This window comes from Micromys minutus, assembly GCF_963924665.1.
Source record: "Micromys minutus genome assembly, chromosome: 33".
NCBI lineage: Eukaryota > Metazoa > Chordata > Mammalia > Rodentia > Muridae > Micromys > Micromys minutus.
Genome location: NC_137968.1, coordinates 17088444 through 17160532, shown reverse-complemented (window position 1 = coordinate 17160532; position 72089 = coordinate 17088444). Strand labels below are relative to the sequence as shown.

The following is a 72089-nucleotide window of genomic DNA, read 5'->3' as shown; positions in this document are numbered from 1 at the left end:
CTATAAAGCACTCCAGGGGACCAGACACCTTATTGTGGCCTCTGTGACACCTGCACATGAAGCCCCTGATACACACCACCATCATTAATATTATAATCATCACCACCCCCACCTCTACCATCACCACCACCACCACCACCACCCCCACCACCACACCACCATCATCATACACACACACACACACACATACACACACACATACACACACACACACACACACATACACACACACACACACATACACACACACACACACACATACACACACACACACACACACACACACACACACACAACTCTTAAAATAAGAAGTCTCACTGTGCTACTGAGGGTCCATTCTGTTCTTAAAACCTATTTTAACTGTACTGTACCTGTGTGTTTGTGTCACAATACTTGTGGGCATACAAGTGTGCACATGTATATTTGAATGCACATTTGGAGGCTAAGGTTGGTAGCAAATAGGTTCCAAAATCACTTCCCAAATGGTAAGGACTCTTTCTGAGCTCAGCTTGCTGTTTCAGCTATGACAGCTGGTCAGCTTTAGCTGACAATTCTACATCTCCACTTCCTTGTGCTGGTGTTACTAGCAAGCAGCCAGACCCATCCAGCTTCTAAGTGAGTCCTAGAGAACACAGCTCTATTCCTTAGGCTTAGTCCTTTTCCTGCTGAGTTATCTTTCTATCTTTTCCTTCTTCTCAACTCTAAATATTTTATCTTCTTTCCCGTGTTTAAAAGACCAGTTTTACTCCCACAGGGAATACTGACCAGGGATGAGCTCTTTCTATTGTTTATGGCAGTTTTTGTTTCTGAAGAAAACATGGAAATAATATATTTATGAATGAATAAAATGCCACAGTAAATCATATTATTTTATATAATTAAAATTTGCTTAAAGAAACACAACCCTTATCTGTCTAGACAAAATAAACTAGATATCTTAGTCTGCTCAGATTGCCACAGCAATGTACTATATATTACAGGGTTCAGTAAACAGAAATTAGTTTTTTCATAGTTATAGAAGGCTCGAGGTTGAAAAACCTAACTGATCAGATTCTTTGTTGCTGGAGTCCCCATCACTGCTACATCTTGAATGGCTGTTCTCCACTGTTGGTGGGGTTGTAAACTGGTACAACCACTCTGGAAATCAGTCTGGTGGTTCCTCAGAAAATTGGACATAGTACTACCTGAGGACCCAGCCATACCACTTCTGGGTATATACCCCAAAACTGCTCCAACCTATATCAAGGGCACACTCTCCACTATGTTATTAGCAGTCTTACTTATAATAGTCAGAAGCTGGAAAGAACCCAGATGTCCTTCAACAGAGGGATGGATACAGAAAATAGGGTACATGTATACAATGGAGTACTTCTCAGCTATTAACAGTAACTTCATAAAATTCTTAGGCAAATGGATGGAACTGGAAACTATTATCCTGAGTGAGGTAACCCAGTCTAAAAAGAATACACATGGTATGTACTCACTGATAAATGGATACTAGTCCAAAAGCTCTGAATACCCAAGAAACAAGTCACAGACCTTATAAAGCTAGAGAGAAAGAGAGAGAGAGAGAGAGAGAGAAAGAGAGAGAGAGAGAGAGAGAGAGAGAGAGAGAGAGAGAGAGAGAGAGAGAGAGAAGACCAAAGTGCAAAGTGTGGATACTTTAGTCCCTCTTAGAAGAGAGAACAAAGAACAAAATACTTATGGGAGGAAATACAGGGACAAAGAATGGAGCATGGACTAAAGAAAAGATCATCCAGAGGCTGTCTCACCTGGGGATCCATTCTATATGTAGCCACCAAACCCAGTCACTTTTGCTGATGCCAAGAAGTGCTTACTGACTGGAGCCTGATATGGGTGTCACCTCAGAGGCCCTGCCAGAGCCATAATGAAACAGATGAGGGTGCTTGTAGCTAACAATCAGACTGAGCACAGGAACCCTAATTTTGGAGCTAGAGAAAGAACTGAAAGAGCTGAAAGAGTTTGCATCCTCATGGGAAGAACAACAATATCAACCAACCAAACCCCACCCAGAGTTCCCAGGAACTAAAACACCAACCAACATGGACGGACCCATGACTCCAGCTGCATATGTAGCAGAGGATTGGCATTGCTTGGCATCCATGGGAAGAGAGTGAATGCTCATTTTCTCAGTGTAGGGGAATGTCAAGTCAATAAGGTGGGTTTTGGTGGTTTCGACTGGGAGCATCTTCTTGCATGCAAGGGGAGTGGGAAGAAGGGATGGGATAGTAGGAGAAAGGCAATAACATTTAAACTGTAAATACATAGAATATCAAGTAAAGATGATTAAAAAGTAAACTAAAAAAAAGCAAAACAAACACATCAAAACAAAACAAATTATCTTCACCTTATGAGACTAAGCCCTTAGACTCCCATTAGTCAGAAGATTCCACTTTATTCTTTTCTGCACAAAGGCCTTTCTACACAGTGTCCCTCTATTTTGTTTCTCCTTTGCTAATAGAAACCTCTGTGTTCTCCCTGAAATTTCACTGATTTCTGTCATTCTTTTTCCTTTTGACATTTACTATTTTCCCCAGGTTAAACATCTTGAATGGATAAATCCTATGAATTCTTTCTAACCTTAGTGTTTGCTACTTCTCAGTTCTCCAATGAACATTCTGAGCTTCACACCTCTACACAAGGCATAGACTTCTCAATGGAGAGGACTTGGCAACTTCCTTCATTTCTCAGCCCCTGAGCTCACAGAGCGTTTCCCCCATTTTCCTACCTCTACTGCCACAGATGCTGCCTTGTCCTTAAGGAAAACCATGACTTTTGTCAGTTCAATGAACACTGGTTGACCTGACATAATAAATCCCTTCCCACAGTCAGAATGAGATCACAGCAGAACCTGGTGACCCAAGCGACACTCATCTATAACTCCTGGCACTGAACTCTTTCTCCACAGAAAGTTATGAGGCTCCATAAACCTAATTTATTAGTTACCAAAAAGCTATTATTGCATCCAGTCAGGCACCAGGTAGTTTCATTTTCACTTGGGATAAAACAAAAGAAAATAAATATGCACTCATGTGACCTGTAAGCCCACTGGAAGGAACAGATATTGTGGACAATTAATTATACCTTGTGGACTGAGGAGAAAACTGGTGGTCTTATTTAGGTGAATGCTGATGGCACAAACTAGTTCTTCACTGTGGCTTCTTCAACTGCTTATCAAATGGATGGTGGACAATGCTCTATGCCAGGCATTTGATCAACCTGTAGCACATATCAACATACGTATATGAAGGATCTCAATTTTAGAGGTCTGGGATCTATTAGGAAGCTTGCATAAATCTTTGTAACATGTCACAAGTAGCATATGAACCTTTAAATGACAAAAAATGTTTGAATCTAGCAGTAGCAAGATAGCTTAGCATGGGAAAATGCTTGCTCCTAAGCTTGATAACCTGAGTTCTATCCCTGGTCCCTACTTGGGATAGAACTACTTTGGTTCTCCAAGAGGAGAAACAAATCTTACAAGCTGTCTTTCTGGTCTTCACATGCATATATATTCTTGACACATCCAAACATTTGTGTGTGTGTACATGCTCTATTCATAATATATGTACATATACATACATACATACATATATGTACATGCTCCCACATATCTACACACACACACAAACACACACACACACACACACACACACACTCAATTGGTCAGTCAGTCAATTTATGTATTACATTTTGAAGGTTGGAATCTACAAGTTTAACTATAACTTTGACTTAATTTTAGATACATTTCAAATTCTACACAAGGATGCAATGGTGTTTACCTAACATACAATCAAACATCATGGCTAAGATCATAGGTTCTACCAAACAGGCTATTTGGCTTCTAGGCTTGGCTCTGCCCTTCATTGCTGTGATGTCAGGTATGTAGCCTCGTTATGTTGATCTGTACAAATAATAAAAATCTGAGCCAGAGAGATGGCTCCAGTCATTAAAGTCGCAGGCTCACACTCACATTCTAAAGGACATGGGTTTGATTCCCAGATAATAAAAATCTACTTCATAGAATTGTGAGGGTTAACAGAGTTCATGTATTTTAAGTGCTTGAAACAATGTCTGGAGATTCTGAATAAATGATAGCCATTATTATTAGTATCATATTATCATCATCTAAAGTGGCTTATTACTGGAAGTCACTCCCCTGGAGCAGGAAGATGTTCCTGCCAAAGGCATTTTTAGAATCATATTCAGTCTGGGCATTTACTGGGGTCCTTTACCTTTCTCAGTCCCAAAGCCTATAAAATTGGCTAGGATTTGGTGCTTATTTGAATATTGAATCATTACAAAAACATCAAGAGTTCTTGATTCTAGATTTGTCAGCATCTCCTGCATCTTCAGTTTCTTCACCTAACCTCTACCAGTCCTTACTTTCTCCTCCTAGTGAAGATTAACTAGCTGATCTTCTTGTGAGATCCAAAGGACACTAGATAGAGAGTACATTTTCCTTTATGTTTGTTTTACGGTCGCTACTGGTCCCTCTATATGTCTCCTTACTAGACAGGCATAGATGCAGGGAAACTCCCATAGAGGTGTTACAAGACCCTCATGTGGCTGGAATACATGCTTCTTTGACTTGTTTTCAATTCTTGAACTGAAAAATCTCTAAAAGAGACTGAAAATCTTACCCTCAAATAAAACATTTAGGTCTTTGTAAATAATCTATTACCTCTCAGGAGTAAATGCTTCTAAGATAATTATACATTTCAGGTGAGCAAGATAACTGGTTCCAAGTAAGATACCAATCCCTCCTTCCTAAGCTTTTAGTTCTGGTCTTGGGATCTCTTGACTGTGACTCCCTCCTGTCTGCTCTCTGTATGGATAGGGCATGTGTTACCTCTTTCTGGATTAACCCAACATATGGACAATTCTCTGTGCCCTTCTTTTTTCTTTCTTGTTTTTTTTTTTTTTTTTTTTTTTTTTTTTTTTTTTTTTTTTTTGTCTTTTACCTCATCTGCAATTAATGTCCCCTGAGCATTGTATCTCCCTGGTCACAGTGTTCCCCATGCATTTTCTTATGGGGCTCAAGTTTGCCTGTGGTGTAGAGGAGCTTGGTCCCTGTGGCACACCAACTGCTTTCCAACTTGACTGGTGTAAAGATTATCTCTTTAGTGTCCATTAGTCCTTTATAACCAAGAAACAACACATCACAGTTAGTCCTGGTTTATAGATCAAGCCTCTGCTCATGGACAGATTCTGTTTATTATAACCATTTATTTCCATTGAATGGAAGTATTCCTTAGAATGGAATAAATTAGCTCTCCGAAAATGGATCCCCAGGTCAACTTTTACTAAATTAAAATGCACACCTTCACTGTGATACTCAGTAAACCCATCACAAGACTCCCTGAAAAACAGAATGACATGATCCAGGCCAACCAGATGCAAAATTGTGTGGTACTTTACTTACAACATCCTACCCATTCTGTGGGGTTTGCAATGTATTTCAGATGCAGAAGGGTATAAAAATTCAGTTTTTGAGAAGCATTCATTTTGTTGAAGAGTGGACTTGAGAGAAGAGGAATAGAGAATTAGAGAAATCATCTAAAAGGAAAAGGAAAAAAAAAAAAAAAAAAAAAAAACCCTTCCATCTAATTCTTGGCTCAGAGGCTCAGAAATAGAATCGCCCGGCTTTGGAAAAAGCACTGTATTCTGATTTTATTCATGTTCAAAATGCACACTGTCTATATTGGCATGTTGCATGAATGAGTACAAATTGAATATAAAATAATAGCACCTGAAATACAGACAGGTTAAATGAACACACCCAAACAGGAGAGAACTCATTCATAATGCAATAAATGGTCACATCTACCTCCAGCACTTTCTTATCTACCTCTCTCAAAACTTACCTTGATGTGCTGTAGTTCCTTGCATGAATTAGCCTGAAAGACTACTACCAACTTAGTTGTAAACTTAAACTCTCTCTGTTCATCATGGGTACTTAATTATATAAACACTTGATGGTGCATCAGCCAGTAGGAACTCTCTGAGTAGCTTTCTTTGCATAAGGTGGGCAATGGGGCTTCCAGAGCCAGGGAGTGCTCCTTTAGTTCCTGTCTTGTGATAATGTATCTTACACCTTGACACAGCACCTCAAAAACAGTCCCCAGAAGCTCAAGGTCTCCATGTAGTAAATGCTAGTCATAACACTGTCAGGGTGACAAATGAAAAGAAAGTGACTATTGGCTCCTCTTTTGGGTCCTGAGTTTGCTATCTAGCCAAAGGCAGCTGTGGGTGGCTATTTTTGATTGAATGCAAATGTGAATCAGAAGCTGTCAGGCATTTTCTGAGTGTGATTGACATGTTTACTGTTGACAACACAAGGTGAATTCTGCAGTCCTCTTAAACACGTGGGCCTGTGCTTCAAGGTAGCCTTTAGGGTGAGAATGGAATGTAGTGTTGTGTTCCAGATACACATCTTCCTAGGTATTGTTTTAAAATACTCCTGTGAATTCTCCAGGCTTCTCTTAAATGACATTTTGCATGGTTTTGCTGTCTAACCATGTAAATCTCTGGCAACTGACATATGTGAGTTTTTTTGTTTGTTTGTTTTAAAGTAAGGACATAGGTCTTCAGTATAATGCTTTTTATAGATGGTTCTTTCTCCGACTATAAATTAATCTAAATAGGGTTCTCCAATAAACAGTATATCAACTTCAAGCCACCCTCTGAAGTAATTCTCACAAAAGGCAGAATTTTGAAAAAGGGATTTCCTGTCTTAACCAGACCCCAAATCTAGAAATTTCTGATGTCAATCTAATAATTTCCAAAGTTGCCACACCAAAGACACTTAGATAAATTCCACCACATCATCCATCCCAAGTGATCAATTGTGCAACATTGTCCAATAACACCTGTTCATATCCATTAACAAAGTACAAAACATATTTTGGAAAACTTGCATAGGAAAAATGGTTCCAATTACTTGAAATGTGTTTTCCAAGTGTGACACAGGAATGGCAATTGTAAAAGAGAAGAGAGAGATGTGGGGCTTGACTGGAAAAATACAACTAAAAGCCACACATTTATTCACAAATTTCAGCTTAAACTATTCCTACCACAGTATCATTTTGGGTAACACTCACACATGAGTGACTTTCTCTTCCTGCTATCACTTACCCTCTATTTGATTATACTCAGTGGATGTTGTGTCCATGATGAGTACATTTTTCAGACAACTTTGAAAACAAAGACCCACATTTTGAGTTATGGGAGAGCAGAGTAGGTGCTTCAAGTTACTTTTTAAAAAAATATGTAATTGCATACTGTTAACTTATGGGCATATGGAATTACCAAGTAAAAGGATATGAATTTGGGAGAGATATTTTTTATAGCTATTACATAAGTTATCTTCAGGCAGATTTTAATAATGCATATTTGCACAGACTGTGTGAAATATGTGAGTGTGATGTGCCTTCTCCTCTATTATAGTTAATGTTGTTCTTAAATTGTTATATGTTTGTTATTTCTGAGAACAGAGGAGCATAAGATGGGCTCCTAGAAGCTACCACCTACCACCTTCTAAAAGGAATTTTGAATGGGGGAGGGTCTTAGTGATAGACTTTCATCAACTACCTTGATAAAGATACAATGTAGCATCCAAAAGCCTCTATAACTTCCAAAAGGTGTTTTCATGCCAACTTTCCCCCATGCATTTATACTAGGTTTCTAAATCACAGCTTGACAATAGCTTGATATCTGCAGGTATAATTAGATTGTTCAGTAAATTCACTGAGAAAGGCACAGCTGATTGCTGACCTGTCTGGCACTGTCTTCTAAAATGAGAGAGCCCATTTTCACAATCACACATATACCCCAAAACTATTTTGGAAAAAGACTTTATTCTTTATTTTTTTGTGTTGTAACCAGTCTTAAATACTTAATTGGTTCTTCTTTCTTCCACCCTTCTCCATCCTTATTTTTCACTTTCAACTGCCTAAACACTAGACAAGAGAGAGAGAAAAAGATAGAGAGTAAATGAAAAAATCACCAAATAAAGTCAGGGGTCAAAAAAGATGTGACATTATCATTAGATTACTTCCTGCTGATTGGGACATCAAGTTTCTTAGGGCAAGTTTGATCTTGTTGTCAGGATGTTCAATTTCTTCTATCTCTTCTTTGTGCACAATACATAACAATCCAAACCAACAGCCAACCAACAATAAACAAACAACCAATGACAACCCACCTATTGGGTCTTTAGTACTTATACTCTGACAAATCCATGTAATTTCTAACATCACACAATCAAAGAAACTATCAGAAGCTGGCAAAATCATGTCCCTGCTAGAGCATGAGGCAAATCATAGTCACCTACTGTGAACAATCTGAAACAGTTCCATATCCCACACCTGCAATTAAAATGATAACAGATTCTTTTATTTCTGTGGTTCTTAAAGAAACCAATATTTCAAAACTGTCACTACACTGTGAATCTTGATTAGTCCTAGAAATTTTGCTTTTTCCCAGACCTTGTAATACTAACAATAAAGAAAATACAGTGAATACATTTGGAGGCCATATCATATCTCTAGTGTTGATCTACACCCCCTCTTTTCTTTCTCCCCCCGTTTTTTTTTTTTTTTACTTTTTCTGTCTTTCTCACACATACACACACACACACACTCTCTCTCCATATATATATATATGTATATATATATACACATACATATACATATATAATATTTGTCTGTAATATATATAATATTATATCTGTATCTACATACATATCTGATTGATCTAATTTTGTAGAATAGAGTATACCACTAAAAAGAAAAGATTCTGTAATTTATGTAAGGTGATACATGATTGGACAGTGGAGAGGTAGGCAGAGAAAATAGAGAAAATCAGGAGAGAAGCAGAAATTGAGAGGGGACACAAGATGGAGCTGGAGAAAGCAGACCTAGATCCAGGTGGATATAGTTGGCATTAGGTAGAATTGAATATTTTTATAGGTCTTTTATCTCTTATGGAAGGGCAGTGTGTATCTTTGTCTATTGGATGTAATATAATGTGTAGTGGGTTTTTGAATTGAGATTTTAATATACTAACCTGTATGAAAAGCTATTGGGTCTTGGAGTAATGTTTGTGATGGGCGGTGGAGGAAAAAAGACGCAGGGGTGGTAACTTACACCAACCAGACCAGGGGCAGAAGCTCCAGGATGGACACATGAGCTGCCTGGAAAGGTAATCTCTTGGAGCATGTAGCTTACAGACTGAGTGACAGAGTCCCTGCGCACGGCTCTGTATTAAGCGGCGCCCTTGGAGTGAGATTTCGGAGTAAAAGAGAATTCTTTGTTATGAACTTCAGTGTCCTACATGGGTTTCACCCATGATCTCCCCACCCCAAACCACCTGTCACCTATATGAATCTACATCTCATGTCACCAAGCCATACTGGATTTTTTCACTCTACACACCTTAGTCACTCTTTGCCTCAGGACCTTTTTGCATGTTTCTTGTCTGAATAGATAGTTTGCAAAGCTGATATTATAGTTTTATATACTGAGATGCATTTGAAGTCTTTACTTAAAAACTCACTTTCAGTGCATTGTTTTTTAGCTAACTTATGGCCTGTTGTTTTAAATATCCCCTTCATATTTACCATTTCTCTTTTTCAAACTACCCTTCCATATTTATGTTTTCTTTGTATCACCTGTCATAATTTGCAAGCCTAATTTATCTGACGTCCTGTCTGTCTCCCCCGTTAGAATGTAGCCCTCCTCACTTCATCCTTTTCTGTCACTCAGAAGAAAGCCTACAAGATAGTATGTGCATGATAAAATTTGTATTTGAATGAATAACTCTCCTAATTCTCACATTGGCCCTCTCAGAAACAAGCTCTCGTATTGTGCATCAATCAAACCAGGTGTTTGGTTACTTGACATTTGTAGACAAAACAATAAATAAATTGAATTTTCTCTGCATCACATGGGAGATTCTGCTGGTAAATGAAAAGCCCTTAGACATTTAAGGGACTGCCCAGACATTAATATGTCAACAAAGTAGCCAAAGCTTAGAAATATCAAATAATCTGCAAGAGAACAGCAGTGTAGGGGGTCAAGTTTAAGTTCTAAATTACTGTGTTCTGCCTTCCAAGGATATCTGTGGAACATTCAAATCCTCAGCACATATTTAGTGATGTTCAACAATATCTAAACATACAAGACTGTTACAAATTTGGCTTTCACCTTAGCTGGCTGATTTTCTGTAGCTGCCATACCTTGACCAAAGCCAGTGAGACCACAATGCAGACACTTTGTGGTCTTCTTAGGTGCCTTTTCCCCCCCAGATATCTCTACTTCTTGTTTCTAGATCTAAACTCAGGTCAAATATTTCATCTCCATAAAACCCTCTTTCTCCACCCTTATTTCTGAGTTCATAATAGCAACAAACAAAAAACTTGCTATATTTCAAAATTGTAAAGGCAGAGTCCAACGTCTAACTTTTTTCTTTTCTACAGTATAAGCTCCTTGCTAAAAAAAAGTTTAATGAGCACAATTGCCTCTTAATACAGGCAAGTAACCTATTTCAGTGTATGAAATATTCATAATGTGTATATTTTTATAATTAGTGACAATACTGTTTGATGCTGGACCCAAGATTCCATTTAGAAAGGAGAAAGATTAAGTAGTATGTTTGTTACCTGAGAACTGCCAATCTACTCATTCAGCACAATTTAGAAAATCAATCAAACTCATAGGCACAGGAGAAAATTTCCTGAAAAGAACACCAATGGCTCAAGCTCTAAGGTCAAAGATTAACAAATGGGACTTAATGAGATTGCAAAGTTTCTGTAAGGCTAAGGACACTGTCAAGAAAACAAAACGGCAGCCAACAGAGTGGGAAAAGATCTTTACCAACCCCACATCAGATAGAGGCCTAATATCCAAGGTGTACAAGGAACTCAAAAAGCTAGACACCACTGAATCAAACAACCCTATTAAAAATGGGGTACAGAGCTAAACAAAACGTTCTCAATCAAGGAATATCGAATGACTGAGAAACATCTAAAGAAGTACTCAACATCCTTAGCCATCAGGGAAATGCAAATAAAAATAACACTGAGATTCCACCTCACACCAGTCAGATTGGCCAAGATCCAAAACTCAGATGACAACAGATGCTGGTGAGGATGTGGAGAAAGAGGAACACTTCTCCACTGTTGGTGGGGTTGTAAACTGATACAACCACTCTGGAAATCAGTCTGGGGTTCCTCAGAAAAACGGATATAGTACTACCAGAAGACCCAGTTATTTAACTTCTGGGCATTTACCCCAGAGACGCTCCAACATACAACAAAGACACATGCACCACAATGTTCATAGCAGCTCTATTTATAAAAGCCAGAAGCTGGAAAGAACCCAGATGTCCTTCAGTAGATGAATGGATACAAAAATTGTGGTACATTTATACAATGGAGTACTACTCAGCTATCAGAAACAATGACTTAACAAAATTCTTAAGAAAATGGATGCATGTATCATCTTTTTTTTTTTTTTTTTTTTTTTTTTTTTTTTTTTTTTTTTTTTGCTGAGGGGCTTATCATAAATTTTCTGTTTAATATTAGAATCTTGATGAATCATTGTTAAATTTTGATCAAATTCTTTTTTTTTAAACGACTTTATTTTGCAAAACAAAGATACATGTAAAGATGTTAAACATTTTTTTGCTTAAAATTATACATATTTGTCAGTACTGTTTTTTCAGACATTAAAATAAATTTTACATAAAACCATGTGAATATGTTTTTTAGTCAGTACTTGATTTTTTTCAAGGGCTTGACAGTATGCATTGAAAACATACTAGTTGCAATAAGCGTAAAGTACATGCAAAACAAAACGCAACATGGAAATAGTCAAATTCTTCTTGTTTTGTGAATATATGTATATTTTTTTGTTTTCTTTATTTCTTGGACTTCATACAGTCTGTGAGTTGTTTCTGGGGGAGTGCAAGCCTCTGGGGTTTGCATCCCACTATCAGTGACTGCATATTATGTCTGTTCTTTTGTGACTGGGTTATCTCACTCAGGATGATATTCTCTAGATGCAGCCATTTTCTTAAGAATTTGGTTAAGTCATTGTTTCTGGTGGCTGAGTAGTATTCCATTGTGTATATGTACCACAATTTTTGTATCCATTTGTCTTCTGAAGGACATCTGGGTTCCTTCCAGCTTCTGGCTATTATAAATAGAGCCGCTATGAACATTGTGGTGCATATATCTTTGTTGTGTATTAAAGTGTCTCTGGGGTATATGCCCAGAAGTGGAATAGCTGGGTCTTCAGGTAGTACTATATACAATTTTCTGAGGTATCGCCAGACAGATTTCCAGAGTGGTTGTATTAGCTTGCAACCCCACCAACAGTGGAGAAGTGTTCCTATTTCTCCGCAGCCTCGCCAGCATCTGCTGTCATCTGAGTTTTGGATCTTGGCCAATCTGACTGGTGTGAGGTGGAATCTTAGGGTTGTTTTGATTTGCATTTCCCTGATGGCTAAGGATGTCGAGCACTTCCTCAGATGTTTTTCGGCCATTCGCTGTTCCTCAACTGAAAATGATTTGTTTAGCTCTGTACCCCATTTTTTAATAGGGTTATTTGATTCTCTGGTGTCTAGCTTTTTGAGTTCTTTGTACACCTTGGATATTAGGCTGCATGTATCATCTTGAGTGAGATAACCCAGTCACAAAAGAACAGACATAATATGCATTCACAGATAATGATACTAATCCCAGAAAGCTCTGAACACCCTAAAAAACAACTCGCAGACTGTGTGAAGTTCAACAAAAAAAAGAATATATTTTAATTAAAATAGAACTATATCACATCTCCCTTTCCTCCCTACAGCCCCTCCCAGTTTCTCTCCCATCCCCTCAATTAATAGCTTCTTTTCCTATATTATTGTTACATATATACATATGTGTATGTATATGTACTCACAAATACTTAATTACAGCCTTAAAAATGTATTCATATACTTTATGCAAAAATGCTGAAAATTTGTCATTTATCTTTGTTTTTTAAAATAAAGTTTTTCAAATAAAATAAAATAAAATAAATAAAATAAATAAAAAATCAATCAAAACAAGTACTTGGCTGTTTATTTCATTTATAGCAACAAACAAGCAACAGAAACACTGAATTTTCTCTCCTTCATATGCTGGTTTGTGCTGTCATGTAAAAGGCCCCTAGACATCTAAGTAGTTTCAGGTTGTTAGCTAGTTATTTTAGAAAAAAAAAATGTAATGCTTTCGTAGTTTGTTAAAGGGAAAGAGAAAAAGAAGAAGAGGATAAGGACATAGTTAAAGGTGATCTGTATCTAATGGTATTTCACACACTAGTGGGTAACTGGGTTTAAGTCAGGTATACAGTGCAACTGTGGTTCTAAAGTCGCACCATAATTTAGTACAGTCTTGCATGGTTTAATGAGGGTGACATCCTCTGAGAGGCAATGCCACAAGCACCATAGGGTATGCTTACTCAAACCTCGATGGCTGTGACCCCACCAGGACATCTAGAAGAACAGCTTTGCTCCAAAGCTCAGGGAATGTCTTGGAAGAAAGAGCAGAAAGAATATGAGAGCCAGAGGAATGAAGGGAAAGACTGGCCTTTGGATACAACATGGCATTTAAACCGCATGAACTCACAGCAGCACCAGTCTGATTAGAATTCAGTCATGGAGAGTGGAGGGGCTCATGATGTCCCAGCTGAGGAGCTCATGAGAGTTGGTGGTTTCTGGGGGAAAGAAAATCTCTTTTCTTGGCAGAGAGTGTCTCTTGGTAGAAGGCCCATGACTCAGTGGATGAACCATACACATATGGGTAACACTAGTTGGACTCGGTGGCTTCTTTTTTGTTTTTTGTTTTTTTCAAGGACATGAGGTTGGGAGGGAGATGTGTTGGGGTGGGGCCAAAGTGAATTTCAGGAATGAGTGCAGGTATATATGACCAGAATATTACATATACATGCATACAACTTTCAATAAATAAAAACTAATGACAATGACAGAGGAGAAGAAAGAACTGGGAAAGTGATTCTTCTTGGTAGCTCTCTTGTAACTGCTACCTATTTCCAAAAAGATTAGACTTATTTATTCTTATTTTATGTGAATGGAAGATTAACATGCATAACATGTATGTACATTTCCAGTGTAAGCCAGAAGAAGGAATTGGCTATCCTGAAACTGAGCTTATAAGCAATTGTGATTGACAACATTGGTGCTAAGAATTGAGCCTGAGTCTTCCAGAAGAGTAGCCAGTGCTCTAACCACTGAGAAATTTCTCCAGCCCCCTACTACTGATGTCATTTGAAAACACCAACACCACCGTCCATAGGTTTGGTTTCCTCTAGGACTTTGAAGATCCTTATATTAATTAATTTTCTGTGGGTGTTAACAAAATTAACTTAAAGACTTGTTTTGACTCATGGTTTCATAGGCATAAGCTGATGAACAACTGTTTTTACCACTCTTAGATTTATAATGAGGCAGGGCAGCATATCATCACAGGACCTGAGTCACAGAGCAGAGCTGTTTATCTCAAGATAGCTGGAAAGGGAGTCAAAAGGGGGGGATTGAAAATAACAAATACACTTGAACCCATGCCTTCCACAACCTACTTCCTCCAAACAGGCCTTATCTCAGAAAGTTTCCACCCAGAAGTGCCACCAGCTAATCCATTGAAGTCACATGATTGTTCGGGTGACATTTCAGACCCAAACTTGAGTAAATCTTTAAACTGTGATGTCACACATCTGAAATCTTGGATGGGAGGCTACAGGGGTCAACGCTCTCAATCTGACTGACCCGTGAGCCATCTCTCTGGCTTCTCAGACCCTCTTTGTAAGAGCGGCTCTCAGTGACATTCCTCACGGCAACGCTGAAGAGAAGCAGAGACACCTGTGGATGATTTCTGTTGCAAAGCATGAAAATATGATGCAGCCTTTGTGTTGCAAGTGTATGAATAATAAAACTCTAGAGTCATCCTTGCTCCTTGGGAGACAGATTTGAAGTATGAACCAAGAGAAAGCTGGCAAAGAAATCTCGCCTTTGCTTAGAAGCCCTGAGAGAAAAGGCAGCGATTAGGATCCATTTTTTTTTTTAACTGAATCAAAGCTACTGTGGAATTCATTACAATAAAACACAGAGAATAGACTTAAACCCTTTAATTTCTAACTTTCTGGCAGACCATATTTAACACTCTCTCTCAGTTGCAATCTGACTATAGGGCAAATCCATTGTTGCTGTTGGCTCAAACTTGCAGTGGAGGTCGTGGATATGCCTTTGTATCTTTGCGTATCTAGATGCCACAGTCAGAGAAGAAGGTGGATGGGGTAACTGTTCACACTCACTGACAGCTTCCTTGTGACCACTTGGTAGGAAAAGGTAAAATTTGGGTCTCATCCCTTCCATGCCTCAACGGGAAGCTTCCTACTTTTCAATCCCCTCTAAGCAACTTAGCTAACTGCCTAAATGGGTCTTTTGAAACTAGGTTCATTTATTGACTTAATGGCTTAGGACTCATTCTTTGCAAATTCAGCTCTGAGGGTTCAATCAGAAGATGAAATATGTCCTCTTTGGCTTTGGCAGGAATTGATTAGAGGAGGTACTTGCTTGCTTACTTGGCCTTCTGCCTAACAGAATAGAAATTGAAATGCCAGAAAGATGGTGTTCTTAATATCAAGTGTGTTGGGGTGAGTTGTTTTCTTCCTGTTAATAAGGAAGTGACTAACATAATTCACACACAGAATCCCAGTCTAACGTGCTAAATCAACAAACACAAGCTTTTCAAAAGAGTATGGCTTTAAAACACATTTAGTTGTTTCTAATGTCCCAACTTCCCAGGGCATAAAAATGAAAATTGTGTGGCTCGGAGATGGGTTTTCTTGGACAAACTTGCATAGATAGATCTGTACCATTTTTTCTGGATGCTGTATCATATTGTGTCAGGACCGTCCACAAGGATCACAGTTGGACCTGCAGGAACAGGTTTCCCCTCTCCTTTGGGTTTCCATTTAGAGAGAGAGGGAGTGGGGCAAGTCCTTTTTCTAAAACAAGATTCTAAACAAGCCATCTCTCCTTCTGCTTCCAACTCCTTAACCCCCAAATCGTGTTCTTCTTCTGCTTTGCAATGGGACGCGATCCACAGCGTTTGAGTCCCAAGTACAGGGACACTAAGTCAGAAGAAGACTTGGCAAGCTTCAGAAGCCTCACTTAAGCTGATGTTGGAAGAACCATGACAGGAGCATGGCAGGAGGGAGAACTTGCTGACACCCGAAGCCTAAATGTACCAGTTCCCTGAAGGTGCCTCTGTACCCAGGCACTCAGGTGTCTTAGGTGGTCATGTCCTTTGCTGGACCCCTTTGTCTCTGGATATGGCTTAGATATGAAGTATGTCTTCACCTACTCTTTCAACGAATGACAGTTTTTGAAGAAGTCCTCGAAACATTGGGGCATGGGTTCTTCTGGTCTGGCTTTCGAGGGTTATTATTTGCATCCCAGGCTTCTTCAGTATATGATTCTGGGATGTCATGAAATGAGCAGCTTTTGCCACCTGTCACTAACACCATGGTGTTAAGTATCACAATGGCACTAGCTATCCTGGGCTGACCCATTAGAACCTGAAAGTCAAAACAGTTCCTTCTTTGAAGCTGATTTTTTCACTTGTTTTTGGTCACTTCAGTGTAACAAAGCTCTTTCTATGGGGGTAAGACCAATGGGAATCTGGAACTCAAGTTCTATATCCATTAGCTTAGCAACCCCATTGGGGGGGGGATGTATTTTCTTTCCAGTAAAATTCTTAATTTAACTTAGTGTATTTCAAATGAATGGGAGGAAATCACAGCACTAAGGCAAGGGAGGCCTCAGACTTCTTCAGGCAGGACTTCGCTGGAATAAATGGCCGTACTGGTTACTGAGTTTGGGTAATTACAGGACATGCAAGCCTGGAGTGCCACTTTCTATCATCTAGTACGGTAGGTATTTTAGAAGGAAGGGCTCCCTTCCCTCCTCACTTAGAAATAGCACTTTATCTTTCGACCTGCATGATGAGACTAGAACTACATGGCCCCTTTGTAGCATCGTCTCCAGCTAGGATGGTAATGATAGTAAGGCACTGCATGCCTTCTCTCCTATAATTTTTTTTCTACAGCTCAGAGCATATATGTTCTTCCCCAAACCCCCTTTGAAAGAGAATAAACCAGGAAAAAGAAAGTTGGAAAGTATGATTATGGTCTCTGGTTGGAGCTGTGGGAAAGATGCTTATTAAGAAAATTTGAAGACTGGAGAGGTTGCTCAGTGGTTAGAGCACTGACTGATCTTCTAGCGGTTCTTGAGTTCAAATCCCAGCAACCACATGGTGGCTCACAACCTTCTCTAAGAAGATCCTATACCCTCTTGTGATGTATCTGAAGATAGCAACAGTGCACACACACACACACACACACACACACACACACACACACACACACACACACAAAATAAATCTAAAATAAAATAAAAGAAAACCTGGGGTTATTGCCTCTTTCTCATAGCTGGTAAGACAGATCATTCAAGAGACAGAAATCACCTTGTCTAAACAGCAACCTCACAAATATGTATTTTATACATGCAATAGCTATGGTTTAGAAATGTGCTTGAAAACCTCCATTGTGCAAACCAGTTTTTCTCTTTCATTTTACAGTCTTTGATAACACACTCAGTGAATGATATGGACTCTCTTAGTGTGTTAGATTTTTTTCCTCTTTTCTGAGTGGATGATGACTTAATATAATTGGACAAGGTTTGAGATGGAATCCTTTCTCAGGAGATGGCAGGTTTGTCCTGATAGTTGTTTGGTAAAAGTGGTCATTACCTGTTAGCTCTCTTGTGAGTTCAAACAGGGAAGCTGACCTCATATGTGCTTGTGTTTATAGAGAAATGGCCACCTCTAATTTACCAAAAGGGAAAAAAAGTATTGCTTTGCAGTGTTTGTGTGTGTGTGTGTGTGTGCGCATGTGTGTGTGAAGAATCATTTTTATTCTTAGCTGGAAAACATACCAGTTGGTTCCTAGACTGTTTCTGTGTATTTTACTATGATGAACTTGAACTGAAGACGACAAATATAATGCTGCTCCCAACTACGTTTTGTAAACATAGGTGACATTATCTTTAAAATAGCCAATTACTGAGCCTCTCTCCTCTTTGGCAATGTGAACTTCAGGGGAAAAAAAGTTGTTAGATAGCCATTGGCAGTGACCTTCTCCTCGAAATAATGCTCCCCGAAGCTGCTTTTCATATGGTTGTTGACACAGCAGGATGTTCAGATGTGCAATGTCAGTGTTAACCCAAATGGCCCTCATAAAGGGCACTTAAAGTAAGTTCAAACCTCTGGAGCCTTCCAGAGGAAACAGCCAAAGGGGTTTGGGAAGAACTTGGATCTATCAATTTGGTAGGAAAGTGGAAGGTGTGTTTCCTTTTCCCTTAATACAGTGGATGTTTCTCAGAGTTCTGGAAACAGAAGACAAAATGCCCTGGACCACCAGGTCATCGATTTCAGAGGCTGTTGTTTTCTGGGTAGTTAGAGTCCAAGATTTGTTATTGCTGACGGTCATTTGTAGCTTCCTTCTGAGCAGAATAGATTTTGAGATTGCAAACCACAAGGCAAGCATCAAAGTGAATGTGAAAATCAATGACCTATCATTGCTACAAGTATGCAGATGACTACACCATGCTGCACACAGCACTGCAGGGAAGGCTCTGCTTCACAGAGAACAGACAAGGGCAGCCTTATTTACTTCCATTCTCTGCCTTCTGCTTGCCACCTGATCTGCCATTGAAATGTGTCAGTGAACTTAAGTCAAGTAATAATCTATAGTAGGCTTCTACGCCATCGATCTCCTTCAGCTTAGCAGAGACTTTTGTGTTCACAAGCTCTACCCGCTTGTCTGGCTATCCTTTGCAGAAAACAGGCTTTATGCACGTTCCCAAAACCCTGCATCTACTGGATGTTCCTCTAGATGCCAGAAGCTATAGAATGGGGGAATCCAAACTTCCATTCTCATTCGTCATCCCAAAAATATCGCAGGTCAGCTGGGGTCCTTTTGCTCTACATGACGTAACTCACAGTCTCTCCTACCGTTGGCCTTGGGAACCTTTTGTTCTCTTCATTGTTTAACACCAGAGAGCAGTGTCAACAGCCAGCCAAGGGTAGCAGCAGGTAGAGCCCTCTGGTGCCACACTCTTATACAAGTTCTTAGCTCTACACTCCATCAGTGACAGACATGTTTGTTCAGCCTAAAATGTTAAGATACCCTGGGCCTTAAAATGGCTAGTGTTAAAACTTCTGGGCCTAGAGTGCCTAAGACCTTTGGCAGTAGACATTTGGCAACTGTTGGCAAATTTTCCACTGACAAGGGCCAGAGGCTCCTTCTCTGCATCTTTAGTCTTGCCTTCTTGGCTCTCTGTCCTTTCTTGCTTTCTTTTATTTCCACTGTTCCTCTTGTTTCTGTCCTGCTTGATAACTCGCTCGAGCTATTCGGCTGGACTCTGAAGCAATAGTCACTAGCAAGGCAGCTACTGCTGTGGCTGATGGGAGGTGGGGGTGGGGAGGCTCTACCACAGATTCTCTTACAGCTAGGCTAGCTTCTGCTCCTGTGCTGCTAGGCTTGTGGCTCTGAGACCTGGGTGACTTTCAAAGTACCCTACTGCTCTCCAGCCTTGCTGCTTTTGTAGTCTCCAGCCACTTGACAAGGGCTCCTGTTCCCTTCCCACCATCTCTGTTACCAAGTCACCCCATACTGCATATGGCAGAGAGCAAAAGCAAGCAGACTATACAAGAGAAGCCTTTTATTGGGCCTAATGTTGTAAATGAGAGGGCAGCACTAGAGGGTTATCTCCAGGCTGGCTCACCATGTGAGTCCAACAGCCTCCTTAGACAGTCTCTACCTTGCAGTTCTCTACCTTGCAGCAGACCTTAAAAAATTTGTATCATGGGATTCATGGCATAGTGATCGTAATCCCTCTACTGGGTCACTAAGGGGAGTGCTCCAACCTCTGGTCTGGGTGAAAACATTTGCAAGAAAGCTCTTGTGCAAGTTGCTTGAAATGGTCCTGAAAGGCTTTCCTCTCAATGGTAGAACAACCAGCTGTGACTGTTGTGGAGTTTCCCCAACATCTCTGTGTCTATTCAGAAAAGCAGTCACTGGTGCAGAGTGGTTCAGTTTAAATAACAGCCACAAGCAGGCTGACTAGCAAGGAAGAGATGAGCAGATGTCACTTAGGGGCGGGATTTGTCGCTGTCCTGATGACTTTATTTACAGAGAAATTCAGATTAGAAGGAATGGTTGCAGTGAGAACTCATCACTAACAGTGATAATGAATTTAAGAGTGAATAATAATGCCTTTATTTTGTAACCTGAAGACTGAATTAACAATGCATCAAAACCCGCCCAAGCTCCAAGGAGAGGTCTTTCTTATTCCTTTGAGCCAGTATTTATACAAACACACCCTATTAGTATACACTGTGGAGCATTTTCTAACCTTACCCAAAGCACCTTTGGAGGTAACTGTAAAAAGTAGATACCTTTACTTCCATTTCATAGGTAAGAATGTAGAGAGTCACACGAAATAGCTTACCCAAATAATTCAAGACTGGCTACAATTTTTTTGAAGTTTTAATTTAAAAAAGTAGTATGTTTGTGTACCATATGCCTGGCTGGTGCCTGCAGAGGGAAGATAGGGTCAGATGTCTGGATCTAGAGCTATGTGGCAGTTGTAAGGTGACATGTGGCTCTGGGAACCAAACCTGAGTCCTATTCAAGAGCAGGAAGGGCTCTTAGCCATTGCTGAGCCATCTCTCCAGTCCTCACCCAAGTATGTATTCTTAACCACAGCATGAAAGTTAAACCAGGGACTGAGAATTTCCACCCAGAATTCAATGCCTCTCGCAGAACAAGATGTAAAATAACTCTAACTCAATCTCCTCTTTGGTCTGCTTTTTAAACTCTTTTCAAGTTACTCAAATATTTTTCACTTGAAGGAAGTTGCAAGTACATACCTGAATCCATTTTTGACATCTTACATATGGTAACTTTTCACTGCTCCCATGAGAGCTGATGCTACCAGCCCGTGCACACATGTGCATGATGTTCATGTGCATGCATGCACACACACACACACACACACACACACACTTTAAAACATAAACAAATATATGACAAGTTTAATGAAGAAAATTTGTTGCATAAGCTTTCCATTGTCCTGGTTTCTGTGTACAGAAGGGGAAAAGACTCTTTGCTACACCAAGGTCAGTGTTATGGGAGCTGCTTAGAGAAAGTAAACGTGTATGAAGAATTGTTTTGGATGACTGAATAGGACACATCTGTTAAGAAGTTGTTAATCTTAAAAATACCACTCTCCTGCAAAATAAAACCTTAGTTATTTCTAAGAAAGTTAGAGAAAATAATATGGTAGGTAGAGCCATAATTTCAGTTAATGACAAAATTGTCATTGCACATAGAGCGTTTGTGGCCAACAAAAATAGATGTCCGTGTAAAAATTTGGAATCATCCAATGCATAAAGCAATTTGTAGACAATCTCTTAACCAAATATAGTATTAAAATCTATTTATTGTCAATTAGACATACATCTAGGGTAGATGTCTAATTGAGCAGCTAATTCTGGAACTGCCTAGGGAGCTACTATACATGGTTTAAAATGGAGCCCTTGCTATTCTACCTGAGAGACCCAAGGCTGATAAACAGAAGACCACATTTCCCCGTTCGTGTAAGGAACAAAGGGTTTGTGGTGGTGTGTTTTTTCTGCAGAGTCAGGTGCCTCATCAAGCCTTTGTTGACTCAGGCAAAATTGTTACTCTGAGGGTAGATAATGTATGGTCTCCATTTAGGTTGTTTGCAAAGGAAACTGTGGCAAAGAAACAACACAACTTTCACCAAGATGTCAGATTCAATACAGGCACACAAGACTAATTATCCAGCTACAGCAGAAAAAGACACCATCAATTTATAAGCTGTTTATGAAGGATGCTGTATAAAATACAAGTGAGTACTGGTTACTTTAGCAGGTTAAAATATCATTGCTTAGTTTCCTCCCCAAAATATATACCAAAAAATTAAAAAAAAAATAAAAAATTGCCTCTCAATGTCACCAAGGAACCATACTCATCATCTCTTACTTTGATAACTAGAGGTAAGAACTACCTCAATATCATTTTTACAGGAGGTAAATTTGCTCACTAGAAGAGACAGACCTGATGCACTCTAGAAGGGATGTGGTGCAACAAAGCTGAGCTCAAGGTGAGTTTTCTAAGGATATTGCTAGTCATGGGCATCTCTGTGCATTTCTCTACCTCTGCTGTACAATTGCCCTTCTCTTCCATTATATTTACAACCTAGGAACTTAGCCAGAGAGAGGGCTTTAGAAAAAGTGGGGGAGTTTCTGATGTATGGGTAACATAAGAGCTTTATCTTGACTAAGGGCTCTAAATTTTCTTTATGGGACTTGGAGTTTGAAGGCCCTTATCATCTAGAAGGCTGAGCTGCATCAGGAGTTGGGGGCACTGTGTTATGGATTGCAGCTGCGTCCTTGTTTGACAGACAAAGACAGGTGTAGAGTGTAAACACAGCTCCATTTGGCAAGCACACATTCCAGGTGAACAGCAGTTGGGAAAGATGCCTGGAGGCAAAGTTATAAGCCTTGGAGATTCAACCTGCAGTCCTGGGAGAGATGTGGGCCTTTTATTTTAAAAGACGCTTCTGTCAGAGACGGTGGGACCTAAATGCATCATCTCCCTTGTTTATCTGAGAACACTGATTTTCAGAGTGTGTAAACTCAATGAGTTAAGATACATACATACACACACACACACACACACACACACACACACACACACACACACACACACACACACACACACACATTGTGGACCATTACTAAGCTCCCACCAAGCTTCTGTTTAGCTGAACTGGGACTACAGAGTAGTGTTTGGAAAACAACTTGAATGTGGTAGCCACTCATAGATTCTACAAAATACTTCTACTGTGATAACCTGATTTTTGGTTAAGATCAAGTTTGGTGTGTGTGTGTGTGTGTGTGTGTGTGTGTGTGTAGAGTAGAGTGTGTGTGTAGGCAGTGGAGATGTTTATCCATCCCATAAATATGAACGGCTAACTCATTAAGCACAACACAGTAGACTTTTCTTGCAAGAAAACAGTGACTCTTGGGGCAAAAGGTGGTTTTATTTCATTCAAGTGTCCTGATAGGAGGTCTGTTTGCTGGATCATGAAGGAACAGGAAGAGGATCAAGAGGACTTAGCATTTAATGAGGGCAATTGGAGCAGTGTGTGTCTTGAACCTCCTGAGATGCCACTAGAACACAGGAAGAGAAGTTGTCCTCACAAGAGCATCACAGAAGAGACAACTCAAGCCAAAGGATGGCAACAGCACACAAACAACAGTATCAATGGATTTCTAGAAGATGATTGAACAAACAGGAAGCTAAATAAAGTGCTGGAGATTCAGGAACCACAGATGAGACACTGGGGCTTTAGATGGAGGTCAGAGGCAAGGGATTGGTAGAAAATGTTTTTCATGTATTTGGTTTCTAAAGCTCTTCTCCTTCTCCTTCTCCTCCTCCTTCTCCTCCTCTTCTTTTTGTTCTTGTTTTTCTTGTTCTTTTTCTTCTTCTTCCTCCTCCTCCTCTTCTTTTTGTTCTTGTTCTTGTTCTTCTTTTTTCTTTTTCCTCCTCCTCCTCTTCCTCCTCTTCATCTTGTTCTTTTTGTTCTTGTTCTTCCTCTCTTAACTGATCCATTCAAATGAAAGAACTGTTTTGTCATGTTTTACTGCATGTATTTACTTCATGTATACAGTACATACCTCAAGTCAGGTTAAATGAACATCTCCTCAAGCACAGACACATATTTCTTGGCATGAAATATTGAGAATACTTTCTGTGCTCATATGGGATGCACAATATGTAGAAGCTTTGTATGATGACCTTACTGCATAGTAGCACAGCACAGTAACTGTGAGTGACTAATAGCTACCTTTTAGTCTGATCCTTGTTACTGCTTCTGCTCACCCACTCTGTAAACACCACACTGCTCTTAACTTCATACATGAGGTCATGTGCTATATGTTTTCCTGTGCCTGGCTTTTACCTTACCAAACTTCTATAGCCAAATAGTATTCTACCGCATGTATGTGACACATTTTCTTTACTCATTCATAAGAATTTTTGTGTTGTCCCTACTCTGTCTCTGTCTGTCTCTGTCTCTGTCTCTCTCTCTCTCTCTCTCTCTCTCTCTCTCTCTCTCTCTCTCACACACACACACACACACACACACACACACACACACACACACACACACGGAGAGACAGACAGACACAGAGAGAGAGAGAGAGAGATAAGAATACCATGTGAATACCATATACACATCACATATGAACATATATGAAAGATTATTCTACATAAAAATGTGATCAAAAAGGTACCAACTATAACAAAACTAAATGGCAGAAGTTGGCCAAAACTGACAAAGATAAGGCTGAAAATGAGGTTGCTGAGGCCTAGCCTTCACTCCCCTTTGTCTCTAGAGGCAAGAGTATATACATAAGAGATGGATGCTCATTAATGAAGAGGTTACACTGCTCTATCCAAAAGATGAAGAGAGGTGGGTATGCAAAAATCCTGCACCAAAAGCTAACACAAAACTCAATTGCCTGTGGTGGTAATTGCCAGTCCACAAGTCCCATCAACACGCACAAATTAGATATTTAATTTTTCATCCAAGTATCTCCTGACATTTGGGGAAAATATTCTCCACAAATGGCTGATCCAAAAATAACAAGCAGAAAAGGGAAACTAGGATGATCTTGTGGGGAGAAAAAGCAAAAGCAAAAACCTATGAATAGTTTTTTTTTCCTCTTCTCTTCCCTTCCCTCCCTACACCTCCTCTCCCTCTGTTCCCCATCTCTTCTCTACCTTTCCCACCCCTCCCCTCCTCTTTGCTCTTCTTCCCACTCAGCCCTCCCATTACCCTCTCAACTCCTCTTCTGATCTCCTCACTTCTCACAAAAACTATATATATATATATATATATATATATATATATATATATATATATATATATATATATATATATTGAATGCATTCTTACATCAGAAACAGGAAAAAATATAAGTAGGAATATATATATATATATATATATATATATATATATATATATATGCATATTTATGCACACTCGAATTCTTGGAATTAATATAACATGTAGTCAAACCTAAAATTCCATTCAGAGTTTTGAAAGTAAATTAGAGGGAACATTCTGGAAGAAAAAAAGACAATAAACATTATAGCCAAATTCAAGGGAAAAAACGTAAGATAACTGCCTTTTCACAACCAAGTGCTCTGAAATTCCAGAATGGGGAAACAGTAATATGGAGGGGTCAAATTATCAAAGAAACTGTCCAAGAGAATTGTCAACAAGTGAATTGCACAGGCTCCTACATGGAAATGGCTCCTGGAACAGTTGACAGGACAGATGAAGGAAATCTCACAGTCAGACTTATGATGATGAAATTTCTCATGCTGCCAGGGAAAATCCTAAAATAAGAACAAAATTCAGCTCCTCTAGAAAAACACTGGATTCAGCCAAGAGGATAAAAGGAGATCATGTCCATGATGAGAAAACAGATTTTTTTAAAACTCTGAATTCCAAACCTTGCCTGACTTGATTTTCAGATACTCAAGGAGGTCAAAGCTTATTATGTTCTTCGTCCTATTACTCAGAAAAGTAATAAAAGACAATAGCTTCCTAAGAAGGTAGCAAAACCAAAGGACCCAAGACACAACTTCAAGAAATAGGCTGTGAAGCACAAAGATAAATTGAAGGCCAGCCTCAGGACTAGAAGAGAGCTCAGCTAGAGAGCAGCTGGCCAAACTTTAGTAGGAAGGTGAGGTTCTAGGATAGTGGTTCTCATCCTTCCTAACACTCTGACTCTTTAACACAGTTCCTCATGTTATGGTGACCCCCCCAACTGTAAAATTGGTTCATTGCTACTTTTTAACTGTCATTTGCTACTGCTATGAATTGTAAATGTAAGTATCTGATATGCAGGATATCTTATGTGTGGCCCTTTGTTTGACCTTCAAAAGGTTGGGATCCACAGGTTGGACACCACTGCCCCAAGAAAATGCCGGAGCTGATTGTTAGTCGCATTTATTTATGTGGGTGGCAGGAAGGGACAAACTGAATTGTGTAGACCTAGCAGTGTTAAAGGGAGACTTGGTGTCCAGACATAAGAAAGTTAACCAAAATAGAACATAAGATAATGAAAACACCAGAAGAAAAGAAAGGCTTTAGATGAAATATTACATATAGTCATAAAATACAATCATGCAACATGAATTAATCTAAATATGGAGAAAAAATATATTCAATGGACAGGCATGTATATCAGTGCTGAGGGGAAATGAGTTGAGTTCATTCAACACAATATAAACTTTCAAACTGTAACATGAAGAAATAAAAGAGTATATTATTTACAAAATTATGTAGATACCATAGGAGAAACAATTGAAGACCAAAAGAGGTTGGTCCCGCAGCATGAATGCTACTTTATAGAACGTACATTTTTACTACTGTTTGATTCTTGATGCTGTTTATAAATTGCCTTGATAAGAGTCAAATTTAATTTTAAAACAACACGCTCACCTCCACCTTGCCTTTTGAGATTATCGCTGTAAGCAATCTTTATGAGAAATGCTTCTTACTGCTGCAGACTGTAGCTAACAGGGAAATGCATAGCTGGCAAAGTGCCAAGAGTAAATCCTGGGGTAGCGGCTGGCCCCAGTTGGGATGGCTATATCAGTCCATCCAAGGTTCGGGGACACTGAGGAAGAGGAGCAATAAGTATGTAGGAGGCAGATGATGAAGCAAAAAGATGTCTTCTGGATGTGACATTGCCATTGTACTTATAAACTCAACTCACGGGCAGTTGAAATCTTCTGCATAAGCTTGGGTGTGTCACTATCTCATCACAGACAGACAGGGGCTCTACCATCCTTTGAAGGTTGATTAGCAATGAACAGCTTTGTTGGAGGGTAAGTCATTTTCTTCACTGGTGTAGCCCTGTTAAGTTGCCTTTGCTCCAGAGAGGAAAGAAGATATGGACACACAACATACCCATGACTAAACACGCCAGCTATGAAAGTAGGAGGGAGACTCCAGGAGAATCGATCAAGCAAAATAGGGAAGGGGAGAAAGGAATGGGATACAAGTGAAATGAAAATCATCGTGTGAACAAATGAGACTATCAATTAAAAAGAAGAAGAAATAATACATATTGATAATATCTTTGAAAGTGCTCAGAGGATCAATACTATACACACAATACAATACAGGCTGGTTTTTATCCTGAAAATAAAAGTCTTAGAACAAATTGAAGTAGAACGTGTAGTATTAAAAGGATAATAGTTTTGTTGGAGAGGCAGGGGGAGATGGCTCAGCAGGTAATGTACAATAATACATAGCCATGAGGAACTGAGTTTGAGTTCCAAGTACCCACACAAGATCTAGGCATGGAAGCATGTACCTGTATTGCTTCTGCTGGGGTGAAGAAGAGGGTCTCAGAGGGGCATTCTGGGAATTGCTGGCCAGATGACGTAGCTGAATTGGTGATCTTCAAGTTCAGTGAGAAATGCTGCCTCCAAGATATAGTTGAGAATAATTAGAGGGAGATATACCCAAAGTTGACCTCTGTGCACTCGTGTGTGTGTGTGTGTGTGTGTGTGTGTGCGTGCATGTGCGCGCGCACACACACACACACACACACACACAGACACACACACATATATACACACATACACACACACATACAGACATAAGCATGCATGCATAAACATAATGCTTATGTTTTTCTTTGACTGCTCAATTATTCAATTATATTATCTATTTATTTAGCTTCAGGAGAAAAGAGTTATAATGTCACACTGGAAATTCTTGTAGTTCTTTGACTACATCCCCGTCAAATTCTAAGATTTATTGAGTTAATTTCAAATGAAGGACACGAGTGCATTTTAAGATTTCTGGTATCAGGAAGAATGTCTCACCATGCAGAGACTGTCTGCAGGATTTCTTCAGAGATGCTTCCTTGGACAGTTTAAGTCTTTCCTGATATCAACCTCATTGAAGAACATGGGGATGAGACACTGAAATCTCAAGAACTGGGAGCTGCTCCGTTTTCTTGGTCTCTAAGAAGACCAGCTAGGGCAGTCTGGGTGCAGGGTGTGAGCTAAGGGAAGAGACCGCCTTCACCCATGCCTGACACTGATACTGCCTCCAAGAAGCAAAGGGGCTGCTGGGTAAAGCAGGGCATATACTAAGAGTAAATGAAATAGTAAGAAGGAAGAACTCTCAGCATGACTTGCCAACTGCTGAACTCAGAAACCTGAAAAAGATCCCGAACACACTTTTAAAGGAGACGCAGTGAAAAATAATCACGCCCCACTCAATACAGTTAAGGTGAATTTATTCGACTCTTGAGATTGCTCTGACCCTTGTTGCAGAAGTACTGTTGGCCACTGAGCTGCCTTCATTGATGGGAAAGCAGCAACATGCACAGAATTTTGAGAAAGTAAAGATAAATGGCAAGTCACCCTTCAGCTTAGGAACACAAAAATCTCCCCAGGTTTCTTTTTTTTTTTAAATAGATGGTGACATATTGCCTTTTTTACAGCAAGCTACCACGACTGGGGCTGGTCTGATAACAATCCTGACTGTAGGTCAGCCTTTGGTCCATCTTTGCTTGTTTCCAGAAAGTCACCTCCTCCCTGTCTTAGCGAGTATCCAGAGCCCCAGCCCTTCCCCCACCCGACGTGAGGCTAGACTCACCTAGCATCCCGGGAAAAGGACAAGGAAATCAAGCGGCAGCCTTCTGCTGACATTCTACATCACACAGGCTCTTCCATCTCCAAGGCATGTCACCAGGGAGAAGAAATGCCAGCACGACAGGATGGAGGTCAGTAGTAGTCTCTTGTTTGCAGATTTATGCAGGGTTGTGAAGAACACCTGTTGGCCCTGTCAGAGCTGAGCCTCTAGAAGCAGCTGGGCCTTGTCTTCTTGAAGGAGCCCGAGCAGGCTTCTCTGCCTCTCTCTTCTTTCCTTGTGAACCCAGTCAGTTCCACACCTCCACTGGCTCATTCCTGAGATCCTGACAGATACCTAGCCCGGCAGCTGAGGTGATTTCAGATGTCGCTTCCCTCTCCTGTGACTATTGACTCTCCATCATATTGACATATTGACTCTCCTTATAAAGGTTAAAATTATGTTAGTCAAATATAAGGTAATTAGAAGTGTCTATGGTGCAATGAGTATTCATTATCTACCCTCTGGTGCAGGCATGCTAATATTAAAAATGCACCAAAAGTGTGAGAGATGAATTTACATGTTACCCAAGGAGGCAACTGGGTGAAAGAACTGCTTTTTAGTACATGCTTGGTGTGTAGCTGAGGCTCTACTGGCATGTCAGCTGGTTCGGGAGGAGGAGGAGGATGGATGTGCCTGAGCCCTGCAGATGAAGTATGTCTAGAGAGGCCCCAGACATTCAACCTATATGGGGTTCAAGGCCAACTGATGAACTATAGGGAAAATGCTGTGCATTGATTTGTTCATGAGAACCTTTGAGGCTTTGGGCCAAGGCCTCCTTTGCAGTTGAGAAATTGGAGGGGTTGAGGGGTCATACAAACATGTCAGCAGAGGAGTTATTAGTGGGAGGTCCTTAAGAATGCCTCACTCTATTTGGAGTCATACTATAGGGGAAAGAGACCAAAAAGAAAAAGACAAAACAAAAGAACAAGCAAAAGAGCTAGACTCAGCTGTGAACACTAAAAATCCCACCATCTTCGGGGTGGAGACAGAGAATCAGAAGTTTAAAGTCAGCCTCTGTAACAGACCAAGTTCAAGGCCAGTCTGAGGTTTATGAGACCCTGGGGTGAAACAAACGGAAAAGCAGTAACAAAAACCCATCACAACAAAACAAAACAGAACAAAGCAGAAAGTGACTCTTGTTGAGTTACAGTTAGTTTTAACTGTATTTATTTGGGATCTATCCAAATAAGAAAAGAATGGGAAGACTAGAGATTTGTATGTAGCATGTTAATGCACAGCCCAGAATCTGTGGGGCTTCACAGCATCCCCCTAACTAACATGAAGGCGGTCACACAATGGCCTGTTGGCCAACTAGGGCTCAGGTTCCAATTTTTGCTTTGGCAAATATTTTCAAGCCAGTTTCCCAAGCCCTCTCTTTCAGTGTCAGTATATTATGGAAATGAATTCCATGCGGGCAAACACACTTCCTGTTAATCTCATAGGAAGCAGATAGATCCAGGAAGAGGAAGGAGAGTGCTATGAGGAAGAAAGGAAGGAAGGAAGGAAGGAAGGAAGGAAAGAAGGAAGTAAGGAAGGAAAGAAGGAAGGAATGAAGGAAGGAAGGAAGGAAAGAAGGAAGGAAGGAAGGAAGGAAGGAGGTGTATTAGTTATATTTTCCTTCCATTGGCATGACCAAATTACTGACTAAACAATTTAAGCAAACTTAGTTTGACTTATAGCTTCAAAGGGCTCAGTCCCTGGTTGTTTGGTCCTAGAGATTTGGACAGAGCATCAGTTGCATGATGGGTTCTTATCTCATGGAAGATCGGATGGGGAGGGCCACAGAGTAAAGATAACTTCAGGACACACCTCATTGATATACTCTCTCCCATAAGGTTGTGCCCTCTGAAATTTCCAGAACTTGATCACATTTCAGCTCCAGTTGCATACCATCCTCTTAACACACGAGCCTTTGGCAGACATCTCATATTCAACGAATAGTGGAAAGGAAAACTATGAGAGAAGATGGCAAACAAGAACCATTGAGAGCCTAGGGGGGAGCGGAGGGAGGCATAACCACAGTGTAAAGGGTGTGAACAGGTATATCACTTCCCAGACTACTTTGCCATACTGTTACAGGAAGAGTCCCACTTTGACTATTGACTATTGCTGTTCTTCTACTTAGTCACACTGAAGGGAAAAAAGTGTGTCAAGGAAACCTTCTTATGTCTGAATTGGCTTTGCCCAAGTTACAGAAATTCTATGTTTCAGAGGGGAGTGAGAAGTGAAGACCAAAAAGGAGCAATTTGAAATAAGATGAGTGAACACCCCTCCACTGCTGGTGGGAATATAAACTGGTACAACCACTCTGGAAATCAGTCTGTCGGTTCCTCAGAAAACTGGACATAGTACTACCTAAAGGACCCAGCTATACCACTCTTCGGCATATATCTAAAAGAAACTCCAACATCTAACAAGGATACATGCTCAACCTTGTTCTTAGCAGCCTTATCTATAATAGCCACAAAAAAAAAAAAAAAAAAAACCCAGATGTCCTTAAACAGAGGAATGGATACAGAAATTGTGGCATATTTACACAATGGAGTACTACTCAGCTATCAAAAACAATGACTTCATGAAATTCCCAGGCAAATGGATGGAACTTGAAGCTATCATCCTGAGTGATGTAATCCAGTCACAAAAGAACACTCATGGTATGTACTCACTGATAAGTGGATACTAGCCCCAAAAGCTTGGAATACTCAAGGAACCATCCACAGAACTTATGAAGCTCAAAGAGAAGAAAGGCCAGAAAGTGGATGCCCAGTCTTTCTCAGAAGAAAAAACCAAATGTTCATGGGAGGAAATAAAGGGACAAATAAAGAAGCAGGGATTGGAGGAAAGATCATCCAGAGACTGCCTCACCTGGGGATACACCCCATATGTGCCCAATAAACCCAACCACTATTGCTGATGCCAAGTAGTGCTTACTGGCAAGAATCTGATATGGATGCTTCCTTAGAGGATTTGCCAGAGCCATACTGATACAGAGGAGAATGCTTGCAGCTAACCATCAGACTGAACATGAGGACTCCAATGAAGGAGCTAGAGAAAGGACTGAAGGAGCTGAAAGGGTCTGCAATCCCATGGGAAGAACAAAATAATCAACTCTCCAAACCCACCACTGCTCTCAGGGACTAAAACACCAACCAATTAGTTCTCATGGAGAGACCCATGGCCCGAGGTGCATATGCAGCAGAGGACGGCAATTTTCTGACATCAATGGGAGGAGAGGCCTTTGGTCCAGCAAAGGTTCATTTACCCAGTGTAGGGGAACACCAAGGTGCCGAGGTGGGAGAGGGTAGTTGGGAGAGGGGGCACCTTCATGGAGGCATTGTGGGAGGGGGCATGGGATTGTGGGAAAGGGATAACATCTGAAATGTAAATGCAGAGAATTTCCAATAAAAAAGTTTTGAAGAAAAAAAAAAAAAGAAATGGGATGAGTAATTGGACACACACCAGTAGATGAGTTAGTTGTATGTATGAAGTAGGTGTGGCCTCATTGGAGTGGGTGTGGCCTTTTGGAGTGGGTGTGGGTTTGTTGGAGTGGGTGTGGGTTTGTTGGAGTGGGTGTGACCTCAATGGATTAGGGGTGGCCTTGTTGGGGTAGGGGTGGCCTTGTTGGAGTAGGGGTGGCCTTGTTGGAGTAGGGGTGGCCTTGTTGGAGTAGGGGTGGTCTTGTTGGGGTAGGTGTGGCCTTGTTGGAGTAGGGGTGGCCTTGTTGGAGTAGGGGTGGCCTTGTTGGAGTAGGGGTGGCCTCAATGGATTAGGGGTGGCCTTGTTGGAGTGGGTGTGGCCTTGTTGGGGTAGGTGTGGCCTTGTTGGAGTAGGGGTGGCCTTGTTGGGGTAGGTGTGGCCTTGTTGGGGTAGGGGTGGCCTTGTTGGAGTAGGGGTGGCCTTGTTGGAGTAGGTGTGGCCTTGTTGGAGTAGGGGTGGCCTTGTTGGAGTAGGGGTGGCCTAGTTGGAGTAGAGGTGGCCTGTTGGGATAGGTTAGCTACTGTAGGGTTGGACTTTGAGGTTTCCTCCTGTGCTCAAGCTCCACTCCGTGTGGAAGAGAGTCTCTTCCTGACCACCTTTAGATGAAGATGTAGAACTCTCAGCTCCTTCTCCAGCACCATGTCTGCTTGGATGCGGCAATGCTTCCCACCATGATGATAATGGACTAAACCTCTGAACCTGTAAGCCAGGCCCAAGTAAATCTTGTCCTTTAGGAGAGTTTCCTTGCTCATGGTGTCTGTTCACAGTAATGGAAACTCTAGCTAAGTCAGTGGCTGACTTAGACTATGGGGCAGAAAAATCTTTCTGGGAAATCTGCTATTACAGAGGATTACATACATCATAAATTAATTGTCCAGCACGGACATCATCAATCTATGATACATAAAAGCTATACCAGCTGGGGGCACAGTCACTGAAACCAGGGCTTCTGTATGCTGCATGCTTTTGCTGTTACCTAGGGATAAAATGCAGCTCATCATGTTTGGTGAGAGGGGTCTGAAACTACTGAGACATCCTGCGCACCAGGCATACACCTTTAAAAGAATTTTGACATATGATTAAGGATTGTGAGAAATGTCTCAACTTTTTTTCTTTTGTTAAAAATTTCTCTAATATATGTGAGTACACTGTCATTCTCTTCAGACGCACCAGAGAGGGACTCAGATCCCATTACAGATGGCTGTAAGCCACCATGTGGTTACTGGGAATGAGCTCAGGACCTCTGGAAGAGCAGTCAGTACTCTTAACTGCTGAGCCATTTCTTTGAGTTGAGTCCCTCAACTTTTTTTTTCTAAACCCTGTACACATTGGGTTTTATTAATTTGATTATCGATCAAAAATCAGTGAGTTGATATAATGAGATAATGTACCCAAGGTCAAGGTGCAGATAAACTGAAGAATAAAAATGCTTGTTCTTTGTTCTTCTCCTGTCTATAAACTGAGAGTGACCTTTCTTCTCCATTCTATCACTGAATACCTAGATCAACAGGTGCATGTGTATTTGTGTGTGTTTTTTATCTGTGTGTTTAGGCAATAGAAACAGATAGCTGGGTATATGAACATAAATGTTTTAAATCAGCATCGCTTGTATATTTATATGTAAATAAAAATCAACATGTTTCAAGTAATTCTTATACTATCAAGTAATGTTGAGATATAATTTTCTATAAGCAACTCATAGAACCCATTAAGAATACACAGGGAAGTATGGATGTGGTCTGGAATGAGAATGCATCTGTGTCCCCCAAAGAGATACCAAGAAACGGAAGAGAAAAATGGAGTCAGAGAGGTTTTGTGTCACAGTGGACATAGGCCTGAAGTACTGAAAGGCTACACAGGGGACTGCAGCCAAGAGAAAGACTGTATCTTAGATACTTTTCCTCTGTGTACCAAAGAGTATGGGGTCAGGCCAGAAAGGCCAGGATGCCTCTCTACTCTCACAGGACAAACTACCCCAGTGCTTAGTGACCTCACACTCCACCAGTCCTTGGGAAAAGTCAGTCACCAGATCCCTAGCTATTCTTCCAGACAACCCTTGTCCCATTGGGTGACTCTGCAACCCCTTTAAGAACAAAGCACTGAAGTTAAAAACTGTTAGTTACAGCTACCACTAGAAGGCCTGCCCCACCTCTTCTACGTTGGTCTTGAACTAAAATCCCTTGCAGATGATATGACTCAGCCTCGTCTAACTCTGAAGCATGTGTTACACCACAATGTCATTGATCTGACTAGTGTTCTGTTGTGTTTCTCCATAACTTGTCCCATTCCATCTTTCCTTCTTGGTAGGACAATCTCCAACAATGGCTGAAACATCCATGGCTTTTGGTGTGGTTCATGTCTGTCAGATTAGACATAGCAGACTCTATACTCTATTGGTCTAATAGCAAAGTTTGCCTCTCCGGTGGACCTGGATAAAAGTTCCTTTCTTAATAAAAAGAGAAACTGCAGCAAGAGAAAATTTCTCTCTTGCCTTCCCTTTAGTTCTAATGTATAAACAAATGATATTGAGTTGCATATAGTTTTATACTACTGCCTTGCTCTGGGACACACACAGACACACACACAGACACTCTCTCTCTCTCTCTCTCTCTCTCTCTCTCTCTCTCTCTCTCTCTCTCACACACACACACACACACACACACACACACACACACACACAGTTTATTCCTTTGCACTTGCCTTCTTGGCACAATTACTGGCTAAGGATATCTTCCGCCTGGAAAAGCATGCCCTTACCAATCTATTGTCTCTGCCTCTCCACCTGCCTTAAACTTCAGTGGCTATTCCCATCTATCCCCTGGCCACCTGCCTGTAGTAGTGGCAACAGGCCCTAGCTTCCCCTGAAGGCCTCACAACGTTACTGTATTTTTCTTTCTCCAAAGCATGGCAGAAACTCCTCTCTCCTTCCTTGTGTCTGCCTTTTCCTCCGGGAACCCGGGAGTCCTGCCTGTATGCCCCGCCCAGCAATTAGGCCCGGCCTTCTTTACTGACAAATTGAGAACCAATTGGGGAACAGGAACTTAGCATCACAACTGCCCCCTTCATGTATGGGGCTGCTGCAGCCCTCACGGTGCTAGATTAGAAGCCTGTAGACAAAGAGCCAGCATGCCACGGAGACACAAGTAGGAGAAGGAGTAGAGCTAAGGCCCTTAATATAAATATTATTCTTAAGCTCCTGACCTACCCCTGGGATGTAGAATTCTAGAATCCTCACTAGAAGAGTAATGGAAGTGGATTTTTTCCTCTACTGTTAGGTACCCTTACATCTCATAGGTACCTGTATAGCTACTGAGTCTCTTTGAAACTAAACCTCATCTAATAATTGAGGATAGTATCACCCAGGAATTTGAGGAGTAGTTAGTGATTTGTTTGATCTATATGATCTGTACAGTTCACCTGGTCTGGTGCTGTCCACCCATTTGACTTAATAGTTACAGTTAAGAGACAGTTTTCTGAATTTAGCCATCACGGGAACAAGTTCTACCTTGTGGACAGGGTCAAACCTGAGTTCGTGTTCCCAGGTCCTGGAACCCAAGTCCTGTCCTGCTTCTTTAGATGCTTCATGTGTGTTTGTTAACCAGGAAAGGATGTAAAGAGGAAAGTTGCTGCCATCTTGTTACCCAAACTAAAGCACACAAGTCATAAATGTGCTGCCTATCTTGACTTAATTGACTATATTCCTCTTACCCTTTGTTCCTGATCGTTCCAAATCCCAGGACAGAGTCCAGGTCGAGACCTGACTGCAAATGCTGACTCAAGGAAGCTGAAACCAGGTGACCTGGATAAGTCCCAGCCACCAATTTAAATTCCCTTGCTTAGCCCCTTGTGTCGAAATATGACTGATCAAAATGCAACAGCCCGCCCTGCTCCCCCTTGCTTTGTGTTCCCATCCTGTAAAAATGTGCAGTCCCCAAAGTGGCATTCTCCTGCATGGGCAGAAAATAAAGCTCTCGTCTTTAAGCTTTAGTCTCAGAAGTGAGTTTTCTCAGCTTCTACTCCAAACCCAACAGTTATGTGTGTAGAAATTTGCTTTGGGGGTAACGTGAGGATTGCTAGATGTTTGATGACTCGACGAACCTTCTATTAGAGGAAATGAACATGTAGCACTGTGAGCAGTTTCCTGGAGACTGCTGTGGACGATCGTGGATGTGTCAGTAAGCGTTCTTTCATTTCTATCTTTTTCTTTCTACTGTACTTTCCTGATTAGAGCAGCATTCAGTGGCTTAGAGAGCATCCTTCCTATATACACTAACTATATACACTTAGTGCTACCCAAGCATGGCTTTGGGCTTAACCTTCACTAACCCCCTTTCCTAGCCACATTCTACAAGTTCTTGTAAGCTTCTGCAGGCACAAAGGTTGCCAGGACTTCGGAAGGGTGTACATTGATCTAATATGAAAGTTTATGAATCTCATTGTCCACCACCCTCAGATGAGGGACAGCTGACTCGTAAAACTGCCGCCACTTTATTTCCCTTAACTTTGTCCTTTCAGAAGTGGCTGATCTCCCTGTCACAGGGAGTTGTTGAAATCGTCTTTATTTTCCTGCAGCTTTGAAAGCAATCAATGTGTCTATGAAATCATCCTTCATTGTCAAGAAACTCCTGGCAAACTCCTCTCTGCCTTCAAGTAGGATTCAAAAGGCACCACAGTTCCACAGAGGAAGGAACTGTGCATGTGAAGTGCTACCACTCTGCATGTGAAGTGCTAGGTAAAATACCCTCCTGCCTCTCTCCCTTTTCCACAAGGTATACACACAACTGATCGCTCCTTGTCTGAAGGGGACAGAGCTGACAACTTAACTCAAATTACTCTGACTGCCTTTCTCTTTACAGTACAGTACACTGCAGGTTTTGAAAACTCTTTCTTTAGTAAAAATTGGCCACAGAGAATGACACCCTGAGATTGTGACATGGCACTAAATTGAGGACCAAAATGTTGCCTGAAAAATAGTTTTCATGAGTATAATGCTAACTAATTTAGGCAGGGTCTCCATATTTTCTTTCTAGATAATCCTGTTTTGTACCTAGTCAAGTTGGGGCACTCCTTTAAGAGTAGACAACAAAAAGTCTTTGTGCATACAACTTTTACAGTAACAGTGTCCTGAATGTGAATCTCTCTTCTATAATGTTCAATGGGCAAGGTATTTAACTCAGCTTCCTCATTTGTAAAATGAGGGTTTTGAAGAAATTTAACTTCATCATAATATCTTGTTAAAGATGAGTTGTAAGGTAAGAACTATAAATATATATGATACAAGATATATTGCAAATCACATATACCCTTCTCTTACGGACTCGGTCAGTATGTCCTTATTCAGTACTGGTGATGCACAGAAAATATTCCCTTCTTGCTGACATTCAGACTGTTCACACACTGTGGAAGATGTATGAATGGCTTATACACAAACACTGCTACCCATAAATTGTGATGAAGACTGTGCCCCCGAAAGACCCGCCTTTCCTTCCTAAGGCAACTTCCTTTTTTTTGTCAACCACAACCTCTTCTAACATGTTCATCAACCTTGGTTCGCGAGGACCCTGCAAACTGTGTTGCTTCTCCTAAATTTCCTCCTTTTGAGCCCTGCACAGTGAAGTGTTTAACTCTCCAAATCTGGCTTCGATTTAGTTGATATGTTTGGATGCCCTCTTGGTGGAAAGTCTGGTGGTTTTTCAGCAAAGCTATTGTTATGAAAGATGAGAATAGACAGAAAGGGAGAAAGCTCAAAGGCTCTCTGTGGGAAATATGAAGGGAGATGATGTTAGGTCTTTGCGATGGTTATGCTCTATTCTGTGATGTGGTCAAAAAGTTCTTTTCACAAAGGAATTCAACTCTTGTACCAAATGATGTCAAGGTAGCATTTGTTACCTTTCATTCAGCTTATGAGAGAATTCATTTCTCAGATGAAAACACATCTTCTCTCTGATAAATCGATGTATGAAATGTCTCTTCTCTTCCCTCTCAACGTTTCAGAAAAAGAAGGCTTGACAAAATGTAATACAAGAATTCAGGAAAGCACATAAAGCTTAGGTATGTTCTTGGAGGCAAGTTAAGGGAAGTCATTTAACTGGCTATACTGTCAGAGATGGAGCGCTTGTAGTGTGATGTGGGTACACTTACCAAGCATGTATTGTGAATCATGCCTGTGCTAAGTCTATCCAATACTGCAGTGATTTGACGCATCCACTGGTTTAGGGAACTTGACCAGTGGATACTTGGGAAGGCTCAATCAAAGTCTGAAGAGTCTTATCTTTTTGCTGTTGAGATTTATTAAAATCATTTTTATTGGATATATTCTATAAATTTACATTTTATATATTATCTCCTTTCTGCTCCTCCCCCATCCACCCTCTCCTTACTTTCATGAACATGCTCCCTCTCCCAACCACCCACTCCCACCTCATTGCCTTGGCATTCCCCTACACTGTTGAAACGAGCCTTCACTGGACCAAAGGCCTCTCTCCCATTGATGCCAGAGAATGCCATCCTCTGCTGCATATGCACCTGGAGCCATGGCTCTCTCCAAACCCTTTCAGCTCCTTCAGTCCTTTCTCTAGCTCCTCTTTTGGGGTCCTGTGCTCAGTCCAATGGTTAGCTGCAAACATCCTCCTCTGTATCAGTAAGGCTCTGGCAGGGCCTCTGAGGAGGCATCCATATTAGGCTCCTGCCAGTAAGCACTTTCTGGCATCAGAAATAGTGTTTGGGTTTAGTGGCTGCATATGGGACTCCCAGGTAAGGAAGTCTCTGGATGATATTTTCTTCAGTCCCTGCTTCACTCTTTGTTCCTGTATTTCCTCCCATGAGTATTTTGTTCTCCCCTCTAAGAAGGACTGAAGCATCTACATTTATGTTCTTCTTCTTCTTGAGCTTCAAAAGTCTCTGAATTATATCTTAGGTATTCCAAGCTTTTGAGCTAGTATCCACTTATCAGTGAGTGCATACCATATGCATTCTTTTGTGACTGGGCTACCTCACTCTGGATGATAGCTTCTAGTCCCATCCATTTGCCTAAGAATTTCATGAAATTATTGTTTCTAATAGCTCAGTAGTACTCTGTTGTGTAAATATACTATACTTTCTGTATCCATTCCTCTGTTGAAGGACATCTGGGTTCTTTCCAGCTTCTGGCTATTATAAATAAGGCTGCTATAAACATGGTGGAGCATATGTCCTTGTTATGTTGGAAGATATTTTGGGTATATTCCCAGAATGGTATAGCTGGGTTCTCAGGTAGTACTATGTCCAGTTTACTGAGGAACCCTCAGATTGATTTCTAGAGTGGTTGTACCAGCTTGCAATCCTACCAACAATGGAGAAGTGTTCTTTTTTCACATTCTCGCCAGCAACTGCTGTCACCTGAGTTTTTGATCTTAGCCATCCTGACTGGTGTGAGTTTTTTTTTTTTTTTTTTTTTTTTGTTTGTTTGTTTGTTTGTTTTTGCCACACACATTCAACCATTTTGTAATGCTTTTATTCATGTTTTTAATCTTCTGGTTGGTGTGATGGCTAAAATGGGCTTTTGAAGCTAGACCCACAAAGATGTAAACCTGTTTGACTACCTTTTTAACTGTGTAGCCTAAGGCAAGTGGTTTAACTTCCATGGGCTTGCTTTTCTGTGTAGTGAGAGCAATGACATACTTTTCTGTTTCAGGGATTTGTACAGACTCAATGTTTGCCCTCTCTTATAGTGTCTCATCTGCATTAGGATTTCTCGTATCATAGCACAGCAACTTATTATGAAACTGTACTTTAGTGTCTGGAGAAAGTACCTGGCCTGCTAGGCCAGAACGTGAATTGGAGTCAAAAGCCCCAGTGAACATCTACAAATGTTTACAGTTCCTCCTCCACGCAGCACCATTAGGCACCACCTCTGGGGGCATCTCAGGGGGCAGTTGTTCTGAGAGTCCCGAGAAGGGGTACTGTGGAGAACAGCATCTCTTGTGGCCAAGAAAGTAGCAGGGTAGAAAGGAGAGACTGGTCACTAGAGGGAACCCAACAAGTAGTGGAGGAAAGGAGAGACTCCATCCTGAAGTGAGAACTGGAATGTTCCCATTCTCTGCTATAGGTAGAAACAAAGGGCCCAGGCAAGCCTTGAGTCAAGGCGGGGATGAGTAACACAGATAAATTATCTCAAAGCAGGTATGTATGTAAATGAATCCTTCATTATTTTTGTCTAACTAGTATCTAGTCTTAGACTTGCTATCAGTTCCTGCTGTATCTAGGTAGATAAGTACCTGGACACATAAACGGGCCCTTTGTGCAGGACTAGGTAGTACACATTCAGTAAACACATACTTCAATAATTAAACGTGACAGAAGAATAGAAAAGAAAACGTGCATTGAGCTAGGGTCTGTATGTCTGACTTGTGAAAGTCATGAACGTCAAAGCTGGAGACCAGCCTGGGTAACTTAGAATGATGTGTCCAAAATAAAGATAGATGTATGGCTCAGCTTGAACAAGGCACTGAGTTTAACTCCCAGCAATGGAAAGGAAGAAAGAAAGGGAGGAGGGAGGCAGGAAAGAAGTAATGTACAAATAAGCTTTTTTTGTAAGCAGGAATATATATATATATATATAGTATATAGAGATTACACATATGCTATATATATGTGTGTGTAACATATATTATATAGTATATAGAGATTATACATATACACATATGGTATATATATGTATGTGTATATATATATATACACACACATATACACATATGCTATATATATGTATATGTGTATATATATATGTGTATATATATATATATATGTCTCTATCTATATATGGAAGTTATGCCACTGGGGCTGAAAGTGGGCTCCCCATAAGAATTATAGACTAAGTATAGACTAAAAAAAATCCTTAGTATCAAGCACTAGAAATCTCCTTTAGAATATTTGCTCAAGGTGGTCCTAGTGATGCCACAAACAATACAGACTACAGCTGCTGTCTTTGGATGTCCCTGAGATTTTAGGTGGGCCCCTATTAAGACCCCACACATTTAGGACATAGGGCTCAGATGATTCAAGCTAGATCTATCTTTAAACCAGCTTTCCTGCAGTCTAGGTTCCATGGTACCAGAAAATACATAGCTAGCTGCTTGAAGGGGTTACACAGTTAATAGTCCTACCCTGGCTTGACATCTATGAACCACAACAGTGACCAGCGTGGCAAGATATCCATATGCTGGTGGTTACAAGCTGCTGTTTGCTTGACCTGCTCAGAAGGGAAATCATGCCTAGTACTAGAAACCTAGGCAACTTCTTGGTGCTAGAGAGAGCATGCATGGGTCTTAGAAGAGAATAAGGAGTGGAAAGACTGAGAGCCAGGATGTCAGGAAGTCTACAGTGAAGCAGTCTCCCCCAGAAATGGCCACACACAAAATCTAAACAATGGCAGTACCAGACGTGCTAATGTGGAAGTCTTATGGGGTCACGCCCCTTGCTTGACATGGAACTTCAGGCAGCTAATAACTGGTGAAAGAGGGAAAGATGGCCTCTCCCGGGGTGAGCCCCCTAGTTGGTTATCCAATACAAAATAGCCAGCCCTGAAATGGTATATACCCAAACTGGATTCAGCAGACTGCGCCATATATTGAATATGTACACGTAATAACAGTCATTGGGGAAGAAGCAGCTATCAGTTTGAGAGTGAGGGAAGGATATGAAAGGAGTTGGGGGAGGGTACTTGAGAGAGGCTAGAAGGGGGAAAGAAAAGGGGGATGTAATAGAGATGTATTTTAATTAAAACGCAAAACAGCAAGCTCATAAATTTCTTAATATAAAATTATTGTTACTTCAACATGTTTTTTTTTTTTTACAACACCATTTCTTTCACGTGCTTAAGTATATTGGATGCACAGAAACATGTACCACATGTATGTCTGTGGAGACCAGAAGAGGGTCTCCAGTTCCCCAGAATTGCAGTTACAGATAGTTGGGAGCCATTATGTGGGTGACAGTCATTGGATTTTGGAAAAACAGTCGGAGCTCTTAAACACTGGGTCCTCTCTCTGGCCCCCAAAATATTATTTCCTGAACCAAGTGTGACTTTAAAAAGCAAAACCAAACCAACCAACCAACCAAACAAACAAACAAAAAACCCAAAAAAAAAAAAAAACCCAAAAAGCCAAACAAACTGCTTGAGGCTCCACAATCTCCCTACCCCCCTTACCCCTCTCCCTTTTGCTCCTCCACCCACTCACCCACTCCCATCTTACTACTCTAACATCCCGCTACTCTATGGCACCCAAGCCTCCACAGGACCAAAGGCCTCTCCTCCCATCGATGCCAGATAAGGCCATCCTCTGCTGCATATGCAGTTGGAGCCACGGGTCCCTCCATGTGCTCTTTGGTTGGTGGTTTAGTCCCTGGAGGCTCTGGGGGGTGGGTCTGTTTGATTGATAATGTTGTTCTTCCCATGTGGTTGCAGACCCCTTCAGCTCCTTCAGTCCTTCCCCAACTCTCCCTTGGGGGGGGATGCTTCAGTGCTATCTAGAAGGGGGAATCTCATTAGAGATAGAGGGAGGGAGGGATCTTGGAGGGAAAGAGAAGGGGGGAAAGGGTCAGGTGTGGGAGGAGACAGAGAAGTACAGAGGTTCAGGAAATTGAATGGAAGTGTGTAGCAGTGGGGGATGGGGAACTGGGGGTCGCCACTAGAACATCCCAGGAGCAAGTTTCCCAGGTCCCAACGGGGATGACATTAGCCGAAATACCCAACAAAGGGGAGACAGAAACTGTAGAGACCATATCCAATGGATAGGCATGCCTCCCCTGTTGAGGGATGGGACCACCCACCCATCTCATCTCAAAAGCTTTAATCCAGAATGGTTCCTGTCTAAAGGAAATACAGGGACAATGACTGAAGCAGAGACTGAAGGAACAGACATCCAGAGACTCTCCCACCTAGGGATCCATCCCATCTGTACACACCGAACCCAGACACTATCGCTGACAAGAAGCTTGCTGAAAGGAGCCTGGTATAGCTAGCCCCTGAGAGGCTCTGCCAATGCCTGACCAATAGAGATGTGGATGCTCGCAGCCAACCAAAAGATGATCTCCTAAGTGAGGACTTGGGACCGCATTGCTAATTGAGTATTGGTGAGGGTGTTCACATTGTGCTAGGTGAGGAAAAGGGCATTGACCCGGATTTCACTGAGTTTCTCATGTATCTGGGGATAAAAGGCGCACACAAATTTAATATGGAACCCATAGCAGAGGGGCATGAATGCTGACCATCTGTCTGTGGATTCGGATGAAATCACATTGACATCAGGGAAGGACTTCAAGAAACGCAGATTGACTTAAACCTTTAGGGTTTAGATGAGTGGGTTCTCAACCTGTGGGTCGCCTGCTTTCTGTAGATTAAAGGACCCTTCCACTGAGGTCACCTAAAACCATCAGAAAACACAGATATTTACATTACTATCCATATCAGTAGCAAAGTTACAAAGTAAAAATGAAAATAATGTTGTGGTTGAGGATTGCAGAATTTGGAAGGTTGAGCACCTCTGATTTAGAAAGAAAAGAGAGCCTTCTCAGCTACTTCAGTCCTTTCTCTAGCAAACTCATGGGAAGAACAAAATTATCAACTAACCAAACCCACCACAGCTCCCAGCAACTAAAACACCAACCAATGAGACCCATGGCTCCAAGTACAAATGTAGCAGAGGACGGCATTTTCTGGCATCAATGGGAAGAGAGCCCTTTGGTCCAGTGAAGGTTCCTGTTTCCAGAGTAGGGGAATGCTAAGGTACTGAGGTGGGAGAGGGAGGTTGAGAGAGGGAGCACCTTCATGGAGGCAATGGGAAGGGGAGGGGGAGGGGATTGTGGGAAAGGGATAACATCTGAAATGCAAACACAGAGAATAGCCAATAAAAATCAATCTACATACAATAAAAATAATTACAAGAGTAAGAAAAGAGAGAGGCTGGGGCGTTAGGCTAAGGAGAAAGTACAACCAACGCTGCAGACAGCTATGAGTCTGAAGAAGTTGGTGCTTCCTGCTGGAGGGAAGGGACAGGGCTTGTTGGCAATAAGAGGAAAATAAAGATGGATATGCATTTTTAAAAGACCTGTCTTACTTTTTTTTTTTTTTAAAACCAGGTCGTGGCAATGATATAAGACATAGATGTTGCTTGGCATTTCCTCCTGGGTATATTCCTTCACTGCCGATAGAGGGGAACCACAGACCAAATGGACAGTTCTATCATTTTTGTGAATGGAGGGGTTCACTGGAGTTATTTACAAAAGGATGGGTGACTCCAGCAACTGTATCACCAAAACTCCCATCTCAACATGCATGAAACTATCATCAGAGTCTTCCGTACAACCTGCAGTAGCTGCACCCTCAGTCTTGTGTCCCCAAGCAGCTTACTGTCTCCACATCATTTTTGGTATCCTGGACTACTGTGTCTCCTACTGACTTGTCTCATGAGCCTAGGGACAACTACCCTTGCTGGGTAAGTTTACATCTCAGGGAAATGGCTACATTATAACTTGTCTAAGTGTATTCTTGCAAGGGGGAGATGGAACTGAGGGATTAAGCCACTGGCAGAGTTTTGCATGTTTAGCTCTTATAAATATGTAAGGTTTCTTCTGCAAAATCTTTTTGGGGGAGGAAGTGAGAAGATTCTATTTGTCCCTTGAAGAGTAACAGGCTGAAAAACTTTCTCCAGAGACCAGGTACTAATCAAAATGGGGAGTCAGGTCCCAAGAACCACACACTGGCTGACTCTTGAGACCTCTGAGCTAGGGGAGAATTGCTTCCATTACCTGCTAAGAAACATCGTCTACTGTCCCAAAAAGATCAAGTGTTAAGAGTGAGTAAAGAAACACAATGCTTTGGCAAGTAAACGTCCTTTCTGTGACATTTTGACAACCGGAGGTGGATTTCTAGATCCAAAGGTAAAAGGAGAGAACCAAGTCCCAAAAGTTGTCCTCTGATTGCTACACATAACTACATGTACCATGTATGCATGCACGCAGACACGCACCAGAATGCTTCATACCTAATAATAATAATAATAATAATAATAATAATAATAATTTGACAAAATAACCCAATGTGAACAAGATACTCATTATGAAATCTTTTGAAGGTCCACGGGAGAAATAAAATAAAACAGAAGCCAGTTTCTCCAGGAAACACCCTCGATTCTTTGAACTCACTGGGTCAGCAGACCACAGGACAACCTTGCACGGGTGGGTGAGGCCAAATCTCTCGTAGGATGCTTCACTTTGAGCATCACGAGAGAACAAGCTTGGACCACTTAATTCACGACCTGCCACGGAAACTACATTATGCTTACTTCTTCCTCACCTGGACTATTGTTGGTGTCTTGGCAGGCTCTCCATTCATCTGCCATGCTTTTACTGCCTATTCAAAACACAGAGACATTTAATTTTTTTTTCATCCCACCAGCTGTAATTCTCAAACCACCCTTTATTGTAGGCAATTATATCAGCTTTCTGTTTCGTCAGAGAATTCAATTTAAGATTTTAGTGCCAGTGGTTAAAGTACTTACTTCATACACAACTCAAAGTTTCTGTGGGTTTAATTCACAATTGTTTCTGTTCACACTCTATGTTCTTAAATTGATTTATTTGGTAGCTGTGCCATCTGCAGATTTTAGCTACTCTGCTTTCACAAATGACTCCCCGCCCCCATTCTTAAAGCTGTTTTGAAAACCATTTCCCCACCTTACTACAATTAAAGCTGCATCTCTTCTTCATCTTCCAGAACTGAACATCAAAATAGCCTCGTCTCTTTGTGTCTTTATCTGGCTATATTGTTACCCTTTGGGGCATATACAGCCATAACGTTTTAACTACAGAGATGTTTGGTAAAATATGAGCGGAAGACCCCAAATTTCACCTTTGCTATATGCACCATAAAAATTTAAATTTCAGTAGAATAAAGTCATTCCGTTAAATTGTTTTGTCATGTTTTGAGAAAGGGTATCACATTTATGAACGTGAAATACAGGGCTGTTGGAGAGTCTGAATGAGTGACTCTCTAACTTGCATTCCAGAACTTTGTAATTCTCATTCAGGTACAAACACTCGTTGCCTGCTGCCTGGAGTCTGTGATGAATGGTAGTTAGAGTAAATTTGGAATCCAGGTTAATTACTATGTCAGTGTAGAACAAACTGTGGCCGTGTTCAGCTGGAAATGGGGACAGAGTGAAATGAGGTCTTTCTTGTGACTCCACTGGACCTGCTTAATGTCTTTAAAGTGCCAGGACCTTGGAGTGGAGGAGGAGCCCCCAACTGTAATGCTCTTTGCTTTGCTGAAAGACACTGTTTATAGTTTGAAGTCATCTGCTTGCATTAATGGTGTGGACCGCAAGGGCAGCTGAAGAAGCAACTCCACAGCTAAGAGCCTGAACTCCTATGATAGCTGAACAACTGCTTGTAACTCCATTCCCAGGGGATCTTTTGCCCTCTTCTGGCCCCTGTGGGACACCAGACACACACACACACACACACACACACACACACACACACACACACACACGCCACGCATAATACACAGAGACACATGCAGACAAAACACCCATACACATAAAAATGAATGAAAATTAAAGCCAAAAGCACCCCCTGCTACCCAAAAAAACACTTCTAAGATCTTTGCTCCAAACACTACCCAAGATTCTTTCCAGATCAATAAACCTGAACACAGCAATGACTCTTACTGTGGCTTCGAGTGATCACCGGAGGCACTGAAAAGCCCACTGAAGTCTGGATCCCACCCAAAATTCTGATTGACTTGGTCCGAGTGGCTTTGATAGAGAGAACCAACCTTACCGTTTCCCACAGTGGGCTCTAATGTTTAGCTGAGGTGGAGCAGTGCTGTTAGGATACTAAAAGCCATAACAGTAAATATGGTTTCATTTATTTTTATACCACCACTGCTATATTTTGAAACTTCTACTAAAATACTCACAACACTTTTCAGTAAACTGCTTAGAATGTCTCAGTCCCAGTGGTAGATCACCTGGAAAACTTGTTGAAGATGCAGATCTTTTTTAGGAGTGTACTTTGGTTTCTGACTCTGTGCATTAGTAATAAATCCAGAGCGTGCATATGAAAACGTACAGCCCCAGTGACCCTTGTGTGTGCCCACACACTGCTTCCGAAACCCAGCTAAAGAGAACAAGAAAAACGGGTTCAAGTAGGTCTAAGGGCAAACTACTCTACGGTTTTATGTTCCAACCATAAAAGATTAACACACCTTAGACCACAAAAATAAGCCAAATAAACAAACACAGGTCTATTTTATTTTTGATAATGTGCTAGTAATGATTTGAGTCCATAATACATACAGTTCGGTGAAAGCAAGACTTTGAGGGGAATAAATCAAGGCAATGCCAATCTGTATAAAAATATAATTAACAAAATACTCAACAAACCTAATATCATTAATGCTTTAGTTTTAGAACAAAAAAAAAAAATCCACCTCTTGTGTTTAAAAATTTTCTATCGAGAATGTTTTCAATTCGTTTGAGAAAAAAAAAAAAAAAAAAAAAAAAACCCTTGACACTTCTGTGCTTCAGAGGATTAGAGAAAAATTTAAAGCCTCCAATGTGTGAGAACAATTTAAGCATGCCCAGGGTAACTTAACACTTTCAGACTTTAGGATAGGCACACATTGTAGTTTAAGGCTAAAAATCCCCTCTGTCTAGCATATGCTGCAGTGGGAATTTAGGGAAAGAAAATGAATCACTCGAGCTGGAACTCCATCAAAATGTCAAATTAACACATTTCGGCTGGTAACAGTGCCATGGGATATAATGTCTGAGTGATCAAGGCCAGAGGTTGCCAAGTCCAGAAACGAGCCCTCATGATATGGTCACCTGATTTTTGACAAAGGAGCTGTAAACATTCAATGGAAAAAGGACAGCCTATTCAACAAATGGTGTTGGTCCAACTGGCACTCAGCATGCAGAAGAATGAAAATAGACCCGTTCTTATCTCCTTGTACAAAGCTCAAGTGCAAGTGGATCAAAGATCTCCACATTAAACCAGGTACACTGAAACTATTAGATGAGAAAGTAGAGAAAACCTTAGAACACATAGACACAGGAGAAAATTTCCTGAACAGAACACCAATGGCTCGAGCTCTAAGGTCAAAGATTGACAAATGGGACTTAATGAGATTGCAAAGTTTCTGTAAGGCTAAGAACACTCTCAAGAAAACAAAACGGCAGCCAACAGAATAGGAAAAGATCTTTACCAACTCCACATCAGATAGAAGCCTAATATCCAAGGTATACAAAGAACTCAAAAAGCTAGACACCAGAGAATCAAACAACCTTATTAAAAATGGGGTACAGACTTAAACAAAAAGTTCTCAATCGAGGAATATGGAATGGCTGAGAAACATCTAAGGAAGTGCTCAACATCCTTAGCCATCAGGGAAATGCAAATCAAAATAACCCTGAGATTCCACTTCACACCAGTCAGATTGGCCAAGATCCAAAACTCAGATGACAACAGATGCTGGCGAGGATGTGGAGAAAGAGGAACACTTCTTCACTGTTGGTGGGGTTGCAAGCTAATACAACCACTCTGGAAATTAGTCTGGCGTTTCCTCTCAAAATTGGACATAGTACTACCTGAAGACCCAGTTATTCAACTTCTGGGCATTTACCCCAGAGACGCTCCAACATAAAACAAAGACACATGCACCACAATGTTCATAGCAGCTCTATTTATAATATCCAGAAGCTGGAAAGAACCCAGATGTCCTTCAGTAGATGAATGGATACAAAAATTGTGGTACATTTACACAATGGAGTACTACTCAGCTATCAGAAACAATGACTTAACAAAATTCTTAAGAAAATGGATGCATCTAGAGAATATCATACTGAGTGAGATAACCCAGTCCCAAAAGAGCAGACATAATATGCAGTCACTGATAATGGGATATTAACCCCAGAAAGCTCTGAACACCCCAAAAAACAACTCACAGACTGTGTGAAGTTCAATAAAACAAAAAAAAGAATATATTTTAATTATAATAGAAATGTATCACTTCCCCTTTCCTCCCTACAGCCCCTCCCAGTTTCTCTCCTATCCCCTCAAATTAATAGCCTCTTTTCCTATATTATTGTTACATATATACATATGTGTATGTATATGTACCCACAAATAATTAATTAAAACCTTAAAAAATGTATTCATATACTTTTATGCAAAAATGCTGAAAATTTGTCATTTATCTTTGTTTTTAAAATAAAGTTTTTCAATAATAAAAAAATAAAATAAAAATAGGATTTGAAAAAATTAAAGTTACAGCCTGCTTCTACCCTCTTGGTAGAGCGGAACAGTCTTAGTAAGGTGGGCACTAAACGGATGAGTAGCTCACTGCATGACGCAGAGGGTAGTGTGCAGCTCGATGCCAGTGGACATCCTTTGTTGCCAGCAGATTGCTATGGTTATTGTTTAGAGGAAAGTAAACACCCCATATGTACGAGCACAATTTTAGACTGCCAAGTGTTTTGGTCAGAGAGGTATGCGTTTAGTGCAAGTCACGCGGAGCTCTGGTTAACAGTATTCTCTATGCATGTGTGCCTCCTTATCAGCAATCGTGTAACAGTGTACTAATGTCATGATGTAAATGCCATCCAGCCTATGCTCCATCAGAAACCCTACAGGAACCCTGCATGTCTTCACTGTGCTATCCATAGGTCCTGTGGAACAGACCTATTAGACCGACATTCGGCCGTCATAGGTTCCCGCAGTTGCTTTTGCCTGTTGCTACTCTACAGAGCTTTCCCTACAGTTCTCACCAACTGGGCTTGCTCAGAACTGCATAAGCAAAAGTAAACTATGCCTTTTGGACTCTGCCACCTGCTACTGCTGGCAATCTGCATAGCTCAGCATGAAGCGTACGGTTGGATCTGCACAGGACTGTAGGGTGGGACCAGCTCAGGCTCCACAAGATTCAGAAGGTGAGAAGTGAAATGAAAGGACAGCACACTCTGAACTCTGACCTGGACCCTCCATCTCCCCCCCACCCCACACTTCCCTTTTCCAGCGGAGGCTGGTTAGTTTCTTATATAACATTTTGGAGAAACGTAATCCACAAGTAAGAGCCAAACAGTGGAAGCAACTGTTGTTACCATGTGCCAAGCCCCTCTGGAGGCTGAATGACCCTTTCAGAGGGGTTGCTTAAGACCATATGCATATTAGATATTTGAAATTACAATTCATAACCGTAGCAAAATGACAGTTATGAAGTAGCAACACAATCATTTTATAGTTGGGGGGGTCACCACAGTATGAGAGCCGTACTAAGAGGTCACAGCATCAGGAAGGCTGAGAAACACTGTCCTAAAGAATAGTCTAGATTAGAATTATTTAAAACGCACTGTTTCTAAACACATTGGATCGGGATGTCTCTGATAGTCAGGGTCCCTTGCTCTTGGGCCCATGGCAGGGTGCAGCTAAGCGTGTATCTGCCACCAGTCTGTACCTTCACTTCAAGTCAGAAAAACACTTTAAGAACACAGCAAAGTAATTTCAGAATAACAAACTGCCTTTTTATTTTAACAGGTTTGAAAGTAAAATTGTATTAAAAAATGAGCCAGTATATAGATATATATATGTTTTTAAAATAATTCCTTTCAGAGAAAAACTGTTATTTTTAATATACTAAAATATTTATTCTTTACTTTTCTTTGAAAAGGGTAGCTGAAACAAGCAAAAATTCTGGTTATGTTTAAATTTTGTATTTATAATTTTTTAAATTTATTCAGTTTATGAAGATTAACCGAAAGTCACACCCTATCAAAGGTATTACAATAATCTTTCATAAACCCATAGCATTAAAAAAAAAGCTAGTAAATACTTTAGAGTGAAAACAGAAACTTCAGGGCTGGCTGTTAAAAATAAAGACATAAATAATGTTTTTTAAAGGGAGGAATGCTGGGGGGGGGGGGGGGGAATCGCATCACATAAGTAGAGCAGGCGAATTGAATATCAGTTTAGTTCCTCATTGCTAACATGGCATTTATGTCCCAGATGAGATTCCGTAATTGATCCATAATCTGCTTCAGCTGTTGGTTCTTCTGTTTGAGTTTCTGTGAAAACAAAAGGATTACCAACCATGTGATGTGAGAGGTATAGACCTGGAAGTTAGAAGACTAAGTATAGCAAGTGAGGACCCTAATGATCCAGACAGAACCCAAATATTCTGTACAACAAAGGGTCTCTGTCTTAGTTACTGCTCTACTGTAGAGGAGTGACATGGGGCCAAGAGCCATCATGGAAGTATGGCAGCAGGGAGGCAGTCACATTGCTGTGGCTGTATCTACAGCTGACTGCTTACTTCTTGAAATGGCCACTACTAGGCAGAAAGAAGGAGAGGTTGAGGGAGGGAAGAGAGACAGAGACAGCGGAAGTGGCATACTCTTCCAACAAGGCCACCTGAGCAAACCGTTTACCAACAGGCTCCACGCACTGATCTTCACGAGCCTGTGGGAAACACACCCATGCGAAGCTTCCCAGTTCCCACCCTTTTCTGACGTCACAGTCTCTGACGGATGCCTTAACTTCGAACACAAATCTTCTGCCACCTGCTGCCATCCCTTCATAAGATATGTGACACGAAGGGCAGGTCCGAAACCCCAGGAATCTCAGAATTGAGACCCGAAGTGTGGAGCCAGCTCTGCGAAGCTCTCCCTGTCCTGGAACATGTAACCATGACACCCCACTGAGAGAATCATGACAATTGGTCATGGAACATAAAAGCCTGAAGTTCTCCATGTTGAGGTATCTATATAATCTAGGCCCCGAGTGTTTAGCCAATGAGCTTCCTTTCCTGGGCATTCCTTCCAGAAAAATGTAGTTGATCCCTGGTTCACCCTAAGATGTATACATTCACATCCACCATAAAATAAAACGGTTTGGACAAGCAAGGACCATCTCCTTCATCAAGGAGGGCTGCAGGGGGAGGCCTTCATCCTAAAGAGCAGCACCTACATCTCTCGGAGAAGTCCTTCTCTCTTTCAGTCCCTCAGTACTCTTAGCATTCACTTGGAACCAGACCGGATTCTGCCCCATCTTGGGCTCTGCCATCCCTTTTTATCTGGTGCATAGGGAAAGGGCAGACCTGTAGCCTCTGTTCTCAACTCCTGAGGTCCCCAGCGAAACTTTGGGTACACAGGAGACAGAACCACAGCATCCATCCAAGATCTTGCTATTTCTCAGTCGCAAGAACAAGGGCTGGGATCCCTATCAGACTGTGCTCTGCCTCCCCTGTGCTGCTGGCCTGCACCTCAGCAGTGAGGCAGACACGCAGCCTGACAGTGACACGTTTAGTTGTGATAAACCTAGTATTTAGATGCTGTAAGGGCACAGAATGGTTAACCACACTGTCCGTCTAGACACTACTCGGTGATCAGAGGCTCAGCTCTTTACCAATTATAAATGAAGGACACCGGCCAAGTTGTTTCACCTCACACCTGAAGGAAAAAGGTTGTTCGTAAGAGTTCGCAGCAGAACCAGTTTCATTTGCCTAAACTATTACAGTTGCTCAACACCAGACTAAGTATTTGACACATGTTCACAATAGTCACAGAATCTAAGTTGTCAATATAAAAAGCATAAAGTATAATAAAAATGCAATGGCAATACAAAATCAGTCTTCCAGAAATGTAGTGGGAGTTCCTGCTCTAAGATGAAATACAACCTACTTCTAACTCTAGAGAGAAGAGGAGAGTGGCCTAGTGACAAGAAAGGCTCCCTACGATAAGATGATCAGATTCATGTGCACTTCCCACATGCTCTCTATTACTGAGCACTGCTAGTGCACAGTTTACAGGCATCTTAGAAATCCTTTCTTCAAGTTCTATGTGATAAATATCAGCTTTGGTAAAATGTGATACAAACAGAAATTCTGGTCCTCACCAATTATTATGATAATAATTACTCAGTAACACTTGGGAAACAACTTGAATTGAAAGATACAATATTTTAATTAGATTATTTTTTTAAGTACTCTATCTCTATTTAATTTCAGGTAAAGTATTACATGGATACTAGGAAGAGATCTAAAGTCTTGTTACTTCATTAAAAAGCAAGCGGAGATTAAGGGAAGTGCTTTTATTACTTGTATCTAGACTCAGAAGTCACAAACAGGAAGAAGGTCACTAACAGGGACATTAAACACTTTCACTAGGAAACAAGTAATTACAGGCACCTTAATGATATTAGTAAAACTGACTAAATGAATGTTTAGAAACAGGATAGCACAAGACTCAATGGAACACCCGACGACATAGCATACAGGCCTGGACTCTGAGGACTTCAACGCATTTCTGGGAAGGAGGATTGAAATCCAGACTTGGACCACTGTTTCGGGTGACCCATCTTACTGTGACTCTGCAATAGTCAGTCAGGAGAGTGACTTGCATGCTATCCAGTAAAATCAACCACATTCTGGGACAGGATGGATTCCTACCACAAGGACCAAGTCTGGGACACGTGACCTGGACAGACACCAAGCACGCCGTATGCTGGTAAGGCTGTCATTCTCAGCTCAGGTCCTTAGCTCTGTACCAGTAATCTGATCCCACACTAAACTGTCCCCTCAGTGTCCTCACATATGACTTATGGTCCTGCCAGCCTCACAGACTTGGGACTGACAAGTACTGAGTTTGAGTTAGTAAGCTAACATAGCTTTGCAATGCTGCCAAGGTGGCTGCTCTTTATAGACACTCATGTCTGTGGCAACGCCACAGAGTCATCACTTCTAGCTGTGAAATACTTTGGCTGCCATGATTTCCTTTTTAATTCCAACTTTTCAGGAGTGATGTAAGGAAAAGCAATCGAGAGAGATTAAAAGAGGAACGGGAATATGGGTTCATATTTTAAAAAGTATCTAATTTTGAAAATGGGCCATAGTAGCTCCCACCTGGGTCCCAACATCTGAGATGCGGAAGCAGGGTGACTGCTGCTGGTCTGAGGTCAGCTTCAGTTACACACCGAGTTCAACACCAGCCACAGTTACACTGGGGGGCCCTTCCTCAAAAATAACAATGATGATAGTCATAATAATGATAGTAATAACTTGAATAAGTCGTAACATTATCTTGAATGTCATCACTTTGAGAGGATCAGAACCTCAGCATCAAGTATGGAGAGGACAGCCAGGCTACATCCACAAAGGCAGCTGGTAGGGGATAAGGCCTTTCAAAAGGCAGACCCAGCAGAGGTCAGCAAACAAAAGTATTTGCCTGGGATCTCCAGAAGCTGGTGCTGACAAAGAGTGAAAGAACTTGGCTGGGTTGATGGGTAATGAAGAGAGTTCCGTCCTGAAGGGCAAAACATACAACTACAAGGAAATGTAGTGCTACCTGCACATGTAATGCTCAAATGCTCAAAGGGGGCAGGGGCTTCCACCTGAGCTTCAGGAAAGCTGAGAACCATCTAACACTAATCTGATGATCAAGCCCAGACTTCACATTGTCAAGAAAAGCTAAGGAGCAACTAGAAGAAATAAAGCCATGTCCTCAGGTAGTTAAAAACAGATTTCATTATAACCAGCTTCCCAAAAGCCTTTGTAGAGGGCTCCCTCTGTAGCACCATCACTGGTAAAATCTCCCACCAAGACTACTTTCAGTAACACTCATTTGTAAATGAGTTGTGATATGCTAAAAGTAAGGTGTACCACAGAAGAGAGGGTATTTCCCAGCTAACCCTAGAATCTGGACAATACTCAGTTTTCATTAAGTGTAACACAGAGTATTTGGATAGTTTTCCTAAAAAAAATGAGCAGGTTTTAGTTAAAAAAAGTAGCACACAAGTAAAATCTCTGGAGTCAAAACATGCCATGAAACTGTCACCAGAGAGACTGACAGCTATGCTTATTAACGGTTAAACTGTAAATACATTTTCAGGACATGATATGAGATTTGATATATGCAGCCTTGCCACTGGCTGGCTTTAACAGAGGCTGACAGCTGCTATTTTCAAAACCCATCAGCTGTGCATAATTTGTCCCATTAACAGGTGAGCATGTAAGCGAAGTGGATTCTTACTAAGTATGTTTATGCTAAGTCATACCATGGAATTTAATATTCATATCGAAGCTATGACACTTGATAAAAATGCTTTCATTTCCAAATGCTTGGGCTCAATTACATGTCAATCCTTTGATGCCACCCAGTGCCTCTCACAGTTTCATTGCCCATCAACAGAGCACTTTGAGGCAAAATGAAAATTCTGTTGTTCCCAAAGCAGATAATCTCAAATAAGAATTCCTCTCCTTTGCTTTGGAAACATGGCTTAAGGATCCTCCAAACAAGATGCAAACAGTGAAATATTAAAATAATACTGTAATAAATGAGTAATAAAATAAAAGTATCAAATATGACTATTACAAGGCTATATAACGTAGGCCATTTCCCATATTGATGATCTCCATCATATCCTGAGGACCAAGGGCACGGCTCATGGTTTCTGAGCAGGATGATGAGACTGGCAGCAGGTCCCATAGCAACCAGACTCATCAAAGTCAGCCTCTGCTCCACGACACAGCCTCTGAAACTGAGCAGCCAGCGCAAACCAGAAGTTTCAGGCTCCTATTCTGTTTATTTAGAATAAAGACCTCGTGGTATAATGACCTTCTAGATCTATCCTTAAGATGTTGATTATACAGCTCTATGAAGCATTATTTAATTTAAATGCTCATGCATTAAAGTATAGCACAATATTCTTTCCTCAAATATTCCCCTCACTAAGCCAGGGGCATGGAACGTCCTGCTGCTTCCTTTATAGTCTTACTTTCCCAGCCTCATAGCTGCCATGCACGGGAGGGCAGAGCAAACACCTGTACTACATGGCAGGACTTTCGGCAGTCAGCAGCACCTGGCATCCAGTAGGTGCACAGATATTTGAATATTAAGAGAAAAGGTTCAAGAGAAAACTTTAAAAATCCCTCAGAAGCAGAAAACTAAAAATCCTTGGCAATCTTTCAAACCCCGTCTTTCTGTTTCGCTGTTGATATTGTTTGATGTGGTCTTTTGGTGCTAAAACCAGGCATGGCTAGTATTTTACAGCACTCATTTTCAGGATTCATACAATCATAACAGGTAAGATGTATTGCATGTTCCAGTGTTACAAGCTGCTACTGTTCAGGTAAGCTCTTGGCAGAACCTTGCATGTTAAAGATGTGGTCCAAGGACCTGAATTTGATTCCTGGCTCACGTGCTGGAGAGAACCCTTACCCCATACCCCAAACTGTCCTCCAACCTAGAGATTGTTCCAGTCTACTTGCTTTTTAGAAGCAAATTTTATTCTCATCTTCCTGGCTTGAAATTTAAGTGAATCAAGCCTTAGACCCTTTTTATTTTTGCCTCTGGTCAGCATGTTCTCTAGTGCTCAAAAACCAGGTCAGGGGCTGGGGATGTTACATCAAGGATGAGTGCTTGCTATGTGAGCATGAAGATCTACAGTTGGGTCCCAAGCACCCACTTATAAGTCAGAAGTGTTCAGGCCCATCTCTGAACCTAGTAAGGAAGTCCCATGGGCTTTCTGACCAACTGCTCTGGCAAGAATGCCAAGCTGCAGGCTCAGGTGGCCCTGCCTCAAAAGAATAAGGTAGAGGCCATACATGGTGGTACACACCTTTAATCCCAGGATTTGAGAAGCAGAGGCAGGCCGACCTCTAAATTCGAGGCCAGATTGGTCTACAAAGAAATTCCAGGACAGTCAGGATTACAAGAATTCTTAAGAAATACAGAGAAGTTAGAGGTCATTAGATGGGCGCTGTCTGTGAAGAGAAGACACACAGCTTCCACACAATGCAGTTTGATCTTAAACAGGGAATTTATAACATCTTGATTGTTTCCTCTTTGTAAGAACCTGCAACTCAATAACATCACTATAGGGCAGAGACTTTGAGTTAAGTCACTCAATATAAACCAGAAAACAAACTTGGAAACACTGGCTTTTACTGAAAAATAGACAAACTTTTGGGAATCTGTATATCTGCCTATTTGCTGAATTGTTAAAAACTTGTCACTGGCCAATATGGTAAAAGTATGCACGGTTATCTTGTCTTCTTTCTCACAGCCAAGTCCAACACAGAGAAAAGTAACCAGAAATAAGAAAAGAGCTTGCATTTCCTTCTTTCCTTTCCTTCTTTTCCTTCTTTTCCTTCCTTCCTTCCTTCCTTCTTTCCTTTCCTTCCACTTTCTTTTTGTGCTTGGTAGGCAAGTGCCCTACCTCTCACCTACATACATCTCTAGCCGAACAATTCTTGATGCATGAATACAGTTTCAGGACCTAAATTCCATTTCTCAGGACCTTCCTCATTCCAACCCATTTCGTGCTATGAGGTTTTTGTCATGACGGTGACTGATTCTACTTTTGTTGGAAATGGTCTTTTTAATCGAAGCTCATCTTTAATAAAAAGTTGTCAGGTTCTGTGGACTACACTGGGGACCTGCCTACGAGAATGCTAACTGCTTAACACTGGCATGAGTGGGTAGGGAGTAAGCAGCCAGCTCCTTTCTGACTGGATGTAGGCCCGCTCCATGACCCAGAGCCCACAGCCAGTATTAATGAGGCCCAGAATCTGAGACTAGACATGGGCCCAGGGAAAACCCACTATGATTATGCTGTTTAATGAAACCAACAGTAAAACTCTTAATGCTATATTGCTATACCCACAGACAGTGCATCCTTAACCTTCATCTGAGAAGCTTCCTCTTACAGTGGATGGTAATTAATACAGAGACGCACAGCTGGACAATGTGAGAGACTTTGGATTATTTTGTCCTAAAATGAGAATCTTCATCACACTCTTCTCAAGTCTCAGAGATCTGAGTGAGAAGCTGGCAGACACAAGCTGAGAGCCAGCGCTAGTGTACGTAAGGAAACGGCTTGTCCCAGACACAGCAGGATGTATGTTTTCAGAAGGAAATCTCAGTTTGGTTTTACTTGGTTTTTGCCTAGTACTGTACTAAAGGCCTCTATTTTCTTTTTTGCATGCTTTCAAGTTAAGTATTATTAGGATTTGAATTTTTCTGCACAAAATTCTGAAGTAATTAAGGTTGATATTTTATAATAGTTGTTGCTCTCCCAAGAGCTTTGTATGTTCTCTTTAATTATTTAAACACTATGTATTTTAGCAAGACCAGTCACTGTTACAGTCCCCACCCACTTACGTCTTGTTGCAACTGTGAAGAGAACTTGGACAGTTACAATGGCTTGCAGTGGTGTACCTGCAGGTAATCCTTTCTTCCACAGAACTTTTTAAGGACTCTGCTTCTTTATCAGGTAAGTTTTTCTGAGCCTATTAACGGGCTTGTAAATAACTCCTATTTCTGAGGACTTGTCTGTTGTCTTTTTGAAATGGTTATAACTTCTACAATGGTATTAAACACACTGGTAGATTTTATTATATGACATTTAAACAGGAAAAGTTTTATACTCTACTTATATAAAAACTATGGCTACCTATGAAACAGAAAAAGGCAGAGAGAAACCCTGTTTGAAGCTCTGAGTCAGCAGTGTACTGGAGTAAACGCCCTGTAGCCACCAGGAAGAAATGCTTTCTGACAGCCTGCATTGTGTACATGACCTGAATTCCCTTTATATAGCTCAGAAGGCTCCTCTTTCCTAGGCTAGGTTGCTAACTTGCTGATACATTCTATCCACTACAATGAAGGGTGCTGGTTTATTCGGTAGCCTTTGGTAGGTGAGGGCACGTCTCCAACACAGAATGAACCCCAGCTCTCTCCGACTGTTCTGCTGCATGAGAAGTTTAATATCTGAAGTTTAATAGATGCTTTTCAGTGAGATGCTTTTGGGGCAGAGTTAGGATAATGCTGTGGTAACAGCTGTAATTTAGACACAGGCTGATGCAGTCCCGTTTCCTGCTGGATGTTTAGCATCATTGACTGTCACGCAGAGGGGCAAGAGCTGAGTTCAGGGAGGTGAACAAGCTGGTACTGAGTGCCCCATGGGCTCTGAGAGACCTTGGCTAAGTAAAATCCATGGCCTTTCGTGACTTCACACCACAGTCTGGCTAGCATCACACTTCTTGCCTTTCTCTAAATACGGTGACTCTGCCACAAAGCAACGCCACGGGATTCCAAAATTCAAACTGTTTTACAGCTATGCCACGTCCCCTACTTACTTTTATCAAGAACTCCAGAATATAAAATATACAGAACTAATAACTCACCTTATTTACTTCCGCAATTTCTCGTCTCTCTTCAGTGACAAAGCGAGGTGGACCAGCCCGGTCATCATTCTTTGAGCCGTCTTCATCCACATACGGAATCAGTTGCTGGAAGTGACAGGAAGAAGTATAAGGTGGGAGCCAAATATCTGAACTAAACCACCACAGAGACTGCATCTGCTTAGAATCCATTTTTGTACATGTTTTTACTGCTTTAAGAATAGATTATTTTCATGCAAAGGCCTGAAACCACAGCTTTAAAAGTTATCATTTCAGTGTATTCTAGGAGCCCAGACACCGGCTTTAGCATATATACAAGCAGAAGCCAACATCAAACTAAATGGAGAGAAACTTGAAGAAATCCCATTAAAATCAGGGTCTGAACAAGGCTGCCCACTCTCTCCCTTCCTATTTAATATAGTACTCAAAGTCCTAGCCAGAGAAATTAGACAAGAAAAGCAGCTCAAAGGGATACACACTGGAAAGGAAGAAGTCAAATTATCACTATTTGAAGATGATATAATAGTATACTTAAGTGACCCCAAAAATTCCACCAGAGAACCCCTAAAGCTGATAAACAACTTCAGCAAGGCGGCTGGATATAAAATTAACTCAAATAATCAGTAGCCTTCCTCTACTTAATAGATAAACAGGCTAAGAATGAAATTAGGGAAACAACCCCCTTCACAATAGTCACAAACAGCATGAAATACCTTGGTGTGACTCTAACCAAGCATGTGAAAGATCTGTATGACAAGTATGTCAAGTCTCTGAGGAAAGAAATCAAAGAAGATTGCAGAGGCTGGAAAGATCTCCCATGTTCTTGGGTTGGCAGGATTAATATAGTAAAAATGGCCATCTTGCCAAAAGCAATCCACAGATTCAATACAATCAAAATTCCCTATCACAATTCCCACTCAATTCTTTATAGTTAGAAAGAGCAATTTAAAAATTCATTTTGAATAACAAAAAAACCTAGGATAGCAAAAACTATTCTCAACAATAAAAGAACTTCTGGCAGAATCACCATCCTTGACCTCAAGCTGTATTAGGACACCAATGGCTTATACTCTAAGAACAAGAATCGACAAAAGGGACCTTATAAAATTACAAAGTTTCTGTAAGACAAAGGACACTGTCATTAGGACAAAATAGCAACTGACAGACTGGGAAAAGATCTTTACCAATCCTACATCTGATAGAGGGCTAATATCCAATATAAACAATGAACTCAAAAAGTTAGACTTCAGAGAACCAAATAACCCTATTAAAAATGGGGTATAAAGCTAAACAGAGAATTTACAACTGAGGAATATTGAAAGGCCTAGAGAGCACCTAAAGAAATGTTCAACATCCTTAGTCATCATGGAAATGCAAATCAAAACAACCCTGAGATTCTACCTCACACCAGTCAGAATGGCTAAGATCAAAATCTCAGGTGACAGAAGATGCTGGTGAAGATGCGGAGAAAGAAGAACACTTCTCCATTGTTGGTGGGGTTGTAAGCTGGTACAACCACTCTGGAAATCAGTTTGGTGGTTCCTCAGAAAATTGGACATAGTACTATCTGAAGACCCAGTTATTCCACTTCTGGGCATATACCCCAAAGAAGCTCCAACATCTAACAAGGACACATGCTCCACCATGTTCATAGCAGCTCTATTTATAATAGCCAGAAGCTGGAAAGAACCCAGATGTCCTTCCAAAGAGGAATGAATACAGAAAATGTTCTACATATACACAATGAAGTACTACTCAGTTATTAGAAACAATGAATTTATGAAATGAATGTAACTAGAAAATATCATCCTGAGTGATGTAACCCAGTCACAAAAGAACACACATGGTATGCACAGGAAAACAAGGCTACAAAAATCATCTATGAAAAACTTCACGTTTATATCTTTTCCCCCATGTAGAGCTGAGTAATACTGTGCTGACCGTACTGCGCCTGACATGCAGACTCCTACCACAGAAGCTCACCTCGACAGGAATGGGGTCCATCCCACCACAGTTCTCATTACATTTGTCATAGACCAGCCGGAGCTTCCTGAAGAGAATAGAAAGTTGCCGAAGATGGTCCTGTAGCTTTGTTAGCCGATCTTGGTAAGTTCCTGTATGGTAAGTGACACCATTTGGCAGCTTGGCAGGAAAAAGAAAACAACAGAAATATTAAAGTTTTAACAATAACCCTATTAGCAACTTAGCTCAATGTTTCACTGCAATATTAGAGCCTTAGAAAAGGCTGACTGGTCACAGCTGAAATGCCTCAGTCCATTAATGCCAATAAATTTACAGTCCTAATACTACTATCACATAAAAGTAGAAAGCTGCTGAACTTGTCCAGGAACTATATATATATATGCATTATATATCCATATATATGATATATCCATATATATATGCATTAAATATTACATACACGCATCTAAAAGCATAGGGTTTTGTTTTGCATAAATAAAAACAATATGCTCTTGTATTTCCAAAAGCATTTTCAAAATACCTTAACACAAACCACCAAAGTTCACTGAAAAAAAAAAAAAATCATTAACAGTAGATAGGGGTACAAATCAGCAAACACTAGAATACTGTCAATAAATCCTTGCAAATAGCTACTATGATCATATCTATTTTGAGTCACCAAACTTAATTCAGAATTCAGCCAGCCTGGTAGCATGTCTGTAACTTCTCTTAGGAGGATCCCATAGTCAAGGACAGCCTACTACGTAAAGTCAATTCAAGGCCTGCTTGGGGAAATTTACGAGATCGTGTTTCAGAACAAGAAGTAAAAGGTAGGCAGGTGATCAGCTCTGGGAAAGCATCTGCCCCACACACTGTACATTGCCCTGGTACAATGGCTAAGTAATTAATGACATAATTTTCCCAAAAAAGCCAGAGTATTCATTGAATAATTACAAAGTCACATACAAATGGAATTTGAACGGGCTTGAATGATTTCTTTCTCATTCCCACAGACCCTTTGCTAAATGTTATAGCTTCTCAGCTCAGGAGACAGAGCTTCCGAAATCTGTGAAATATTTCTAGTTTTAGGAGTCCTCAGCACTGATATACTTTAAAACGCCTCTGTGAAGTGTGATGAAATACCAAGGGTCCTTTTGCTCACAGCATTTTAAAATAAGACGTGGAAGGATTCATGCTCCCACACAGTGTAGGATTTCCTCTAAGGAGTCCCTTTTCAGGTGTGAACAGGAACCAACAACACAGAGGAGCAGTTTCAGGACCCTGCTTTCCTGTCTGAATGAGAAGGGGTGTGACAGTCACACTTACCAGGCTTACTGGGCTTGCACACTTTGCCCATACGCTCTACTTAGAAAACCTGCAACTGCTCTTTGTAGCAATTTGGCACAGGAGGTCTGGTGTACGGTCTGACTAATTCTAATGAGCATTTCAGCCCCGAGTCTATGCTTATGCGCTCACAAGACATCTATGTCAGGTACAAAAAGATGGATGAGTCTTATTATGAAGAGATGGAATCCTGTTGGAACATAAGGAATTTCCCACCTGAAATCTGCCCATGTAGTAAGTCTGGATATTGGTTTTTATACGACATCAGCTTAGCACTCACCTTGTGGGTTGTCAAGTAATGCTCTGGACTCAAGAGTGGCAGCGATCGTGAGTGATGAGGCCTCCTCACCCTACAGAACTTACAGTAATAGCACCTGTCATCCCTTGCTGCATGCTGTAGTGCAGCTACTCAGCTGGAGAGCTCATCAATAACCATCTCCCTCATGAATATGGATGATACCATAAACATATCACACTCCCAGATACTAAAAAGGCATTCAACTAAACTCATCACCTATTCTTATAGAATTCCCCATATATGAAAATATATTTATGTTATAAAGGCTGCATCATGATTGATGCGCAGATATTGGAGGAATTCTTTCTGAGGTCAGGGACAGTAAAAAAATCTAGAAATAAACTTAGAAATGATAAAATAGAAATTTAAAATACAAAACAAGAAAAGGAGATTCCATGTTCTTGGTCACTATGACAGTGTACAGTTTTCTAGGCTAAAGAACCAATAACATCACTAAAAGCCTTTTCTTCTTGTTCTAGATCTAAGATGTATGTGGAAAAGTAAGCAAGGAACACTTATTCTGAACTGGAAACATAAACACATCAGAGAGACTCAGAGAATAGTTAAGAATAAGGCATCAGAGCATGACAGACAGCAGCTATGGGGAAAGAAGCAATAGACCCAGGCAGATACATCTGTAAGAACCTATAACTGGACCAGCAGAGGGGAGAGGTGAGCTTTTCTTCTTTTTTCTTCATTCTTCTCTCACACAACACATCCGCATGGTCTAACAAGTAACAATAAGACTAGGCACAAGACACTTATCAAGCCTAGACAAGGCAGTCCAGTGGGGGAAAAGGGGTCCCAAGAGCAGGGAAGAGTGGGAGAGAAGCCCACTCTCATTGTTAGGAGACTTCACAAACATCACAACCTTAACAACTACAACATGTATGCAGAGGACCTAGCACAGACCCGTGGTTGCTTCTTCAGACTCTGTGAGGCCGCCCCGTGAGTTTGCTTAGCTGTAGCGAGGTCAGGTTTGCAGCAGGAACCCCTTTGTGTGAGAAACTGTCATTTGTCCCAGCTTAAGGAAGAATGTGCTTCCTACCTACGGATGAATACGTTGCAAAGTGAAAAAAGGCGGAGTACAGAGTAGTGTCCACACCAAACTGTTATCTGTGCAAAAAGGAGGGGTGAGACGAAACACACCCAGATTTGACTAAATATGCAAAAGGAATTTGGAAGAGAACTACAAACAGGCAGCAAGAATCATTAACGGGCATCCCTTACAGAGAGGGATTAGGTCCTAGTAGACAGGGACTAGAAAGGAAAATGCTCAGGGCAGTTTGTCATTTCTAAATTATGAATATATTAAGTAGTCAAAATATGAGATAAAAGGTCAAAGGGATAACAAACAGAGTCAAAGTAATACCATTTTCCACAGGGAATCTAAATCTGGTATTCAGGGATATTTGGGGAGAGACTTCATAACACCTTGAATCCTTTTCTTTCAAAACGTTTGCTAATGTCTTTCTCTGAAGAAAAGTCTACAGTTTCTGAAATCTTGAGCAATTAAATCTAATACACAAAGAATCGTTTTTCTCAAAGAAATGCTTAGAAGTAACTGTACTGGTATGTAATTATGCATTTTCATGGACTTAGTGTAGATGATTTAAAATCTGGGTATTTTAAAGGGCATGGGGTACTCCCTCCTGCTGGGAGCCGGGTAAGATCCTCACTGGCCCACGGGATGCCAAAACTATGGCATGATGTCCCTGTGCATAGGGTTTGCTCCTGTGTAACAGAGTACACCACTAATAAAAATAAACCAGAACAATAACAGTCGGCCCTATCAAAGGTCTGTATAACAGAAGTTAAGTGCAAGCTGCATTCTTAACACATCCACTTCAGAATTCATAAGAACCTGGGTAATGGAAATTGGGTAAGCAGCCTATGGTTAAAAGAACACTCAGGCTGTTCACAGTTAAGAGCCTCTGTTTGTATCGTGGCTTCTGACTTTTTTGGAGCCCAAAGGCCACTCTGTTGTTGATTTTGGGGCCAGTGTAATGTCTCCCAAAGAGCTGCCGATGAGTTTGGGCACAGACTGAAAGGCAGAGAGGTCACTGTTGCTGCCCTTACAAGCCGGTTAGTAGAACAGATCCACCTCTGGAGCCCCATTATAGGCAGGACCTTTCAGAAAGTCTCTTTCTGTGCAGGCGATGGAATTGAACTGTAACTTTGTTACTAAGAGAGATGGCTCAGCAACAGCATACAGGACCCAACAACAGGTTATTAGGGTCATCTGTGATGGTGGGTGGTCCAATTATAATCTCTTTGATCCTCAGTTTTCTTAATGTGAAATAGGAATACAAAAAAAACAAAACAAAACAAAACAAAACAAAAACAAAACAACAAAAAAAAACCCTTCCTGAAATTGTTCTTATGTGCCTGGCCAAGAAGAGTAATTGGCAGGTATTTACTGATCTGAGACCATACTGGCTTCTACACACTCTAATCCAGATGCTGGCACAGGGCAGGCAAAATATAAGAAAAACAGTGCCGGCTGAATTCAGAGACATCATACAATCCACACTCTGGTCATTTCCTTAGATATTGATTCACTGGAAATTGCCAAAGAATTTCAAACATCTCTTTTGAGTCCATTTATCATGATGCTATCTTCATATAACATTTCACACTTACTGACAGAGCACTAAGAGATTCCCACAAGATGGAATCATTTATATCAAAATCAGAGAAGAAAATCTCAACTATCTTTTTTTAAAGCAAACAAACAAAAGCCATCAAATACTCTTTGGAGCGCCCACAGAAGTAAACGTTGTTAACAGTCTCAAGACAGGGATTAAAGGAAGCCCAGTAGCTTTTGGGCAGTCAGTGTACCTCTCTGACCCACAGACTCCTCATGAATGGAACAAAGGTACTTTCTGCATCTTGCAGGGTTGGGATAAACAAGCTCTAAGGATGACTAACAAACTATACCGGAACAATCTGGAGCCAAAAGATGAACTTAGAGCAGAACTAAATTGCCATAATCGTCCTTTCAGAATTTAGCCAGGTTATAAACACAAGGAAAGACTCAGAGGGCAGAACTTCTACAAGAAACAGCCAATGTTTCCTAAATTTTTATGTTTGACACCAAAAGCAAGAACTGTGGATGAACAAATCAACAAAGGGGATGCCCTCAAAACAGGTTATGAGCTGTTTGCTCCTCAAATCACACTTTGAAGACAAGAAAGTGAGAGCCAAACTTAAAAAAATATTTTTTTTGGTCATTATTTGTAAAGGCAGCGCTATTCATAAGTACTCCAAAGTAAAAAAAAAAAACCCAAGCATGCCCCCACAGACAGACAAACGCAAAGGCATATTCAACTCAACAAAATAGTAAGAAAGAAAATAACACATGTATGTGCTGAACACACCTAGAGCAGACATGCTATGTAATTCTTATCACATACACCTGGAAAGCAAAAGTAACAGTGGCCCCATGGGGAATGGAGATGACATGTCAGAGGGGTGTAAGGAAACTTCTTGAATAATGGCTGTTTTCACTATTACAGCTAGGATGAAGTCACACATATATTCCTAAATATGTCAAAACTTCACAGCAGCACGGCTTGTCTCTAGAAAGGGGGATAAACGACTGTCTGAATTTTTCAGCTTCTGGGAATCTCCTCCAGGAAAACTTTGCTCTAATAATTTTAAAGTAATTTTTTTTTTTTTAAAGACAGTTACGGTGCGATCCATTTGAACTTAGAAAAACAGGATGTTTATAGAACTCGGTCCAATCTAGAAAAGGTGACTCCAATTCCACCAACTAAACCCAAGATGGTGATAGGCACATAGTGGGGATGCTTTGGGACTGGCGCCTGATGACTAACTGGGATACAGGACAGATATGTGCTTGTGACACTTCTGGGGGTAATGGGCACAGCCAGTACAGGAATCGCCCGGGGTGGGGGAGAGACATGCTGGAGAACAGTTCTGGGGAAAATAGGGGTGACCATGTGTGGAATCGCTCCCATCAGGAGGCAGACTCGTGCTGGGGACACTGGGTAGAACGGGGTATCCACCTGAGGTATCCCTGGGTGCATGATGGGGACTTTAGGTGTAAGGGGGTGTGTCCATTCCAGGGCAAAAGATAGAGACAAACAGGGAGTACAAGGGACGGACACACAAGCTGGGAACCAAGGTTGTAAAGCTGAATGTCCCAGTCTGAGGTCTTCCAGGTCTCCACACCTGCAGTCTCTCAGGGCAAGGGCTGAGGATCTGGGGTGCAGAGGCGACACGGCCACTCTGAGGTCGCCCGCGCCCACCAGCTCTGTCATCCCAGGTGCCCACCTGCATGTTCCTGAGCAGCTGGAAGATCTCCATGGTGCGGTACACGATGTCCTGCACGGTCTCCTGCCCGATGCGGCACAGCGTGGCCGTGTTGACCTCGCGCGCGGCCTGCTGCGCCTGCGGGCCGCCGAAGGGCCCGGACGCCATGCCGGTGGGCGCCAACGGAGGGGTGGACATGGCAGGCCCGGCGGCTCGGCCACTCTGCGGATTTCAAACCAGCGGCGCCACTTCCGCCCGCCGCGACGCAAGCGCTGTACCGGAAGACCCAGGGGCTTGTCGCCACGCGGAGCCTGACGCGATTGGGCTACGCGCTTGGGACGTGCAAGACGGACAGGAACAAAAACCAATCATCAATGGAGTTCTGTCCAGGGGGCGGTACTATTGATGGGAGGGGGTGGGTTTTCCCAGCGTCCGGTCTCTGTGTAGTCGCCCTAAATTGTACTTCTTGGTGGTTCTCTGCTTGTTCTCCCAGTGCACACTGTCTCACAACAAACCTGTGAGGTGTACCTGTAGGACCCCCTTTCGGGGACCCCCCACTCGAGTCTCAGGACATGAGGTTACCCAATGAAACGTGAGAGACCTTCTTGTTGCAAAAGCCCGAGGTAGTTTAATGACGGAGCTCTAGGCCCATAGGCTGAGACAGCAGCATCGACCCTGAACTCAATTAGGGGGACATATTTTTAGGGAAAATTACATAAGCAACAAGCACATAATAATTTCATTGGTTTATTTAAATTGGCACTTTGTCTGCTTTTGGATATGATTCAACTCTAGAGCTCTCTGTTTTGGGGCACACTGACCTTCATACTAGTTTTTCTCAGGACTGCAAGGCCAGCCCAGACCTTATCCAGTCTAGCAGGTCTGGGTTTGGACCATTTCTTTAAACAAGTTATTTTGTTTTTAGCCTTGAAGCATACTTATCCTCAAAGCAGGGTCCGTGGGGCCAACTTGAAATTTTAACTCTTTCATACCTAGGTACTGTCTTTTGAGACATGATGCAGGCTCAGAGGGCTTGAAGTAGTCGTGCTACAATTTCCTCTTCCGAGGAAGAAAACATGATTTCTGTTCTTCTATGCTTCAGGGTAACAAGAACCCACCACCGGGATTGCTTTTGTTCCCTGCTCAAGTAAGTTCGAAGTTCCTCTAAGTAACACACCTGTAGATGTGCACTACTTTCTGATTGTAAAACTACAGTTAATAATCCCTCGATGTCAGTCCAAAATTTCAGCGTATTCAATAATTCTCTGCTTTTCCTATACACTACGTGTCTACAAAAATACTTATGTGTTAAATTAGACACAGTAAGAAATTAATGATAGCAATATAGCAATATATTACGGTTATTTCAAGCTTGGCAATTACTTCTATAAAATTCAATTTAACAGTTTTGAACCATAGTTGAACTATGCTACATAAAGTCTATGTAAAATATCAAACCTCAAGGATAGTTGCTGTACTGCCTACTGATGTGGTTATGTTTACTTTCTGAGTCGCCTCCCTCTATGAACATGCTAAAATACAACTTCACTAAAAACAAGTTTGTCTTACTGATTTCCTAATTTTCTCTGGATTTAATGATTGCTGAGTTCAAATGACACAAATAATATGTAGATAATATAAGGAATGTTCTGGTTTTGTTGATTTTTTGTATAGTTCTTTTTGTTTCTGCTTGGTCTATTTCTGCTCTGAGTTTGATTATTTCTTGCCGTCTACTCCTCTTGGATGTATCTGCTTCCTTTTGTTCTAGAGTTTTCAACTGTGCTGTCAAGTTGCTGATGTATGCTCTCTCCAGTTTCTTTTTGGAAGCACTCAGAGCTATGAGTTTTCCTCTTAGTACTGCTTTCATTGTATCCCATAGGTTTGGGTATGTTGTGTTTTCGTTTTCATTAAATTCTAGAAAATCCTTAATTTCTTTCTTTATTTCTTCCTTGACCATGTTATCACTGAGCAGAGCATTTTTTCAGCTTCCATGTGTATGTGGGCTTTTGTTGTTTTTGTTGTTATTTAAGACCAGCCTTAGTCCATGGTGATCTGATAGGATTCATGGGAGTATTTCGATCTTTTTATATCTATTGAGGCTTGTTTTGTGACCGATTATATGGTCAATTTTGGAGAAGGCACTATAAGATGCTGAGAAGAAGGTATATTCTTTTGTTTTAGGGTGAAATGTTCTATAGATGTCTGTTAAATCCAATTGGTTCATAACTTCTGTTAGTTTCACTGTATGTCCGTCCAGTTTCTGCTTCCATGATCTGTCCATTGATGAGAATAGGGTGTTAAAACCTCCCACTGTTATTGTGCGTGCTGCAATATATGCTTTGAGCTTTAGTAGGGTTTCTGCTATTATGGACGTGGATGCTCTTGTACTTGGAGCATAGATGTTCAGGATTGAGAGTTTGTCTTGATAGATTTTTCCAGTGGTGAGTAAAATGTGTCATTTCATATCCTTTTTGATAACTTTTGGTTGAAAATCTAGGAGTGTCAGAGGGAACACTCAGTCTTCAAGCGTATTAATCTGCTGCTCAGGTAGTCCTGTATTAGCAGATGAGCATTTACTAAGCATCTACCCTATGCTGTGCCCTAGGATAGAAATCACATAGTGAAAAGTTCAGTAGAGTCTGTCTGTCCTCATGGAGAATAAGGATTAATCACCGTGATTGACTGTGTTGGGGTGAATGCCCAAGAGCCTGACGTCAGGGCACTAACTCTTTAGTGGCCCTGGTAGAGAATGAAGGGGGTAATGTGGCTCTTAAAGGTAGATGAAAATGAAGTACTAATTATGCCCAGATGGTACTTTTGGAGACCCAGAAGCCATTATCAGCACTGAGGGAATGCTTTCCAGGACATTAAAAAAATTTATTATGATAAGTGTTGGGGACATAGGATTGAAGACAAGTAAACAATGGAGGATGTAAAACCACATAAGGAAGCTCTGGATGAGTGCCAAAGCCAGTCATGGAAGTGCTTCAAGGAGGAAGATCTAAATGTGAGGTCTTCAGGTCAGAAGACTTACTCTTGCTGTTCAGTGGAGAGTGGCCAGAGGTGTGATCGCTGCTTCCCTCTTCTTGAAGGTATCGATGCAGATGGTCTGACTTAGTGAAAGACACAGTGGATAACTTGGTAGTGAAAACCTACAGAACCCGAAGATGTTATCAATGGGTGTGTCTGGAGAAAAAGGAATAAAGGAAGCACCTACTTCTGCCCTTTCCACAGACGGGGAAGAAAACTCAGATTCCAAAGAAGCTGTTCATTCTGTTGTTTTCCTAATGTGTTGATAAAGTGTTACCCCAAATCAACATTTTTAGAGCTCAGATCCCCAAGGCAGCTTCAAGGTGGTGGCAGGGCTGTTTTCTAAACTATCAGGGACTTTTCAATTTCTTGTCTCCATTTTCTAAGGGCTGCATGCATTCTGGGTCTTGTGGTTCCTTACTATCTCAAAACTCAACTTCCCCCATATTCAAGGTCACCGTACATTCTTACAAAAAGAGGAATTAGTCTTTGACCAACATGTTTTGCTTCTCCCTTCCCCAGTCAAGGATCTTATGTTTGCATTGGAATGACCCTAATCATTCAGGTACCTTTTGATTTTAAGGTCAGATATTCTGCAACTTTATTCACTAGTTCTACTTACTACTTTAATCTCCTGCCTCCTTGTCATGTGATACATGTCCACAGCTTCAGAGGGCTGGGAAGAAAATATTTTGGGGGAAGTGGCTTTGGTGGTTTGAATATGCTTGGCTTCTGGGAAGTAGCACTATGAAGCAAGTGTGACCTTGTTAGAAAAAGTCACTTGTTAGAGTCACTGTGTGTGTGTGTGTGGGGGGGGGGGGGCTTTGAAGTCCTCTGCTCAAGCCTTATCCTGCCTGGCTTCTGGCTACCTTTAGAAGACAGTCTTCTTCTGAATGCCTTTGGATCAAGATGTAGAACTCTCAGCGCTGTGTCTGCTTAGATGTTGCCACGTTTCCTGCTGTGATGATAATGGACCGAACCTCCAGTACTGTAAAGCCAGACACAACGAAATGCTTTCCTTTATAAGAATGGCCTTTGTCATGGTGTTTCTTCACAGCAATAAAACCCTAACAGAGACAGTATACTGTTCATTCCATTCCAAACGAATGGTTTCAGAGGGATAAATTCAGGAAGGGATGTTGGCTGGAACAGCAAGCTGAGAGCTCACATCTTGGACCACCATCAAGAAGCATGGGGGGGGGGGTGGAGGGAGACTAGGACCATCAAGAAGCATGGGGGGGGGGTGGAGGGAGACTAGGACCATCAAGAAGCATGGGGGGGGGGTGGAGGGAGACTAGGACCATCAAGAAGCATGGGGGGGGGGTGGAGGGAGACTAGGACCATCAAGAAGCATGGGGGGGGGTGGAGGGAGACTAGGACCATCAAGAAGCATGGGGGGGGGGGTGGAGGGAGACTAGGACCATCAAGAAGCATGGGGGGGGGGTGGAGGGAGACTAGGACCATCAGTTTCTCTTTCAGTGACAGGGGTCTGAGGGGGCAGTGCCAGGGGATGAGAAAAGTAGGTAA

The 72089-nt window shown here is 41.3% G+C and overlaps 1 protein-coding gene across 1 annotated transcript; it reads right to left on the bottom strand.

The window, feature by feature from the left end:
* Nucleotides 1-50977: 50977 nt before the first annotated feature.
* MED30 (mediator complex subunit 30) lies at nt 50978-67798 on the bottom strand. Its single transcript, XM_080909471.1, has 4 exons — nt 67554-67798; nt 61634-61792; nt 59654-59758; nt 50978-51539 (listed from the first exon to the last, which is right to left on the bottom strand). Exons 1-4 carry the CDS (start codon nt 67728-67730, stop codon nt 51444-51446), a joined length of 537 nt encoding a protein of 178 aa, XP_080765597.1. The 5' UTR covers nt 67731-67798; the 3' UTR covers nt 50978-51443.
* Between the last annotated feature and the right edge of the window lie 4291 nt (nt 67799-72089).

Excerpts from the sequence above, each read along its gene's own strand:
- MED30 (XM_080909471.1), bottom strand. The coding sequence starts at position 67,730 with ATGTCCACCCCTCCGTTGGCGCCCACCGGCATGGCGTCCGGGCCCTTC. Across the intron at positions 61,793-67,553 it reads AGCTGCTCAGGAACATGCAG|CTGCCAAATGGTGTCACTTA; the intron begins GTGGGCACCTGG and ends TTTCCTGCCAAG. Across the intron at positions 59,759-61,633 it reads TGGACCCCATTCCTGTCGAG|CAACTGATTCCGTATGTGGA; the intron begins GTGAGCTTCTGT and ends TGTCACTTCCAG.